The 72,089-nt window shown below is 39.9% G+C and overlaps 5 protein-coding genes across 8 annotated transcripts; 3 read left to right on the forward strand and 2 right to left on the reverse strand.

Annotated features, from left to right (window-relative positions):
• Window positions 1-29,165: 29,165 nt before the first annotated feature.
• On the forward strand, window positions 29,166-31,290 carry LOC123447491. 3 transcript variants are annotated; one of them, XM_045124098.1, is made up of 5 exons: window positions 29,166-29,291; window positions 29,381-29,421; window positions 29,508-29,642; window positions 30,633-30,705; window positions 30,844-31,290. In XM_045124098.1, exons 1-4 carry the CDS (start codon window positions 29,226-29,228, stop codon window positions 30,670-30,672), a joined length of 282 nt encoding a protein of 93 aa, XP_044980033.1. In that variant the 5' UTR covers window positions 29,166-29,225; the 3' UTR covers window positions 30,673-30,705; window positions 30,844-31,290. The 3 variants fall into 3 exon arrangements, with proteins under 3 accessions (XP_044980033.1, XP_044980030.1, XP_044980032.1); XM_045124095.1 differs by having other exon boundaries at window positions 29,180-29,295; XM_045124097.1 differs by lacking the exon at window positions 29,381-29,421 and having other exon boundaries at window positions 29,180-29,291.
• An 8,541-nt stretch (window positions 31,291-39,831) lies between these two features.
• Window positions 39,832-45,180, forward strand: LOC123449947 (branched-chain amino acid aminotransferase 2, chloroplastic-like). Of its 2 annotated transcripts, none has more exons than XM_045127323.1 (10): window positions 39,832-39,938; window positions 41,819-41,907; window positions 42,004-42,178; window positions 42,331-42,507; window positions 42,601-42,732; window positions 42,951-43,049; window positions 43,646-43,762; window positions 44,398-44,493; window positions 44,595-44,707; window positions 44,834-45,180. In XM_045127323.1, the coding sequence occupies exons 2-10, from the start codon at window positions 41,840-41,842 to the stop codon at window positions 44,952-44,954; spliced, it is 1,098 nt and encodes a 365-aa protein (XP_044983258.1). In that variant the 5' UTR covers window positions 39,832-39,938; window positions 41,819-41,839; the 3' UTR covers window positions 44,955-45,180. The 2 variants fall into 2 exon arrangements, with proteins under 2 accessions (XP_044983258.1, XP_044983257.1); XM_045127322.1 differs by lacking the exon at window positions 39,832-39,938 and adding an exon at window positions 40,986-41,292.
• A 734-nt stretch (window positions 45,181-45,914) lies between these two features.
• Window positions 45,915-48,916, reverse strand: LOC123449948 (probable fatty acyl-CoA reductase 4). Its single transcript, XM_045127325.1, has 8 exons — window positions 48,669-48,916; window positions 48,395-48,498; window positions 48,080-48,285; window positions 47,805-47,905; window positions 47,254-47,611; window positions 47,066-47,147; window positions 46,549-46,922; window positions 45,915-46,357 (listed from the first exon to the last, which is right to left on the reverse strand). Exons 1-8 carry the CDS (start codon window positions 48,757-48,759, stop codon window positions 46,156-46,158), a joined length of 1,518 nt encoding a protein of 505 aa, XP_044983260.1. The 5' UTR covers window positions 48,760-48,916; the 3' UTR covers window positions 45,915-46,155.
• Window positions 48,917-54,178: 5,262 nt separating this feature from the next.
• Window positions 54,179-56,480, reverse strand: LOC123449949 (E3 ubiquitin-protein ligase SINA-like 10). The gene is made up of 2 exons (XM_045127326.1): window positions 56,111-56,480; window positions 54,179-55,015 (listed from the first exon to the last, which is right to left on the reverse strand). The coding sequence occupies exons 1-2, from the start codon at window positions 56,444-56,446 to the stop codon at window positions 54,350-54,352; spliced, it is 1,002 nt and encodes a 333-aa protein (XP_044983261.1). The 5' UTR covers window positions 56,447-56,480; the 3' UTR covers window positions 54,179-54,349.
• A 14,283-nt stretch (window positions 56,481-70,763) lies between these two features.
• LOC123450896 lies at window positions 70,764-71,710 on the forward strand. Its single transcript, XM_045127940.1, has 2 exons — window positions 70,764-71,462; window positions 71,546-71,710. Exons 1-2 carry the CDS (start codon window positions 70,764-70,766, stop codon window positions 71,708-71,710), a joined length of 864 nt encoding a protein of 287 aa, XP_044983875.1.
• Window positions 71,711-72,089: the final 379 nt, after the last annotated feature.

The raw sequence follows: 72,089 nt of genomic DNA on the forward strand, positions 1-72,089 counted from the left end.
AGATGAGAGTTTTGAGAGAAAAGAAAAATAAATAAAAACAAAGGTTGTATTCCGTATGTATGTATGAGATGTGATGTATGTATTTGCGTATATGGATATTTAGAGGAATACGGTATTTGCACGGTTAGGTACCTAATAAAAAGATGAGAAAATAGCCTTAGGCCACTTACCGGTGGGGCCAATGCACCCGCTATCTATGACAGGGAGGCCCCACGCGAGAGTTAAAATAAATAATAAAAATAATGTTTTTATTAAATAAATAAATAGATAGATATAATAATTAATTAATGAGTTAATGAATTAGTTAAAAAGATATATTAGTTAAAATAATTAATTAACATAATGGGAGTATGACACGCGGGTCCCCCCCCCACTAAATTAATCTGGTTTAAATAATATTTAATCTTAAATAAAACTTGTGCCTATGACGTTCGGGACCCGCAGGTCAGTTGACCGGTCAAATGTTGATGTCAGCCTGACATCGCCATGATGTCATAATGGGATTTTATTAAATCTTTTAAATCTGTTTTTAATTCCTAAATAATTAATAAAACTTTGAAAATTAATATTAAATAATCCGTAAGTCAGATCAAAATAATTTCAACATGAAAGTTGATCAGCAAAGCGAGACGAACCCGGATACACGGCCCGTTCGTCTGTCACGCGTCCCTAGCATAGCAAACATGGAACTTTTCCTTCGTTTCCAGTGTAACCGGTAGTAGCCCGAGACCCAGAAAATATCGCCAGATATTCTTCCGACCCGTCTATGACAGATGTTGCTGCGTTAGCTCATGTCTAGCCTGCATCTTTCCATGTCATGCTTTGTGTTGCATCGGTGCTATTTATTTATTGTTTCTTCCCCCTCTTCTTACCGGTAGACCCCGAGACTGACGCTGCTGCCGGGTACTTCTACGACCCTGCCGATCAGTCCTTTGCCGCAGAGCAGCAAGGCAAGCAAACCCCCCTTGATCATTCCTATATCGCCTATGTCTTTCTTCCTACTGCTTGCATTAGTATTTTGCTATTGTTGTAGTTAGCTCCTATATTTGATGCATAGCCTGTTTTTGATGAACTGCTACTTTCAGTCCTGTACTTTTAATATGCTTAGTATAGGTGGAGCAGTCATCCCCTCTGACCCCGTAGATCAGTTGCCCCGCTTGTTGTCAAATCTCGATCTCTGATCGACGAGCCAGACCCGACACAACACTTTCACCCCCTTCGTTGTACGACGCTACAGCGATACTATCGGGTACCGAGGGTGACACCTCGCTTAGTACTCCTGATGATATCTCTATAGTATAGCTAGTCGGTCGTGGTTATCGAGGGTGATTCCTCTTTCACCGTTCCGGATGACGCCTCTGTCGTGCAACCCCGCAAGTGTGGGACCCCCGAGGGTGATTCCTCTAAGCCCACCTTGACGGGTACATCGTTCGGAATCCTACGAGGGTGATACCTCGGATTCCCCCCGATGTTACAACCACACAGTTAAAGGATGCTAGGACTGACGTCGGCCGCCCACGCCACGTGCAGGAGCGTGAAGGGGAACTGGGCCCATGAACCCTTTGTGCTTAGGATTTAGACCGACGGGCTGGCCTCTCTGATTAGCCTTAGGTGGGGCTGCGACGTGTCGATATTCCGAGGCCGGGCAGGACCCAGAAAAGTATGTCTGGCCAGAGTGTTATCGAGCGTGACGGGACATGTGGTGCACCCCTGCAGGGATGAAAATTAACTATTCGGATAGCCGTGTCCACGGTTACAGGACGACTTGGAGTTGTGCCCCGATCTTTTACAACTACAATTGTTACTTAACTGGAATTAGTTTGCCTCGGGATTGCTTCCTCGCAGGGAGTCGAGGGAGGATCTTTAGGCGTGACCTCACTCTAATATTGCTGCAACAATATGACTATTAATGTTTTGCCCCTATTCTACTCTCGTCTATTGCTGCAAGACCCTGGAGATGCTAGTCTTCGATAGGACTAGGCCTTCTCTCTCTATTCTCGCATTGCTGCAGTCAGTCCACATATAACCCCCTTCTTTGATACTGATGCATATTTAGAATAGTCCTGATGTAAGACTTGCGAGTACTTTGGATGAGTACTCACCGCTGCTCTGCTCCCCCTTGTCCCCTTGATCCATTTGCTGCGACCAGATGTTGGAGCCCAGGAGATGGAGGTCCCCGCCGCCGACGACTGCTACCCCGACGGTGCCTACTACTACGTGGAGGCCGCTGATGATCAGGAGTAGTTAGGAGGTTCCCAGGCAGGAGGCCTCGCCTCGTTCGATCGTTGTATCTTTTGTGCTAGCCTTCTCTAAGGCACCCCATGTTTTATGTCTGTACTCAGATATTTGTTGCTTCCGCTGACTCGTGTGTTTATCGAGCTTTCGTATTCTAGCCCTCGAGGCCCCTGGCTTGTAATATGAAGCTGATGTTATTTTTATTTGTGTCTAGAGTTGTGTTGTGATATCACCCCGTGAGTCCTTGGGTTTGATCGTACGCATTTGCGTGTTTGATTAGCGTATGATTAAATCGAGGGCGTCACATTCAAAATAGCCCCACGATCACCACACTCAGTTCTATACTTCAGTATTTATTTGAGTACGACAATCACCTGACGCAGTTCTATATTAGTACTTTTGGCACTAAAATCTAGTATTGTGAGTATCCGCATTAATATTTCGATGCTGATTTCAGTACTGAAAAACAACACCATGAGCACCCAACTCAGTGCTATATCAATAGTTTCGGGATTAAAATTTAGTATAGTAACTATCCATGTTAATATTTAAATATTGATTTGAGTACTCAAAAACAATACCACGATCACCCGACTCGGATCTATATCACAACTTTTTGTACTAAAATTATGTATAGTGATTATCAACGTTAATATTTCAACACTGATTTTAGTACTAAAACAAAACACCACCATCAAGCGACTCAGATCTACATTAGTAGTTTCGATACTAAAAGTAAGTATAGTGACCATCCACATTAATATATCAATACCAATTTCAGTACTAAAAAACAACACCATGATAACGCGACTCATTTCTATATGACTAATTTGGTACTTAATTTCAGTACTGCAATTACCGATGTTAATATTTCAGTACTGAGTTCAGTACTTCAAATAGCACCACGATCACCCGACACATTTCTATATCACTAGTTTCTGTATTAAAATCCAGTATTGCTATTATCCACATAAATAATTCAAAACGGATTTCAGCAATGAAAAGGAGCCGCGCGATCACCTCACTTAGTTTTATACTTCAGTACTAATTTCTGTACCACGATCACTTTACACAGTTCTATATCACTAATTTCGGTAAAAAATGCACTAATTCGGTACAAGATTTTGGTATTGCGGTTGTTCATATTAAAATTTCAGTACTAAAAAAATAGGCCCACGATCATCTGTCTCAATTCTATACTTCAGTATTGATTTGAGTACGACAATCACCTGACTCAGTTCTATATCAGTAATTTCGGTACTAAAATCTAGGATTTTGAGTATCCATGTTAATATTTCGATACTGTTTTCAGTACTGAAAAACAACACCTTGATCACCTAACTCATAGCTATATCAATAGTTTTAGAATTAAATTTTAGAATAGTGACTATCAATGTTAATATTTCAATACTGATTTTACTACTCAAAAGATAATACCATGATCACCCGATTTAGTTCTATATCACAACTTTTTGTACTAAAATTATGTATTGTGATTATCAACGTTAATATTTTAACACTGAATTCAGTACTGAAACAAAACCCACCATCACCCAACAGTGTTGTATTAGTAGTTTTGATACTTAGAATAAGTATAGTGACCATCCACGTTAATATTTCAATACTGATTCTGTACTGAGAAACAACACCGCGATCACCCGAATTTGTTCTATATCACTACTTATGGTACTTAAATTCAGTATTGCGTTTATCCACTTCAATATTTCAGTACTGATTTGAGTACTTCAAAATAGCCCCACGGTCACCGGACTCAGTTCTATACTTTAGTATTGACTTGAGCACGATAATCACCTCACGCAGTTCTATATCAATACTTTTGGCACTAAAATCTAGTATTGTGAGTATCCACATTAATATTTCGATACTGATTTCAGTACTGAAAAACAATACCATGATCACCCAACTCAGTGGTATATCAATAGTTTCGGCACTAAAATTTAGTATAGTGACTATCCATGTTAATATTTCAGTACCGATTTTTGTACTCAAAAACAATACCGCGATCACCCGACTCAGTTCTATATCACAACTTTTTCTACTAAAATTCTCTATTGTGATTATCAACATTAATATTTCAACACTAATTTCAGTACCGAAACAAAACACCACCATCAACCAACTCAATTCTACATTAGTAGTATAGATACTAAAAATAAGTAGTGACAATCCACGTTAATATATCAATACAGATTTGGGTACTCAAAAACAACACCACGATCACCCGAGTGAGTTCTATATCACTTCTTTTGGTACTCAAATTCAATATTGCGATTATCCACGTTAATATTTAAATACTGATTTCAGTAATTCAGAATAGCACCACGATCACCCGACTCATTTCGGCATCACTAGTTTTCGTATTAAAATCCAGTATTTCTATTATCCACTTAAATATTTCAAAACTGATTCCAGTACAGAAAAACAGCCCCATGACCACTTTACTTAGTTCTATACTTCAGTACTGATTTCAGTACGACGATCACCTCACTCAGTTCTGTATCACTAATTTCGGTACTAAAATCACTAATTTGGTAAAGAAAATTGTATTGCGATTGGTCACATTAATATTTCAATACTGATTTCAGTACTCAAATATAGCCCCACGGTCACCGGTCTCAATTCTATACTTCAGTATTGATTTGAGTACGACAATCACCTGACTCAGTTCTATATCAGTCATTTCGGTACTAAAAACTATTATTTTGAGTATCCATGTTAATATTTTGATACTGATTTCAGTACTGAAAAACAACACCATGATCACCCGACTCAGTGCTATATTAATAGTTTCGGAAATAAATTTTAGTATAGTGACTATGATGTTACTATTTCAATACTGATTTTAGTACTCAAAAAATAATACCACGATCATCCAACTCGGTTCTGTATCACAACTTTGTTGTACTAAAAATTTGTATTGTGATCATCAATGCTAATATTTCAACACTGATTTTAGTACTGAAAAAAACACCACCCTCAATCGACTCAGGGTTATATCAATAATTTCAATACTAAAAATAAGTATAGTGACTATCCATGTTATTATTTCAATACTGATTTTAGTCCTCAAAAACAACACCACGATCACCCAACTCAGTTTTGTATCACTACTTTGGTACTCAAATTCAGTATTGGGATTATCCACCTTAATATTTCAGTACTAATTTCGGTACTTCAAAATAGCACCACGATCACCTGACTCAGTTCTATATCACTAGTTTTCGAATTAAAATCCAGTATTGCTATTATCCACCTAAATATTGCAATACTGCTTTCAGTACTGAAAATAGCCCCACGATCATTGGACTTAGTTGTATACTTAAGTACTGATTTCAGTACAACGATCACCTAACTCTGGTTTATATCACTAATTTTAATACTAAAATTAACTAATTATGTACAAAATTTCAGAATTTCCATTATTCTGTGTAACATTTCAGTACTGATTTCAATACTGAAAAACAGCCCCACGATGACCTGACTCACTTCTATACTCCAATACTGATTTCATTACGACAATGACCTGACTCAGTTCTATATTAGTAATTTCGGTACTAAAATTATGTATATTATCCTCGTTAGTATTTCAAAATAGATTTTAGTACTCAAAAACAACACCACGATCACCCCACTAAGTTCAATATCACTACTTTTGCTACTAAAATTTAGTATTGCGATTATCCACATTAATATTTAAATACTAATTGCCATACTGAAAAACAACAGCACGATCACCCGACTCAGTTGAGTATGAATAGTTTCTGTACTAAAATTCAGCATATTGATTATCCACATTAATATTTCAATACTGATTCCAGTAGTCAAAAATAGCGCCACGATCACCCTACTTATTTCTATATCACTATTTTTTGGACTAAAATTCAGTATTGTGATTATCCCTGTTAATATTTCAACACGAATTACGATACCGAAAAACAACACCACGATCACCCAACTCAGTTTTGTATAAGTTGTTCTAGTGCTAAAATTCAGTATTATTTTCCATGTTAATATTTCAATACTGATTTTAGTACACAAAAACAACACCACGATCACCCGACGCGGTTCTATATCACTACGCTGGAACTAAAATTCAGTATTGTGATTATTAATGTTAATATTTGAATACTGATTTCAGTATTTCATAATAGCACCACGATCACCCGACTCAGTTATATATCACTAGTTTCCGTATTATAATCCAGTATTGCTATTATCCACCTAAATATTTCAAAACTGATTTCATTACTGAAAAACAGCCCCACGATCACCTAAATATTTCAAAACTGATTTCAGTTCTATACTTCAATATTGATTTGAGTACGACAATAACCTAACGCAGTTCTATATCAGTAATTTTGGTACTAAAATCTAGTATTGTGAGTATCCACATTAATATTTTAATACTGATTTCAGTACAGAAAAACAACACCTTGATCTCCCAACTGAATGATATATCAATAGTTTTGTAAGTAAAATTTAGTATTACTACCCATGTTAATATTTCAATACTGATTTTAGTACTCAAAAATCAATACCATGATCACTCAACTCAGTTATATATCACAACTTTTTGTACTAAAATTTAGTATTGTGATTATCAACGTTAATATTTCAACACTAATTTCAATAGTGAAACAAAACACCACCATCACCCGACTCAGTTCTATATTACTAGGCTTGTTACTAAAAAAAATATAGTGACCATCCACATTAATATTTGTATATTAATTTCAGTACTCAAAAACAACAACACGATCACCCGACTCAATTCTATATCACTACTTTTGGTACTAAAACTCAGTATTGCGATTATCCACATTAATATTTCAATACTGGTTTCAGTACTTAAAAATAGCACCACGATCAGCCGACTCAGTTCTATATCTCTAGTTTCCGTATTAAAATCTTGTATTGCTATTATGAACCTAAATATTTCAATACTGAATTCAGTACTGAAAAACAGCCCATGATCACCTCACTCAGTTCTATACTCCAGTATTATTTCAGTACAACCATCACTTCACTTAGTTCTATATCACTAATTTCGTTACTAAAACTAACTAATTCGGTACAAAAATTTGGTATTGCGATTGTTCGCATTGATATTTCGATACTGATTTCATTAATGAAAATTGCCCCACGATCACTGGACTCAGTTCTATACTTCAGTATTGATTTTAGTACCCCAAAAACAATACCACGATCACCCGGCTCAGTTCTATATCACAACTTTTTGTACTAAAATTATGTATTGTGATTATCAACATTAATATTTCAACACAGATTTTAGTACTAAAAAAACACCACAATCACCCGACTCACTTCTAAATTAGTAGTTTCGATACTAAAAATAAGTAAAGTGATCATCCACGCTAATATATCAAAATTGATTTCTGTACTCAAAAACAGTTCTAAATCTCTTCTTTTGGTACTAAAATTCAGTATTGCGATTATACACGTTAATATTTCAATACGGATTTCAGTACTTGAAAACAGCACCATGATCAGCCGAATCAGTTCTATATCACTAGTTTCCGTATTAAAATCCTATATTGTTATTATCAACCTAAATATTTCAATACTCATTTCAGTACTGAAAAACAACCCCACCATCACCTCACTCATTTCTATACTTCAGTACTGATTTTAGTACAACGATCACCTCACTACGTTCTATATCACTAATTTTGGTACAAAAACTCACTAATTAGGTAAAAAAATATTGGTATTGCGATTGTTGACATTGATATTTCAATACTGATTTCAGTACTGGAAATTGCCCCATGATCACCGGACTCTGTTCTATACTACACTATTGATTTGAGTACGAGAATCACCCGAGGCAGTTCTATATTAGTAATTTTGGTACTAGAATCTAGTATTGTTAGTATCCACGTTAATATTTCGATAGTGATTTCATTACTGAAAAACAACACCATGATCACCCAACTCAGTTCTATATGAATAGTTTCGGAATTAAATTTAGTATAGTGACTATCCATGTTAATATTTCAATACTAATTTTAGTACTCAAAAAACAATACCACGATCACCCGGATCAATTCCATATCACAAATTTTTGTACTAGCATTATGTATTATGATTATCAAGGTTAATATTTCATCACTAATTTCAGTTCTAAAACAGAGAACCACCACCACCCGACTCAGTTCTTTATTAGTAGTTTCGATAATAAAAAGAAGTATACTCACCATCCACACTAATATTTCAATACTGATTTCAGTTCTGAAAAACAACACCACAATCACCTAACTCAGTTCTATATCACTACTTTTGGTACTAAAATTCAGTATTGCGATTATCCACGTTAATATTTCAAAACTGATTTCAGTACTTCAAAATAGGACCACGATCACGTGATTTAGTTCTATATCACTAGTTTACATATTAAAATCCAGTATTTCTATTCTGCACCTTAATATTTCAATACTGATTTCAATACTGAAAAACAGCCCCACGATCACCCCACCCAATTATATATTTGAAAACTGATTTCAGTATGATGATCACCTCACTACTTTCGTTACTAAAATTCAGTATTGTGATTTTCCACGTTAATATTTCAATAATGATTTCAGTACTTCAAAATAAAACAACGATTACCCGACTCAGTTCTATGTCACTAGTTTCCGTATTAAAATCTAGTATTGCTATTCTGCACCTAAATATTTCAATACTGAAAAACAGCCCCACGATCACCTCACTCAGTTCTATATTTGAATATTGAATTTAGTATGATGATCACCTGACTCAGATCTATATCACTAATTTTGGTCCTAAAATTCACTAATTCGGTACAAAAATATGGTATTGCCAATGTTCACGGTATTATTTCAATACTGATTTCAGTACTGAAAAATAGCCCAACGATTGCCGGAATCAGTTCTATACTTCAGTATTGATTTGACTACAACAATCACCCGATGCAGTTCTATATTAGTAATTTTGGTACTAAAAGCTAGTATTGTGAGTATCCATGTTAATATTTCGATACTGATTTCAGTAATGGAAAACAACACCATGATCACCCAACTCACACTACAACATGACCCTACCTATAGCAACGCATTTTTTCGTATCTAAAAGTTCATATATGTGTTGCTTGTGTCTTTACCAACGGTTTGGGATGTGTTGCCTTATCCAGTGTTGCTAGCGCATCATGCAACGCTTATAGTGCCGTTGGTAAAAGGGACCATTGCAATATACTTGCCGCACCCCGTATAGTCATCCATATAACTTTTGAATCTACAACAAAAAATAACAAAATGAACTGTAACAAACAATGTATTGACATGATGCGAGAAGATTGAAGGCCAAGGAATCTTTGTTTTTTCTGCATTGCCGAGAGTACTACAGTTTTTGTGACACCGTACCAAATCTTCAGTTTTTACAAGTGCCATAGCGACATGCACTGCATAGAATTAATTTCTAATTTCAACAACTAGCAAGTTAGGCCACGCACCGAGCAATCTGTTTTGTGCAGGTTTCAAAATATACATATGGTTGATAATATATGTAGATTATTTCCAACTATGCTCTAGTCATACTATCGAGCCTAGGCATTTACAACATGGTCATGAATGTTCTATAAATTTAGCTTTAATAACGTTCAATTACAGTTTAAGTTATAACATTTTTGTGGCCATAAAATACATACAACCAGTTGAGCACATAACTATACCTAAACATAATTCAGCTATTCATTTGCGGAACAATCTAAACTACAATTTCATGTGCGCTAATGTAGTAATATGTATTGTTTATGTGGGATAATCTAGTTCCACATGCAGAGGAAAAGAAATGACGTCGATCAATGGTCTATGAACTATATTGTGGAAGGTGTTTTAACTTAAACCTGCGAATTCAGATCATGTTCAGACAAACTGATAAAATAATACATGGATTTTAGAGCTCGGTTGCCTTGGCGAAAGAAAAAAACTAAATTTTATTGCTTCTTATACAGAGAACACGCAAGGGTCTCGCTTTCCTTATTACTATAATTAAAATTAAATTAGTGTATCAGATTTTCTATGAAATTTGAGCCCGACTCATTGTGTAATATTAGTTACGTCTCGATATAGAAAAACACCAAAAACATCTTGCTTCCCATTATTCCCATATATCTTAACCAAAAAATTAGCACAAGAACGACAAACTAAAAAAATTGATCGCCTAATATGTATTTGGTGAGTCCTTATGTAATCATAATGAGCTCATATTTTGTGTATCCTTAAAATTCACTGTTGCAGCCTAAAATGCACGAAAACACGGACACTAAAATGGGGATACGAGATACAACATTTTCCAAAAAGAGCCATTTGGGGATACGACGAGTATATATAAAATAGAATATGTCATGTAATATAGAGTTAAGTTGGGAAATTAATGAGAAAGAGATCAGAATAGAGAATATTGCCCCATTTGGTGTCTCTTTTACAAAGTGCTTGATTGATCATCATCCTGTCATGCCATGTTGTCATTCCAAGTTTCATCCATCTTGCAGAACACATCAAACACGAATGTAGCAGCATCAGGATGAGCAGCACCAACAACACAAGTCAAAGTGCAACAGCAGTTCCAGTGTAAGCAGCAGCACAAGTGCTCACCTATTCAAGCAATTAGTAACATCCTAGCAGCACAGGCATTCAAACAACTAGAGAAGCACAACATGGAGCAATAGCACAAGTATTCAAAGAGCAGCACGCCAGCGAGCAACATCCAGCATACCAACAGCTTAATGGCAGAAATCTGAGGAATAAAAAGGGAAGAGGTTTAGGAAAGATGAGAGGTCGTTGTGTTACCTGCGAGGCTGCGACTGTGACAGCTCCAGACGGTGGGAGAATCATATCCAGAGTAACCAAAAAAAATGTAAACACGTTTGGCAAATAGGTATGGCCTAACAAAAAAATACCTGGATAAGTGAAATCGAAAAGCTAGGAAATTATAGACATGCACCGAGTATTCAATGTTTTTTTATATAGTCCGAACAATCAAAACAAACTTCATCATATTGATAATGTAATTATGCTTGCTAATAATCATGTACATTTATATGATTACTTCAGATAAATCTATGCAATATTTGCAACTAGGAATATAAAAAAAAGAATGAAGTTTCAGGTGCTGCAAATTCGTGAAACTACTTTACACAGAATGGAAGTGCGAGATATGAACATATAAGTAACACAAAGAGTATGTAATAACAAATGCTTATGTTGAACTAAGGCCTAATCGGCAAAGTTAAACATGAATGTGTGGTAGCAGTATATTTTTGTTTCCTTTGCCGTGATCTCCATGTTGTACGAAGGTTATTTCCATGCTCTTTGCCTCTCCTTTTGCTCTAGAATATCAAGGATGTTAAGAGTTAAATCCGTAGTGCATGTATCATTTTCGGTTCAATTCATGTGTACGTATGCGTGTAGGTCTTAAAGTAGTCAGGGAGTAAGACTAGCACAAGTTAGCTTTAGCTATTATATAACACTCTATCCCAAAATAAGTTTGTTAATCTTAGTACAACTTTATAATAGTTAGTACAAACTTAAGACACTTACTTTCGGATGAAGGGAGTGTATATATCGTATATCCCCTGATAAAAAAAATCATCAAAGCGATAAAGCTAACACCATCAACGATATGCTCTTGTGGCAATAAGCGAAGTTCTCCCGTGTGTTGCTAGTAATAATGATTCGATCAAAGTAAAGATTGTATGTTACCTGACGTGCATATGTTACCAGCTTCTTTCATGCGACCGTGAGGCTGTCTTCCGGCTGTTGTATGTTACCTGACGTGCATACCAGCTAGCTAGAAGGAGGCTAGCTTTGCACTTTGGTGTATCTGGAAATTCGGCGAAAAGGAAATTCACCAGGATCATGTCATCTTTGCACTGCACTTGTTCGTCGCGGTCGTTCGTCGTCGTGCACCGCCACCGTCGTCGGAAATACTCCTGTCGGGGCTGGGCCTGTAGTGTCCACCTTACTTCAACCTAATCATTTTATCTCTTGGACTACAATTAGAGAAATTGGGAGAAATAACCATCCCGTCATCCACGACTTGAAATTAAAGAGCACCAAGCAAATTATTAGGAGAGTGTAGACTGGCCCAAATCCATCTTGTAGTTGAGGACCATGTCGCAGACTTGTAGCAGCAACAAGTTATATAACTGAAAGACATCTACACGTTTCTGCTTTTGAACGAAACCTAGTCTTGTTGGTCGATTCACCTGAAGCTAGCGGACGGGACCAACTCACCTACGGTTGTGCCCACTGGCCGTTCCTCCCAGCATATTAACAGGAGGAGAGAAAAGCAGAGTTAAAGAGGGGACGGGGCAGGGGAGGGGATGCACTCACCAGATAAGCCAGCGCCTGAAACCATAGCGATGAGGGACGGTCGCGGGTGTGCTTTGGTGGCGACGAGCACCGAATCTACTCGGATGTTAGGGCGCCACAGTGCAAGGGAACCTCGGCCCGTGCTTCACGGTGTCGCATCAAGGAGCCGCATGAAGAGAGAAGAAAGAGAGATGGGACGCGAGAGGGGTGGTTGGGTGGGCCATTTGGTGGATCCGGTAGCCTCCGAAGCTGTGAGGTGGGAGCAGGCGAGGGGGAGGGCCGGCGGCAAGGTGGGTCGGAGGAGGCACACAAGGCGACGGGTGGTTGCGGTTTGGGAGAGGTGAGGGCAATCGGGGGCCTTTTTTGCAAATCATGGGGCCTGTTTCTCACGCCCCCTCTCTTTTTTTCTCTGTTTTTTTTTCATTTTGAGTTGCACATGTGGAATGCATATGCTTCAACGCTTATATGTGTATCTATTGTAGATTTGGCAACACATAGTAAAAATGTTGTAAAATTTATGTTGCTTTATAGGAGGTATCCTTGTAGTGTCAGTGCTATATGAATAGTTTTGGAATTAAAATTCGGTATAGTGACTATCCATGTTAATATTTCAATACTAATTTTAGTACCCCAGAAACAATACCGCGATCACCCGACTCAGTTCTATATTGCAACTTTTTGTACTAAAATTCTGCATTGTGATTATCAACATTAATATTTCTACACTAATTTTAGTACTGAAACATAACATCACCATCACCCGACCCACTTCTATATAAGTAGTTTTGATACTAAAAATAAGTAAATTGACCATCCACGTTAATATATCAATACAGATTTCAGTACTAAAAAACAACACCACGATCACCCCAACGCAGTTCTATATCACTTCTCTTGGTACTAAAATTAAGTATTGCGATTATCCATGTTATAATTTCAATACTGATTTCAGTACTTCAAAACAACACCACAATCAGCCAACTAAATTCTATATCACTAGTTTTCGTATTAAAATTTTGTATTGCTATTATCAACCAAAATATTTCAATATTGATTTCAGTACTCAAAAACAGCCCCATGATTACCTCACTCGGATCTATACTTCAATACTAATTTTAGTCCAACGATCACCTCACTCAGTTCTATATCACTAATTTAAATACTACAACTAACTAATTCGCTACAAAAATGTGGTATTGTGATTGTTCACATTGATATTTAAATATTGATTTTACTACTGAAAATTGCCCCACGATCACCGGACTCAGTTCTATACTTCAGTATTCATTTGAGTACGACAATCACGCGATCCAGTTCTATATTTTGGTAATAGAATCTAGTATTGAGAGTATCCACGTGAATATTTTGATATTGATTTCAGTACTAAAAACAACACCATGGTCACCCAACAAAGTGATATATAAATAGTTTCGGAAATAAAATTTAGTGTAGTGACTATCCATGTTAATATTACAATACTGATTTTAGTACTCCAAAAACAATACCATGATCACCCGACTCAGTTCTATATCACAACTTTTTGTACTAAAATTCTGTGTTGTGAGGTTAATATTTTAAAACTAATTTCAGTTCTAAAAGAAAAGACCACCACCACTCGACTCAGTTCTATATTAGTAGTTTCGATACTATAAATAAGTATAGTGACCATCCACACTAATATTTCAATACTGATTTTAGTTCTCGAAAACAACACCACAATCACCTGACTCGGTTCTATATCACTGTTTTTGGTACTAAAATTCAGTACTACGGTTATCCACGTTAATATTTCAATATTGATTTCAGTACTTCAAAATAGGACCACGATCACCCGAATTAGTTCTATATCACTAGTTTACGTATTAAAATCCAGTATTGCTGTTCTGCACATAAATATTTCAATACTAAAAAACAGCCCCACCATCACCTCACCCAATTCTATATTTGAAAACTGATTTCAGTACAACGATCACCTCACTCAGTTCTATATCACTAATTTTGGTACTAAAGTTCACTAATTCTTTACAAAAATATGGTATTGCCATTATTCACGTTAAGATTTCAATACTCATTTGAGTACTGAAAAATTGCACCACGAACACCGGACTCAGTTCTGTACTTCAGTATTGATTTGAGTATGACAATAACGTGACGCAGTTCAATATCAGTTATTTTGGTACTAAAATCTAGTATTGTTAGTAGCCACATTAATATTTCGATACTGATTTCAGTACTGAAAAACAACACCATGATCACCCAACTTAGTGATATATCAATAGTTTTGGAATCGAAATTTTGCATAGTGACTGTCCATGTTAATATTTCAATACTTATTTTAGTACCCCAAAAACAATACCACGATCACCCAGCTTAGTTCTATATCAGAACTTTTTGTACTAAAATTATGTATTGTCATTATCAATGTTAATATTTCAACACTGATTTTAGTACTCAAACAAAACACCACCATCACTCGACTCAGTTCTATATTAGTAGTTTCGATACTAAAAATAAGTAAAGTGACCATCCATGTTAATATTTCAATACTGATTTCACTACTCAGAAACAACAACACGATCACCCGACTCAGTCCTATATCACTTCTTTTCGTACTAAAATTTAGTATTGCGATTATCCATGTTAATATTTTAATAATTATTTTAGTACTTCAAAATAGCACCACGATCAACCGACTTAGTTCTATATCACTAGTTTCCGTATTAAAATCATGTATTGCTATTATCAACCTAAATATTTCAATACTGATTTCAGTACTGAAAAACAACAGTACGATCACCTCACACAGTTCTATACTTATGTAGTGATTTCAGTACAATGATCACCTCACTCAGTTCTATATCGCTAATTTCGGTACTAAAACTCACTAATTCGGTACAAAAATTTTGTATTGCAATTTTTCACTTTGATATTTCAACACTGATTTCAGTACTGAAAACTGCCCCACGACCATCGGACTGAGTTCTATACTTCGTTATTGATTTGAGTATGACAATCAACTGATTCAGTTCTATATTGGTTATTTTGGTACTAGAATATAGTATTGTGAGTATCCATGTTAATATTTCGATACTGATTTCAGTATTGAAAAACAACAACACGGTTAGCCAACAAAGTGATATATCAATAGTTTCGGAAATAAAATTTAGTATAGTGACTATCCATGTTAATAATTCAATACTGATTTTAGTACCCCAAAAACAATACCATGATCACCCGGCTCAGTTCTATATCACAATGTTTTGTACTAAAATTCTGTATTGTGATTATCAACATTAATATTTCAACACTAATTTTAGTACTTAAACAAACACCATCACCCGACTCATTTCTATATTAATATTTTCGATACTAAAAAAGGTATAGTAACCATCCACGTTAATATTTCAATACTAATTTTAGTTCTCTAAAACAACACCACAATCATCTGACTCAGTTCTATATCACTACTTTTGGTACTAAAATTTAGTATTGCAATTATCCTTGTTAATATTTCAATACTTATTTCAGTACTTCAAAATAGAAGCACGATCACCCAACTCAGTTCTATGTCACTTGTTTCTGTATTAAAATCCAGTATTCCTATTATGCACCAAAATATTTCAATACTGATTTCAGTACTGAAAAACAGCCCCACGATCACCTTACTTAGTCCTATATTTGAATACTAATTTGAGTACGACGATCACCTCACTCACTTCTATATCACTGATTTCGGTACTAAAATTCACTAATTCGGTACAAAAATATGGTACTTCCATTGTTCACGTTAATATTTCAATACCGATTTCAGTGTTGAAAAATAGACCCACGATCACCGGACTCAGTTCTATACTTCCGTATTGATTTGAGTACAACAATCAATTGATATAGTTCTATATTAGTAATTTTGTTACTCAAATCTAGTATTGTGAGTATCGATGTTATTATTACGATAATAATTTCAATACTGAAAAACAACACCATGATCACCCAACTCCGTGCTATATCAATAGTTTTGGAATTAAAATTTAGTGTAGTGACTGTCCATGTTAATATTTCAATACTGATTTTAGTACTCAAAAATCAATACCATGATCACTCAACTCAGTTATATATCAAAACTTTTTGTACTAAAATTTAGTATTGTGATTATCAACGTTAATATTTCAACACTAATTTCAATAGTGAAACAAAACACCACCATCACCCGACTCAGTTCTATATTACTAGGCTTGTTACTAAAAAAAATATAGTGACCATCCACATTAATATTTGTATATTAATTTTAGTACTCAAAAACAACAACACGATCACCCGACTCAATTCTATATCACTACTTTTGGTACTAAAACTCAGTATTGCGATTATCCACATTAATATTTCAATACTGGTTTCAGTACTTAAAAATAGCACCACGATCAGCCGACTCAGTTCTATATCTCTAGTTTCCGTATTAAAATCTTGTATTGCTATTATGAACCTAAATATTTCAATACTGAATTCAGTACTGAAAAACAGCCCATGATCACCTCACTCAGTTCTATACTCCAGTATTATTTCAGTACAACCATCACTTCACTTAGTTCTATATCACTAATTTCGTTACTAAAACTAACTAATTCGGTACAAAAATTTGGTATTGCGATTGTTCGCATTGATATTTCGATACTGATTTCATTAATGAAAATTGCCCCACGATCACTGGACTCAGTTCTATACTTCAGTATTGATTTGAGTACGACAATCACATGACGCAGTTCTATATCAGTAATTTTAGTACTAGAATCTAGTAATGTGAGTATCCACCTTAATATTTCGATACTGATTTCAGTACTGAAGAACAACACCATGGTCACCCAACAAAGTGATATATCAGTAGTTTCAGAATCAAATTTTGTATTGTGACTATCCATGTTGATATTTCAATACTGATTTTAGTACTCAAAAAACAATACCATGATCACCCGACTCGGTTCTATATCACAAGTTTTTGTATTAAAGTTCTGTATTGTGATTATCAACGTTAATATTTCAACACTGATTTGAGTACTGAGACAAAACACCACCATCACCCGACTTATTTCCATATTAGTAGTTTTGATACTAAAAATAAGTATAGCTATTATCCACGTTAATATTTCAAGACTGATTTTAGTACTTAAAAATAGAACCACGATCACCCGACTGAGTTCTATATCACTAGTTTCCGTATTAAAACCCAATATTGCTATTCTGCACATTAATATTTCAATATTGATTTTAGTACTAAAAATTGGCCCCACAATCACATCACTCAGTTCTATACTTGAATATTAATTTCAGTACGACGATAACCTCACTCAGTTCCATATCGCTAATTTTGGTACTAAAATTCACTAATTCAGGGAAAAATATGGTATTGCCATTGTTCTCGTTAATATTTCAATACTGATTTCAGTATTGAAAAATAGCCCCACGATCACAGGAGTTTGTTCTATACTTCAGTATTGATTTGAGTACGACAATCACCTAACACGGTTCTATATCAGTAATTTTGGTACTAAAATGTAGTATTGAGAGTATGCACGTTAATATTTCGATACTGATTTCAGTACTAAAGAACACAACATGATCACCCAACTGAGTGTTATTCCAATAGTTTCGGAATTAAAATTTAGTATAGTGACTATCCATGTTACTATTTCAATGCTAATTTTAGTACTCAAAAAACAATACCACGGTCACCCAGCTCAGTTCTATATCGCAACTTTTTGTACTAAAATTCTTTATTGTGATTATCAATGTTAATATTTCGACACTGATTTCAGTACTGAAAGAAAATATCACCATCACCCGACGCAGTTCTATGTTAGTAGTTTTGATACTAAAAATAAGTATAGTGACCATCCACGTTAATATTTCAATACTGATTTCAGTACTCAAAAATAACACCACGATCACCCGACTTACTTCTATATCACAACTTTTGGTACGAAAATTCAATATTGCGATTATCCACGTTAATATTTCAATACTGATTTCAGTACTTCAAAATAGCACCATGATCAGCCGACATAGTTCTATTTCACTAGTTTCTGTATTAAAATCATGTATTGCTATTATCAACCTAAATATTTCAATATTGATTTCAGTACTAAAAAACAGCCCCATGATCACCTCACTCAATTCTGTACTCGAGTAGTGATTTCACTACAATTATCACCTCATTCAGTTCTATATCACTAATTTTGGTACTAAAACTCTTCGATACAAAAATTTGGTATTGCGAATGTTCACATTGATATTTCAATACTGATCTCAGTAATGAAAATAGTCCCGCGATCACTTGACTCAGTTCTATACTTCACTATTGATTTGAGTACGACAATCACGTGACATAGTTCTATATTAGTAATTTTGGTACTAGAATCTAGTAATGTGAGTATCCACGTTAATAGTTCGTTACTGATTTCAGTACTGAAAAACGATACCATGATCACCCAACAAAGTGATATATCAATAGTTTCGGAATTAAAATTTAGTATAGTGACTATCCATGCTAATATTTCAATACTTATTTTAATTAGTACTCAAAAAACAATATCATGATCACCCGAATCAGTTGTGTATCACAACTTTTTGTACTAAAGTTCTGTATTGTGATTATCAAAGTTAATATTTCAACACTGTTTTCAGTACTAAAAAACACCACCTTCACTCGACTCAGTTCTATATTAGTAATTCCTATACTAAAAGTAAGTATCGTGACCATCCACGTTAACATTTTAATACTAATTTTAGTACTCAAAAACAACACCACAATCACGTGACTTAGTTTTATATCACTACTTTTGGTTCTAAAATTCACAATAGCGATTATCCACGTGAATATTTCTATAGTAATTTTAGTACTTTAAAATAGAACCACGATCACCCGACTTAGTTCTATATAACTCAGGGTAAGCAGGAGGTGGCTCGGCTTGGCCGTGTGTGCTCCACGCAGCTGCCTCGCCTTCTGGTAGAAGGTTGAAGAAGGCGGTGCGCTGGCTAGGCTGGGCTGCCTAGTGGGCCGGCCACACAGCTAGGTAGGTGCAAGTTTCTTCTCTTCTTTTGTTTTTATTTCATTTTCTTTGTTGTTTTCTGACATTTGTTCTGGCTTAAAAAATATAACCATTTAATAAATCCTGAAAAAATTATTATGTGACATAAATGGAATTATCGAGTGCTACATAAAAGTTTTTAGAATTAATGGGATTATATTTTATATATTGCAAATATAATTCCATTTCAAATAATTGCTTAATGAATTCAAAAGTCCAAAATAAAAAAATTGTGTGTTTTTTAAAATATTGGTTCGCAATTTTACCTCATCCTAGTATTTTTCACAGAATAGTTGGAACATTTTCTTGGATCCATTTGAAGCAATTTTTATATTGCCTTTTGACAAAAAATTGAATTGTGAGGCTTGATCACTACCTCATTTCAAGTTCAAATTAAAAATAAGAGTGCATGCATGAATGCTTTGCAAGCAAAGGTATAACTAAGTTTGTGACATTTCAATTCTGAAAACAACACCGCGATCACCCGACTCGGTTCTATATCACTACTTTTGGTACTAAAATTCAGTATTGCGATTATCCACGTTAATATTTCAATAGTAATTTCAGTACTTTAAAATAGGATCACGATCACCCGACTCAGTTCTATATCACTAGTTTTCTTATTGAAATCCAGTATTTCTATTGTCTACCAAAATATTTCAAATCTGATTTCAGTAATAAAAACAGCCCCATGATCACCTCACTTAGTTCTATACTTCAGTACTAATTTGAGTATGACGATTACCTTACACAGTTCTATATCACTAGTTTTGGTACTAAAATTCACTAATTCGGTACAAAATTAGGTATTGCGATTCTTCATATTAATATTTCAGAACTGATTTCAGTACTGAAAAATAGCCCCATGATCACCGGTCTTAGTTCTATATTAGTAATTTCGGTACTAAAATCTAGGATTTTGAGTATCCATGTTAATATTTTGATACTAATTTCAGTACTCAAAAACAACACCATGATCACCCAACTCGTTGCTATATCAATAGTTTCGGAATTAAATTTTAGTATAGTGACTATCCATGTTAATATTTCAATAATATAGTGACCACCATCACCCGACAATCCATTGTTATTCAGTATTGCGTTTATCCATGTTAATATTTCAATAATGATTTCAGTACTTCAAAATAGCCCCACGATCACCACACTCAGTTCTATACTTCAGTATTTATTTGAGTACGACAATCACCTGACGCAGTTCTATATTAGTATTTTTGGCACTAAAATCTAGTATTGTGAGTATCCGCATTAATATTTCGATGCTGATTTCAGTACTGAAAAACAACACCATGAGCACCCAACTTAGTGCTATATCAATAGTTTCGGGATTAAAATTTAGTATAGTAACTATCCATGTTAATATTTAAATACTGATTTGAGTACTCAAAAACAATACCACGATCACCCGACTCGGATCTATATCACAACTTTTTGTACTAAAATTATGTATAGTGATTATCAACGTTAATATTTCAACAATGATTTTAGTACTAAAACAAAACACCACCATCAAGCGACTCAGTTCTACATTAGTAGTTTCGATACTAAAAGTAAGTATAGTGACCATCCACATTAATATATCAATACCAATTTCAGTACTAAAAAACAACACCATGATAATGCGACTCATTTCTATATGACTAATTTTGGTACTTAATTTCAGTACTGCAATTACCGATGTTAATATTTCAGTACTGAGTTCAGTGCTTCAAAATAGCACCACGATCACCCGACACATTTCTATATCACTAGTTTCTGTATTAAAATCCAGTATTGCTATTATCCACATAAATAATTCAAAACTGATTTCAGCAATGAAAAGGAGCCCCGCGATAACCTCACTTAGTTTTATACTTCAGTACTAATTTCTGTACCACGATCACTTTACACAGTTCTATATCACTAATTTCGGTAAAAAAATGCACTAATTCGGTACAAGATTTTGGTATTGCGGTTGTTCATATTAAAATTTCAGTACTAAAAAAATAGCCCCACGATCATCTGTCTCAATTCTATACTTCAGTATTGATTTGAGTACGACAATCACCTGACTCAGTTCTATATCAGTAATTTCGGTACTAAAATCTAGGATTTTGAGTATCCATGTTAATATTTCGATACTGTTTTCAGTACTGAAAAACAACACCTTGATCACCTAACTCATAGCTATATCAATAGTTTTAGAATTAAATTTTAGAATAGTGACTATCAATGTTAATATTTCAATACTTATTTTACTACTCAAAAGATAATACCATGATCACCCGACTTAGTTCTATATCACAACTTTTTGTACTAAAATTATGTATTGTGATTATCAACGTTAATATTTTAACACTGAATTCAGTACTGAAACAAAACCCACCATCACCCAACAGTGTTGTATTAGTAGTTTTGATACTTAGAATAAGTATAGTGACCATCCACGTTAATATTTCAATACTGATTCTGTACTGAGAAACAACACCACGATCACCCGAATTTGTTCTATATCACTACTTATGGTACTTAAATTCAGTATTGCGTTTATCCACTTCAATATTTCAGTACTGATTTGAGTACTTCAAAATAGCCCCACAGTCACCGGACTCAGTTCTATACTTTAGTATTGACTTGAGCACGATAATCACCTCACGCAGTTCTATATCAATACTTTTGGCACTAAAATCTAGTATTGTGAGTATCCACATTAATATTTCGATACTGATTACAGTACTGAAAAACAATACCATGATCACCCAACTCAGTGGTATATCAATAGTTTCGGCACTAAAATTTAGTATAGTGACTATCCATGTTAATATTTCAGTACCGATTTTAGTACTCAAAAACAATACCACGATCACCCGACTCAGTTCTATATCACAACTTTTTCTACTAAAATTCTCTATTGTGATTATCAACATTAATATTTCAACACTAATTTCAGTACCGAAACAAAACACCACCATCAACCAACTCAATTCTACATTAGTAGTATAGATACTAAAAATAAGTAGTGACAATCCACGTTAATATATCAATACAGATTTGGGTACTCAAAAACAACACCACGATCACCCGAGTGAGTTCTATATCACTTCTTTTGGTACTCAAATTCAATATTGCGATTATCCACGTTAATATTTAAATACTGATTTCAGTAATTCAGAATAGCACCACGATCACCCGACTCATTTCGGCATCACTAGTTTTCGTATTAAAATCCAGTATTTCTATTATCCACTTAAATATTTCAAAACTGATTCCAGTACAGAAAAACAGCCCCATGACCACTTTACTTAGTTCTATACTTCAGTACTGATTTCAGTACGACGATCACCTCACTCAGTTCTGTATCACTAATTTCGGTACTAAAATCACTAATTCGGTAAAGAAAATTGTATTGCGATTGGTCACATTAATATTTCAATACTGATTTCAGTACTCAAATATAGCCCCACGGTCACCGGTCTCAATTCTATACTTCAGTATTGATTTGAGTACGACAATCACCTGACTCAGTTCTGTATCAGTCATTTCGGTACTAAAAACTATTATTTTGAGTATCCATGTTAATATTTTGATACTGATTTCAGTACTGAAAAACAACACCATGATCACCCGACTCAGTGCTATATTAATAGTTCCGGAAATAAATTTTAGTATAGTGACTATGATGTTACTATTTCAATACTGATTTTAGTACTCAAAAAATAATACCATGATCACCCAACTCAGTTCTGTATCACAACTTTGTTGTACTAAAAATTTGTATTGTGATCATCAATGCTAATATTTCAACACTGATTTTAGTACTGAAAAAAACACCACCCTCAATCGACTCAGGGTTATATCAATAATTTCAATACTAAAAATAAGTATAGTGACTATCCATGTTATTATTTCAATACTGATTTTAGTCCTCAAAAACAACACCACGATCACCCAACTCAGTTCTGTATCACTACTTTGGTACTCAAATTCAGTATTGGGATTATCCACCTTAATATTTCAGTACTAATTTCGGTACTTCAAAATAGCACCACGATCACCTGACTCAGTTCTATATCACTAGTTTCCGAATTAAAATCCAGTATTGCTATTATCCACCTAAATATTGCAATACTGCTTTCAGTACTGAAAATAGCCCCACGATCATTGGACTTAGTTGTATACTTAAGTACTGATTTCAGTACAACGATCACCTAACTCTGGTTTATATCACTAATTTTAATACTAAAATTAACTAATTTTGTACAAAATTTCAGAATTTCCATTATTCTGTGTAACATTTCAGTACTAATTTCAATACTGAAAAACAGCCCCAGGATGACCTGACTCACTTCTATACTCCAATACTGATTTCAGTACGACAATGACCTGACTCAGTTCTATATTAGTAATTTCGGTACTAAAATTTTGTATATTATCCTCGTTAGTATTTCAAAATAGATTTTAGTACTCAAAAACAACACCACGATCACCCCACTAAGTTCAATATCACTACTTTTTCTACTAAAATTTAGTATTGCGATTATCCACATTAATATTTAAATACTAATTGCCATACTGAAAAACAACAGCACGATCACCCGACTCAGTTGAGTATGAATAGTTTGTGTACTAAAATTCAGCATATTGATCATCCACATTAATATTTCAATACTGATTCCAGTAGTCAAAAATAGCGCCACGATCACCCTACTTATTTCTATATCACTATTTTTTGGACTAAAATTCAGTATTGTGATTATCCCTGTTAATATTTCAACACGAATTACGATACCGAAAAACAACACCACGATCACCCAACTCAGTTTTGTATAAGTTGTTCTAGTGCTAAAATTCAGTATTATTTTCCATGTTAATATTTCAATACTGATTTTAGTACACAAAAACAACACCACGATCACCCGACGCGGTTCTATATCACTACGCTGGAACTAAAATTCAGTATTGTGATTATTAATGTTAATATTTGAATACTGATTTCAGTATTTCATAATAGCACCACGATCACCCGACTCAGTTATATATCACTAGTTTCCGTATTATAATCCAGTATTGCTATTATCCACCTAAATATTTCAAAACTGATTTCATTACTGAAAAACAGCCCCACGATCACCTAAATATTTCAAAACTGATTTCAGTTCTATACTTCAATATTGATTTGAGTACGACAATAACCTAACGCAGTTCTATATCAGTAATTTTGGTACTAAAATCTAGTATTGTGAGTATCCACATTAATATTTTAATACTGATTTCAGTACAGAAAAACAACACCTTGATCTCCCAACTGAATGATATATCAATAGTTTTGTAAGTAAAATTTAGTATTACTACCCATGTTAATATTTCAATACTGATTTTAGTACTCAAAAATCAATACCATGATCACTCAACTCAGTTATATATCACAACTTTTTGTACTAAAATTTAGTATTGTGATTATCAACGTTAATATTTCAACACTAATTTCAATAGTGAAACAAAACACCACCATCACCCGACTCAGTTCTATATTACTAGGCTTGTTACTAAAAAAAATATAGTGACCATCCACATTAATATTTGTATATTAATTTCAGTACTCAAAAACAACAACACGATCACCCGACTCAATTCTATATCACTACTTTTGGTACTAAAACTCAGTATTGCGATTATCCACATTAATATTTCAATACTGGTTTCAGTACTTAAAAATAGCACCACGATCAGCCGACTCAGTTCTATATCTCTAGTTTCCGTATTAAAATCTTGTATTGCTATTATGAACCTAAATATTTCAATACTGAATTCAGTACTGAAAAACAGCCCATGATCACCTCACTCAGTTCTATACTCCAGTATTATTTCAGTACAACCATCACTTCACTTAGTTCTATATCACTAATTTCGTTACTAAAACTAACTAATTCGGTACAAAAATTTGGTATTGCGATTGTTCGCATTGATATTTCGATACTGATTTCATTAATGAAAATTGCCCCACGATCACTGGACTCAGTTCTATACTTCAGTATTGATTTGAGTACGACAATCACATGACGCAGTTCTATATCAGTAATTTTGGTACTAGAATCTAGTAATGTGAGTATCCACCTTAATATTTCGATATTGATTTCAGTACCGAAGAACAACACCATGGTCACCCAACAAAGTGATATATCAGTAGTTTCAGAATCAAATTTTGTATCATGACTATCCATGTTGATATTTCAATACTGATTTTAGTACTAAAAAAACAATACCATGATCACCCGACTCGGTTCTATATCACAAGTTTTTGTATTAAAGTTATGTATTGTGATTATCAACGTTAATATTTCAACACTGATTTGAGTACTGAGACAAAACACCACCATCACCCGACTCAGTTCCATATTACTAGTTTTGATACTAAAAATAAGTATAGCAATTATCCACGTTAATATTTCAAGACTGATTTTAGTACTTAAAAATAGAACCACGATCACCCGACTGAGTTCTATATCACTAGTTTCCGTATTAAAACCCAATATTGCTATTCTGCACATTAATATTTCAATATTGATTTTAGTACTAAAAATTGGCCCCACAATCACATCACTCAGTTCTATACTTGAATATTGATTTCAGTACAACGATAACCTCACTCAGTTCCATATCGCTAATTTTGGTACTAAAATTCACTAATTCAGAGAAAAATATGGTATTGCCATTGTTCTCGTTAATATTTCAATACTGATTTCAGTATTGAAAAATAGCCCCACGATCACAGGAGTTTGTTCTATACTTCAGTATTGATTTGAGTACGACAATCACCTAACACGGTTCTATATCAGTAATTTTGGTACTAAAATGTAGTATTGAGAGTATGCACGTTAATATTTCGATACTGATTTCAGTACTAAAGAACAACAACATGATCACCCAACTGAGTGTTATTCCAATAGTTTCGGAATTAAAATTTAGTATAGTGACTATCCATGTTACTATTTCAATGCTAATTTTAGTACTCAAAAAACAATACCACGGTCACCCGGCTCAGTTCTATATCACAACTTTTTGTACTAAAATTCTTTATTGTGATTATCAATGTTAATATTTCGACACTGATTTCAGTACTGAAAGAAAATGTCACCATCACCCGACGCAGTTCTATGTTAGTAGTTTTGATACTAAAAATAAGTATAGTGACCATCCACGTTAATATTTCAATACTGATTTCAGTACTCAAAAATAATACCACGATCACCCGACTTACTTCTATATCACAACTTTTGGTACGAAAATTCAGTATTGCGATTATCCACGTTAATATTTCAATACTGATTTCAGTACTTCAAAATAGCACCACGATTAGCCGACATAGTTCTATTTCACTAGTTTCTGTATTAAAATCATGTATTGCTATTATCAGCCTAAATATTTTAATATTGATTTCAGTACTAAAAAACAGCCCCATGATCACCTCACTCAATTCTATACTCGAGTAGTGATTTCACTACAATTATCACCTCACTCAGTTCTATATCACTAATTTTGGTACTAAAACTCACTAATTCGATACAAAATTTGGTATTGCGAATGTTCACATTGATATTTCAATACTGATTTCAGTAATGAAAATAGTCCCGCGATCACTTGACTCAGTTCTATACTTCAGTATTGATTTGAGTACGACAATCACGTGTCACAGTTCTATATTAGTAATTTTGGTACTAGAATCTAGTAATGTGAGTATCCACGTTAATAGTTCGTTACTGATTTCAGTACTGAAAAACGATACCATGATCACCCAACAAAGTGATATATCAATAGTTTCGGAATTAAAATTTAGTATAGTGACTATCCATGCTAATATTTCAATACTTATTTTAATTAGTACTCAAAAAACAATATCATGATCACCCGAATCAGTTGTGTATCACAACTTTTTGTACTAAAGTTCTGTATTGTGATTATCAAAGTTAATATTTCAACACTGTTTTCAGTACTAAAAAACACCACCTTCACTCGACTCAGTTCTATATTAGTAGTTCCGATACTAAAAGTAAGTATCGTGACCATCCAGGTTAACATTTTAATACTAATTTTTGTACTCAAAAACAACACCACAATCACGTGACTTAGTTCTATATCACTATTTTTGGTTCTAAAATTCACAATAGCGATTATCCACGTGAATATTTCTATAGTAATTTTAGTACTTTAAAATAGAACCACGATCACCCGACTTAGTTCTATATAACTAGTTTATGTATTAAAATCCAGTACTTGATATTCTGCGCATAAATATTTCAATACTAATTTCTCTACTAAAAAATTGCACAATGTAACTTCCATATTGCACCTTTCTTCTCCCTCTCATTTCAACCAGAGCACCTTTGCACAAGCTTAGCAAATCGAGGCCTAAAGGAAAGCATGTGCTCACAACCCATGAATACTTCCTATTCCACAATGTAACTTCCATATTGCATAAACATGACTGCCAACTAAAAAAATAAAGCACCTTCCTTCTCCCGCTCATTTCAACCAAAAGATATTCTTTGCACAAGCTTAAACAATAGTAAATCAAGGCCAAGCAAACATCAATATCCTAACTAACCCAAGATCAAATTCGGCACAGCCACTCGCTCAGAGCAGAGGAGGGATGTGAGGTACAATTGCTTACATTGGAGGTTTGTAGGCGATGCAGCGGTCCCTGTGTGTGGCAGAGAGGAGCCGTCGGAGATGGACAAAAGGCTGGAAATAAAACCCTAGCCACGTCGAGCGTCGGAGACAAGGAACGACGGAGATCTAGCTGTAGTCGTGAGTGTGCGTGCCGCGGCGGAGGCGACCGATGGGTGGATGTAGACCGATGGGGATCGAGGGAGAGGGAGACGATAGAATCAAGACGGCGACGGGTACGGGGTCGAGGGAGATAGAATTGGGGGCGGTGGCGGGTGCGGGTGCAGATGCGGTTAAGCTTAGGAGGGCTGTGATAGCGTGCGGCGAGCGCAAATAAGAGCCTGTCACTGCTAATTTTAGAAAACAATTTGTCATGACACTGAAAATTGAACTGCGGGTAATTACTATTGCCCGCCACTGGTAACCGAAAATTCAACATTTAGATTTTTTAAAGCAAAACAATGGTCATATGAGATTCCCACTTTTTAAAAAAAATTGCTCCCTCCGTTCATAAATATAAGTCTTTTTAAAGATTTTATTGGAAGACTACATAGGAACAAAATGGATGAATCTATACTCTAAAATATATATATATACATCTCGTATGTAGTCCCTATTAAAATCTCTACAAAAACTTATATTTAGAAACGGAGGGAGGATATTAAGAAATTGAACACAGGTCCACATAATTGTTTTTGTTTAAGGGGAAGCTTTGGCCCAGCTGACACTAGAGAGAGCCGAATGGCATCACTTGTTTGGGCTTTAGGCAGTGGAGCCCATCAGAGCGTATAATGGCCTGGCCCAGCGATATACCGCAGAAGAAGAGGAAAGAAGTGGAGCACAAACCCTCGACAAGCCGGCGGCGAGAGGGCGGAGCGCAATGCCGCTGCGATTCCTCGGCCGGATCTGCGGCGACGCCGTCGGATCGGCGGCGCGGAGGTTCCACGTAAGTAAGCCGCCCCTTCTCCCTCTCCCTCTCCCTCTCCTGGCGCGCGCTGCATGCTGGACGGATTAATCGATCGACACGACCTGCAGAGAAACCTCGGCGACGAGATGCGGGAATTCGCCCAGCACAGGTTCTTTGATTGGTCTTTGGTTTCACCGGGCATCCGCCCTTGTTGATCCGGCTCAAATGCAGAAATCTCGTTCCATCGTGTCGCAGGTGGTTCGTCCAGCTCCGCGCGGAGAGGGATTTCTACGCCGGGGTCTGCAGCGAGGCCGCCGGCTCCGCGCGGAGGCTGCGGAACAACATCGAGCGCGACGCCGAGAGACTCGGCCGCGGCCTCTGGGAGCAAAAGTTCGTTTCCTAGCTACTCCATGGATGTTAATTATTACCAAGTTTTAATCACCTCTTCCACTGATGATGCTTTGATTTCGTCACAACACCCAAGATATATGCAGCATAGTACTACATCACTTCATTACATGGAAGAAACCATTTCAAGTATAAGCCTTTAATTCGGCTCCTCTTCTCTTCTCTTCTGTTCAATGTGGTGACATTGCAGTCAAACTGGACTGGGTTCAGTTTTGCCAAACATACTTGAATCAATCGTGTAGGTGTGCTGCCTGTAGCTATGGAAATTGTGTTGTTCACACTGCGGTCGTTGGAAGCTTCAGGTTGGATTTACTCCTTCCGACCCTAAATATAAGTCTTTTTAAAGTTTCCACTACGAACTACATATGGAGCAAAATGAGTGAATCTACACTCTAAAGTATGTCGATATATAGATCCGTATGTAGTTCATAGTGCAATCTTTAAAAAGATTTATATTTAGGAATGGAGGGGGTATTAAACATTTTTGATAAATCTGAATGGGGCTGTCCTAACTAGTATTTGCGGCAGTAGAATTAGAAATTTAGCGTGATTAGATTTTTCTGTAATTTACTAACCTGATTGGATTCCTCAATACAACGTCCGACAATCATATTGTTATCGTTGAAATTTCAAATCTAATCATTAACAACATATATAGCCTCATCAGATCAGAGATACCTGCTGGTCAATTGAACAAATTTGTAATGCCATTTTAAAAACTGGCTCTAGGTTGTTCTTCCTGTCAATCTCTTCTGAGTTCTGACTATTATCAATCTAATCAATGGCCACCCTTGACAATCAACTATAGTGGAGGCTGGTACAAGAGGCTAATAGCTGATATGTTAATTTCAGTTACAATAAGATCAGCTAGTACTAATTTGTTATGATGTCAGTTGACAGCAATGACAAATTAGTACAGTTGTGCTCCTAGCTAGTTTCGAATTTACTCAAGTTTTGACCCTTTATTTGCAGGAAAAAAATCTTGGATGCCTACCTTGCCTTGAGCGAGTAAATTATGTTCTCAAATTTCCAGCGGAGCCAGCAGGTACGGTATTAGTCTGCTGGCCATGGATATCTATGTATTCATTTGGCATCGCTAGCTTCTGTCACCTAATTAACCGCAAAAACAGATCAATGAGTGTTTCTTCCGGCCGTCCTGCTCAAAAATCGTAATCAATTGCAGCCATAGATGAGTTTGCTGCTGAGAAAGCCTTGAAAGAGGATGCCATGAAGTGGAGGTTCGAGGAGCTGTGGATTATCGAGCACGGCAGTAAGTACAAGCACAATGAGTGGAGGAAGGCGTGGCTCTATGACAAGTACAAGAAATGCGCCCAGGATGTCGACAAGCGCAACACGGAGGGCGGGGGAGCCGCCTTCGGGACAGACCAGTTCTGGGACGAAACCGAGCAGGAGTTCCGCTCACGCAGGCACCGCGAGCTGGAAGATTGATACTGCGGTATGCGGCTTGCTCTCCGTGGCACCGATGCATGGGTCACTGATGTGGAGAGGACACACAGTTGCTGTGATAAACTAATTAGCGCTTGCGGTAGTAGGTGACCCTGCCATGACGAAGAATTTTGCAAGTTGTATGTATGGACAACTAGCATATGGAATTAGCATCTTTAACGTATGTGTTAATCTCTAGGTCTGGGTTATCTGATGTTCATTGCTAATTTGTGCTTAATATATCTTTAGATCATTGTGCAGTACGCCTGCATTGCTAATGTGCTTAATTAATCTTTAGATCATTGTGGGACGGAGGGGTTATTTTTGAAAATGATTACATATATACCCCTCCTTGCAGCTGTTAATTCCGCCTTAAACAGAAAGCAAAGCGTTCCTGGATGCCGTGAAGGAAGAAGTAGCTAGCAGAGTTCCAGTCTTCCGGAAACATGATCACGACTAGTATACTTTATATGTCAAGGTTGCTTTGTACAATGGTGAAGTGATGAATCTACACAGATTAAGTTCAACAACTCTTTCAACAGGCATAACTCACTGCACCCCATATACTCCCTCCGTTCCTAAATATAAGACCTTTTAGAGATTGCACTATAAACTACATACGGATATACATAGACATATTTTAGAGTATAGATTCATTCATTTTGCTCTGTATGTAGTCTTCTAGTGAAATCCTTAAAAGGTCTTATATTTTGGAACGGAGGGAGTATAAGTCTTTTTAGAGGTTTCATTAAGGGACTACATACGAATATATATAAACATATTTTAAAGTATAGATTTACTCATTTCGTTCCGTATGTAGTTCCCTAGTGAAATTTCTAAAAAAAAAAAGTTATATTTAGAGACGGAGGGAGTACTAAATAGTATGGTATATGCACCAATTAATCAGAGGGGAGGATGGGCATGCATCATTCATTTCCAGCAGAGGGTGACGTTGATGCTGAGGCCTTGGAGGGTGGCGTTGAGGGTGAGGGGGTCGTACACCACCGGCCCGCCCAGCAGCTTGGCGTCGCACACCTGCAGCCGCAGCTGCGGCTTGTACACCACGGCGCCGTAGAGGGCGCCGACGGCGAGGAGCAGCAACACCGCCGCCAGCATCGCCCACCAAAAGCTCTGCCGCTCGCCGTCGCGCCTCCCTGCTGCACCCCTCATCTCAGCCGATCGAATCGATTGGGTACTTACCAGCTGTGGTATCTGCTCTGTATGCGAAATGCGATGCAGCAACATACATATATATGGCCCGGGCATCTGTCATCGATCTATATATATCTGGTTGTTGTGGCGTGAGGTAATTGAGGTGCTTCGCTTCGCTTGGGATGGGATCTTCTCTTTGCTTGGATGGCGGCCTACCAGCCATATATGTCGATCGTCACGTCACTCCTGCACCCATGCATCCATGCATGACCCAGAGATTACCGAATGAGACGGCACAAGGATTCATAGTGCAAGAGCAAAAGATGGTGTGTGCCTTGCTAGCTAGGGGAAGTGACATGCATGACCAAGTACGTAATCCTTCGTTGAAGTCTCCAAGCCACGTAGAGCACCAACCTGCCTACTCTCCAAGCAAAGAACTGGATACGTGTGTGTACTACGTCCCCATTAAATGGATTAAAATTTGGCCAAAATTTACAAGCCACGTCTTCTGCTTGGTGTTTCAGTTTTTATAGTATTTCTCAACTTTACGTGAATAGATCGACATATATAATCTCATCTTATATACTCCATTCGTTCTTAAATATAAGTCTTTTAAGAGATTTCACTAAGAGTCTACATACGGAGCAAAATGGATGAATCTATACTCTAAAGCATGTCTATATACATCTGTATGTAGTCTACTAATGAAATCTGTAAAAAGACTAATATTTAGAAACAAAGGGAGTACTTAAATAGCTCATCCCCATTATCTTCAGGGCCGTCTCCAAAAAATTTGAGGCCCCGGTGCAAATTCAAGATGGGCCCCTATAATTAAAATAATAGCATGTGTGTAGTAGCGTCCTAAGTGGCGAAGGGGGCAAAGAAGTAGTGGCGAAGGAAAAATATTTTTTTTAGTATGGCAAAATTGATAGAATGATTTTTTAAAATATGCTCATAATTAAAGTATACAACACAAAATGTAATCAACATAACTAAACTATAATACGTTCTTTTCAGAAGAAAACAACTATAATTTGCTCATATTATCATTAATTTGATATCACCAGTTTATGAAATTACAGAACTATCTTTTTGACAGGTAAAAGACTTTATTTCTCATAGAATGGTCATATTATTTACAACAAAGAAGAGAAATAAAATCTGAGGTAGAATTCTCCCACAGTCCAGACGATCGGCTATCGAATGAATGTCTAGCTAAACTATGAGCAACTTGATTCGCTTTCCGAAAACAATATTTATAGCATTTTTTTGTAAAATCCATAGCCATCAGCTTAAACTCTAGAACCACAGCCACATTAGTTCCAAGATAGTCATCCATTGATTGCATTGCTTCCACCACGGCCACGCAATCAGATTCAATTTCAACACTAATGCAACCAATCTTTGCTGCGAGATATAACCCGTTCCTGATGGCCTGAAGCTCAGCTGATCCAGCATCGCGGACGTGTGGGAGAAACCAGTTTACCGATGCAACAAAGTCACCATGGTTTGTCGATGAAAACTACAGAACTAACCTGTCAAAGAAAGAAGAATCAATCCATCTGCTCCTTCCGTTGTTCATTTCCTATAGGACATGTACACATCGCAAACACATCCGCGAATACACGGCACATCAGACCTTTTGAGTTTTGAGTGAGCAGTTGACCTTCAATCTTTGTTGTTTCTTTACGTGACATATTATGAATAGTAGTTTTTCCAATCCAAAACCTCACACACTTGTATGCGTGCCGCTCTTGTCTCCTGCCGCTCTGCCGGCTTGCCCTTCATATGCTAGCTAGGACCATATACCCGCGAAGGAAGCCCGAGCATCCCTGCAAGCACATCCCGGATCAATCCCAACCTCTCCTACCGGAAGCAAAAGCTCAGTTCCGCCATGGGCCCGATCTGACCCGCCCGAACACGAACCCTTGATTTTGGCCCATCCCCAAAACGCGTGCGGCCAGCAACATTGGCACCTGCCCAGCCCCGCGCACCGTCGGACCAGATCCAGAAGAAGGAGGCCGACACCGCAGCCCTGCGCAGCATGAAGGAGCCTGGCCGCTGCGCCACCACAGCCCCGCCCAACGCGCTCCGCCACCCAACTCCGGTGCTGCGTAGGCCGAGCCCGCCCCTGAGGCAGAGCACCACCGCCGCCCGTAGCCCCTGCCACCGGAGGAGAAGCAGAGGCCACCGGCTCCTATATCGGCGGACCGCGCCGCCCGCCGGGCATATGCGGCCGTTGTTCCCTTACGTGCGCTTAGATTGAATCATAGTAATTGCTTGCAACGTTTAGCTTAGGGTGGACAACCCACTGATTTTTTTAGGGGACAATATACTTATTTCGATTGTATGGTGTTGTTTGATCATGGTAAATTGTCAAAATCGAACTTCCTTATTTGTATCCTCAATTTTAAAATAATATAAGTCAAAATAGAACTTCCTTACTTGTACTTTCTTGATTTTAAAATAATATAATATGTATTAAATTATAGGAAAAAATAAACTTCTTGCTTTTTTGTGAAGCTCAATGGCCATGTATATTAAAAAAATCATACCCTTACAAAAAGCAACTCCACCAGAAATAGAAATTGTAGTCTTCTTTTCTAAGGGCATGCTACGTGTTAGCCGATGGATTTTTTTAAAATATTTGTCGGTTCGTGAATCGTTTGATCTCACGCATTGAACGACCAAGCAACTTCCTTCACTTTTGCAGTTAGGTCTTGTTGCAGCTTTTCCTGTAACTAGGATCATGTTGTACATTTTTTTTCACAACTAAGGTCTTGTTGCAGTTTTTTTTTTTTTTTTTTTGCAACTGAGATCCCGTTGCAGAATTTTTTTGCAAACGAGATTATGTTGTAGATTTTTTTTGTAACTAAGATTATGTTACCGAAGTGTCGCATCATTGTACTATCGTATTCCAAGGATTCAGATCTTGCAACAGAGCCGTTGTTGAGATGAGAGATTGCGACAACATGCGACTTACAAAAACTTATGGTGAGGACAATGAGGCACGTGGTGTGCAGAGAATAGGGCGGACGTCAGCCTGTGATTCGTCCGATGATTTATAACGCTTTCCTTTTTATTTATAAGCTAAAATGAAAATAGAAACTGCAGCACTAAGATCCTTGGAGAGGCCGCCGCTGCTACAGCCCCAGGCGTGGCCCAACGAGTAAATATTTTTGAATATCTCCTTTAAAGAGGCCTAGCCCCAGACGGTGAGCAGGTCAGCCCAAAAACCTTGTCACGTTCTCAGCCCAGCTGAGCTCAGGAAGCCATGTTGGTGTGTTGCGCGATCCTTTCGCCCACTGCACTCGTTCGTTTGCTGCGCCGCCCCACGCGTTTCTCCTAGGCGACAGATCCAGAGCTCCGCCTGAAGCTCGTCGCCTCGCCGGAGCAGCCCCCCTCCCCTTCATCAGGTTCCAAGCCAGCTCCTGTCAGGCTCCTCCATCTCCACAACCGGCTGGACAGGTAATCCCCCTAGCATTCCCTCCGTAAAGAAATTACTGATCTATAAACGTTTCTATATTTCCTTACACAAGGAGTATCGATTATTATTATTTCAGTTCCTCTGTATCAGCGGAAACCAATGAATCGCTCCATCTCGGGAAAAAAAACCCGATGAAACCAATGAATTGTTGATGTTAAACTGTATTACGTCCGTATCTGAACAAATCTAAGATAAATAAAACGAAAAAGGGTTTTCCATATTTTATATTATATAAAGCAATCTGCATCAACATCCGACCACATCAACGGTTCAAGGTTCGAACGAAAGAATCAAGTGCAAATCTAAGATAAATAGTATATATGGGTCATACAGAGTGCTTTAGTCTATTTTGTTTTACTATGATTCGTTTGCAATGATGCACTTTGTTAAATTGATCACATGTCTGCGGAATTTGTTATTTTGTGGTAATGAGGAATTCATATTCCTTATTTGTAATGTGAATTTGTGGTGTACTTGTAGGATCCATTGGCATGTGGTGGTATTTGACGTTATTTATAGCCTCTTAGTTTTACCCCTAGGCTTTTGAGAAATCCTGCCTCCGCATCTGCCGGCAGGGCGCCGTGAGCCATGCTTGATGTCACGACTGGAACTTTGCATCATCGCCGGAGATAGCAAGATTTTGAATCCACTCAGCCAGAAGTTGTCGGGTCATGTCGTAGAGCTAGGACTTGCTAAGTATCGATGAACTATGAGTTCGACGGAGGAGGATAGGGAGTTGATTGATGGCATGGACTAACGTCTGGAATCAATTCCAACATTCAGAGTCATGCTAATATTTTGGTCGCTGCTTCAAACTATGCGCCCCAACTTTACAAGAATAATTGATCATTAGCAATTTATAATCTGATTTTATCTGGGGTAGGGTAGATTGTGAGTTTTTAATAATCTGTCTATCTAGTTTTTATAATCTATAACATAATCTATCCCATTTGAAGACAGTACAGATTATAGAAACTGGATTATCATAATCTAAATAGTTTCAGACAAGGCCTAATTCAAGTGCTTTTGGGGTGTGACTATTGTGCGTGTCCGAGTTCGAGTTGGTATTGATTTCGCCACTCATCGGACTGTGATGGGAGCTGCTCATCTTTCTTGTATCTTACCCTCTACCTTCTACTCCCTTTGTTTCTAAATATAAAACATTTTACAGATTTTAATAGGAATGTATAGAGTAAAATGAGTGAATAGTGTATACATATTAAAATATCTAAAATATCTGAAATGACCTATATTTAAAAATGGAGGAAGTATAAAGCTAAGACACTTAATTGGTGTGCTCTTGGAAAAAATAGCGCCGGCAATTCCTTCGCCAAAATATTGGTGCACCCAGATTTGGCGGGACTGTCCATGGGCATAATCCACTTTTGTAAAAAGTAAATATAAGAAAGACGAACAACTTATTCTGGTAACTAAGTAATTTGTTAAAAGAGGGTGGTCGCATTTTTCTGGATTTCTTCTAAAGTGATGTGTGTTTTGTGAGAGGTATTGTTTCAGTCGAAAACGAAGACGTTTATGAAGACTTCATTAATCTTAAGAGGATGTGTCAGCACAATCTCTAGAAGGTGCTTATAGTGGTATAGGGTGTGCGTATGTGTCTATAGGGATGATTGCATGCATGTAAGTCTGTGTCTGTACTATGTTTAAAAAATGAAATAAACTCTAGTAAATAAATCAATGCCTTAAGTAATTATTAATGCCACATTCCGTTGTCCTGGAGTATAAGTAATATATGCAAAGATGTTGCAAAGTCATTTTGCATGTTAGAGCATCTCTAGCAGATTCCGTATGAAGCCAACCTGCAAAACTCGTTTACGGTTCGCGGAAAAATGGTTTTGCGGATCGGCGCTGGCGCGGATAAAGTCAGACCCTGTAAAACGAATTCATTAAAAAGGATATTCGCAGAGGATGCTCTTTTACGGGTGGGCAATGTGGGGTCTGCTCGGACGATGCCGCGTCGACCCGCAAATCAAAAACCCCCAATAAGAGAATTTGACAGCGATTCCGACAAATGAGTTCAAATTCAAACAATAAACATAGTTCGCGTGCAAAATGAAAACATAATTTTAAAAGACAAATATAAAAGGACTTCATGCATCTTGGTCGCTCTTCACTCCGCATCATCCCGCCGCGTGTGCCTTTTCGACGTGGATAACCGGATTGCCGTACTGCATGACAACGTTGCCCTGTCGCTTGCGGGCAGGCACGTTGGTGCCTTGCGCGATACCGGGGGCGACATGGCCGACGACGGGATCCGTCAGAGGGGATTGCGCGTGTGACCTCCACGTTGACGTGGGACGGCTGGGAGGCTTTCATGGCGGCGAAGAATGGCAGGGAAGATGGTCCGGAGCGCGCGGTGGCGGGGCAATGGCTGCCGAGGAGGGGGGGGGAGCGGGGAACGGCCGTGCGGAAATTTTCCTCATGTCAAATCTGTTGCGGAGAGGGGGGCGATCGAGCTCGGGTCAGCCTCCCACCTCGTGAATCTGAAGGTTCAGGGTAAATTTTTGCCGTCCGCAAATTCTTTTACGGGTCGAACGCGTTTATGGGGTATGGTTGGACAACATTTTTTACATCGACCCGTGTTCTAATAATTATTTTACGGATGGGGACATTATATATACGAGTATGCATGCTAGATATGCTCTTTTATGTTTTGTGCAAAGACCACCGCACAAGGTGGGTCTTGCTGAGTAGCTAATACAATTTCTGATTGATCAGCACGCGTATTCTGACTTTTACATACTTGGATATACATACATATAAATAAAATAAAATCAAAGGGAAAGTCAAGCGGCCGGTTAGCGTATGTATACGGTAGGTGCCAACGATTGATCGAATCCGATGCCAGGCGATAGGTACCGGAGCTGCAGAATACATATATATATATATATATATATATATATATATATATATATATATATATATATATATATTTACAAAAGACCACGATCTTCCGTCGGTCTAGAGCTATCTTACCTACTTGATGATTGGATTTGTTTAGATCCATCTTAACAACTTGATGACTATTCATTCTGTACGCGTTCTCACGACCGTCGCGTGGTTATCTCATTTCCTTTTTTACATGATATATCTAGCAGGCGTAGGCTCTAAGTAATTTTCATCTTTTTATTGTGCACAATAGTTAAACATAAATCTCCTGAATTTAGAATTTGATGGACGTTTGGCTAGGCGAAGAAGAAGGGCCATGGACCGTTGGATCTGCATCCGATGTTCCAAACGAATCGACTGACCCTAATTGTGTTTTCTGTCGAATCAAATGTAGCCGTGCCGTTTATTGTGCAAGCAAGTCAGAGCATGTATGCATGCTTTTATTTTTACTCTCTCCGTTCCTAAACATAAATTTGTTTAAACATTTCATTACAAATTACATATGAATGTATACAAACATATTTTAAATGTAAATTAATTCATTTTCTTTTGTATATAGTCTGTAATAAATTTTAAAAAAAAATATATTTAGAAACGTAAGGAGTATGACTGATGAACTAGCCGGCGTCAAAAAGAAACAGAGAGAACTGAAGCCGCGTAGCGTACGAAACTGCGTGCTAATGTCAGTTAGCAAAAATAATACCGAGCTCATTAATTTAGACTAGATGTCGATCTTGAGCATATTCGATATGCATGTATGTTAATTTACTACTCCCTCCGTTTCTAAATATAGGTCTTTGTAGAGATTCCATCAGTAGACTACATACGGATGTATATAGACATACTTTAGAGTACAGATTCATTCATTTTACTTCGTATGTAGACTTCTAGTGAAATCTCTTAAAAGACTTATATTTAAGAACGGAGTGAGTAGAAAGAAACATGTAACAAGATAATATATTGTCTTTTACAAAAGGACGGTAGTACGTTGATTATAAAAATACTCTTGACCGACAGGTAGCTAGCTAGCGAGAGGACGCGTGCATTGCAATTGCATGGTCTCCTTCCTTTGTTCACACTGCTTCCTTGCTACGCGCATCGATCCACCATGCATGCCTCTCTATCTATCTATATAGAGCCCCTATGCTTTTCATGGATTTTGCATCGACCAACACTCAAGTCATTCCATCAATCTGCAGATAGCTATCTATCTATCCGCGGTAGGCTCAAGGTCATAGACACGGCGCACAACGACGGCTAACTGCTTTGCCTTGGCCGAGACAGAGGTACATACTCTTAACTATGTGGCATTTATCTAGCTTTTGCTTAATACTCCTATGCACTGGCGGACCTACATGTAATTAACCCTGCACAGGTCATGGCACCGCAGGTTTGGTAGTTTTTGTGAAGAAAATTTTTATAGGGACATCTAAATTGAGAAATAAAATACAGGTTTTGCCCCCTAGAAATTGATACTTTCTCTTTTGCCTCCCCCCTCCCCCCTCCAAAAAAAAAAAAGAAAAAACAAAAGAAAACCAAACTTGTGTAGCTCCACCATTGCTCCTATGTATTCTTGCTAAAGAATATCGGTATTTCTTACAAACTATTTACATGTTGATCTGTATTTGCTCAACTTGTGCTATTGTTGAGGACTAGATATATACTCCCTCCCTCACACAATTTCAGTCGTTATTGCAAGCTAATTTAGCTTGCAAAAATAATCCCTCTGTCTTAAAATTTATGTTTTAGATTTATCTAGATATAAATGTATCTAGTCATGTTTTAATATTTAGATACATTTATTTTTAAACAAAATTAAGACAAAAATATTAGGACGAAGGGAGTATATTACATTATGGAGAAGAGTGAGTAATTATAATTATTTTGTGTTAAACGGACCAAATCTATAAACTGGTGCGTCTTGCTGATTTTCTTTTACCATTTTTTGGGCAGTCTTCCTTTATTTCACCCGACATACATGTAGCATTACTTGGCTTACATGATAGGGATGTGGAGCCCTACATGTTAGCGGTACATACATTTATGTACTTTTGGGTGCGGCGAAAGCATCTAGAACCGGACGTCTTAAGCGATCCCTCATACTATGCATTATATAAGTAGTATTATAAACTACTCCTTCCATTCTTAAATATAAGACCTTTTAGAGATTTTACTATAAATTATATATGGATGTATGTAATCATATTTTAGATGTAGATTTACTCACTTTGCTCCGTATCTAGTTCATACTGAAATCTAAAGTTGTTATATTTAGAAACGGAGGAAGTACTTTCCAAGTCTTACCCGCTGACCAGTTGCACACCACGCGATTGGGTCGACAGGCCCCTGATCTGTGGGGCCAGCATCGACGCCGGATTTGCGCGGGGCCCTGTAGCCAGCTTAGGCATTCTGTCGCTTCTGTATCCGAGCGGCGGCCTGACCGCCGGCCACCCGTTGACCGCCGCCGCCGCATTCACCTGGCGGATCGGCCGTTACCCATCTCAGTTTCGGTCCCCGCGCGAGGAAATGGAGCTCCGCCTCGCCTCCTCCAGCGGCCCGGCCGCCCCCTCGCTCGCCGTCGCCGGGCGGCGGCCGCGGTCCTCGCTGTCGCCGCCGCTGGCTTGCCCACTTTCGCTTCAGGTAGCTGCTTTATCCCTCTGAAGATCGTAGTGCGCTAGGTAGGGTAGCATTGCAGTGGCTAGTCCAATCTGTAAATGCGAGCTTGACCGGCCACTTTCTTGGCATGTATGGACTGCCTCTATTGTTCAAGGCAGTGGGTGACTGGATCTGGCAGAAAGAACTGCCCACTAGGGTCTCAGTATGATCCTGATAGTTAGATTTGAAGTGCTAGTTTCAGTCTAGATGCAGACCAAGTCAGTTCAGCTGGGCTACTGATAGTTTCTTGAACAATGCACACCATTTCTATGGTCCTGCTGGTGCTGGATAACCTTTATGCTTAACTTACAGCACTTTTTTTCTTGGCATCTGCTTGACTTGCACTACTTGCTGCAATGTCTTGCTCAAAATATCGTTTTGCCGCAGCTTGATTACTGGTGTTTCCTTTTAAATACGCAGAGGGAGTCAGTTCAGCTGTTTTTACTTGTTGTCACCATCCTTGTCATCTACTAACAAACAGTCCTTTTCTCACTCCTGGTCTTGGTTGCAGATACAGAACCACGTTTACTCGATGCCGACTCTCCATCACAAGGCCCATACCACAGTAGGATGCCAGGCTTCTGTAGCCTCTAAATACATGTATGCAAACAGTTAGGAAATATATACTACACTATGTTGTTTCCACTACGTTCATAAGTATTCATCTGTCTTTTCTGACGGTATGATTCTTACCAGGGAAACACCTGAGATAGTCGATTTGGACTGGGAAAACCTTGGCTTTGGCCTTGTCAATACCGACTTTATGTACATGGCCAAATGTGGGCCAGATGGAAACTTTTCCAAAGGAGAAATTCTGCCATTTGGACCCATAGCACTAAGCCCGTCTGCTGGAGTCTTAAATTATGGACAGGTTAGTTAGCCAGAGTACTTGGAAGACATTATTTCATATATGCAGTGGCATAGAAACCTGTAGTCTGTAGCTACAATAATCTCTGAAATATGTACTCCTTGATGGCCTAAAGGCATCAGACGTGCTTAAACAATTGTTATTTTGGCATGTAGGGACTGTTTGAGGGCCTAAAAGCATATAGGAAAACTGATGGTTCTGTCCTTTTATTCCGTCCGGAGGAGAATGCCGTACGGATGAAGAATGGTTCAGATAGGATGTGCATGCCTGCACCGACTGTTGAGCAGTTCGTGGACGCAGTGAAACAAACCGTTTTGGCAAATAAAAGATGGGTAAGTGAATCTTATGTCTTCTCATGCTTACTTAACTGGCCTCGGTATATGTTCATGATCCCCTAACTTCTTCTTTAATGTATTCTATTTTAGGTGCCTCCTACTGGTAAAGGTTCTTTGTATATCAGGCCACTACTTATTGGAAGCGGGGCTATTCTTGGTCTTGCACCTGCTCCTGAGTACACCTTCCTTATTTATGTCTCACCTGTTGGAAATTATTTCAAGGTTTGTACCGAGTTTTTTAGTTCAACAAACATCGGGTCACAAGTACTGTTCATATCTTCTTGATGATAGAGTATAGATGAATGGTAATTATGCCACAAGCATATTTGCATGAGTACAGGCTCATCCCCCATGATCTATCTACTAACCAGAATAGTTTTCTTTTTTCCAAATCTATGCCAGACTGGATGTTGATTAAGTCTGTTAAATTTATTCTGCAGGAAGGTTTAGCTCCTATTAACTTGATTATTGAAGATAACTTTCACCGTGCGGCCCCTGGTGGAACTGGAGGCGTGAAAACCATTGGAAACTATGCCTCGGTAACTTTTTACATCAGCATCAGTTTTCATTGTTTAAACCTCTGTGGGCATCATTTTGTACAGAAAAATAGACATTTTTAGGCATCATTTGCTTTCGCATTCGCATGATGCCTTCTCCCCAGTGCCCAAAACATCTATGGGGGAGATATGATTATAGTACCGCAAATTATGAACATGTACATCTATACAATATAATGATGGAAATTACAGAACAATAGTTTGTTCTTTACATAATAGCTGCTCTTAGTGAGTTTTTTTTCTTTTGCGGGTAGCTGCTCTCAGTGGTTGACTGGATTTTCCAGTACTAAATTATCTCAGCAAACTAACAATGACACCCCTTGTTTTATAATTTATAATTGTTAGGTGTTGGATATTTATACAGACCTCTGTTTTTCTATGGTGCTAACTAAATCCCCAGCTCACTTTTCTTTTCTCCTTCTCATTATAATTTGTTGTAAAAGGATATTGTTGGTAAATACTATATTGAAATTGAAGTCGTTGATTCTGTGATGAGTTGTTAGCTACGTACACATTGTTTTGAATTTTGAATCTGAAACTATGATCACTTAATTGACAAACTTGTCATCACCATGTAGGTGTTGAAAGCACAGAGAACCGCAAAGGAGAAAGGATATTCTGATGTCCTCTATTTGGACGCCGTTCACAACAAATATCTGGAAGAAGTTTCTTCGTGCAATATTTTCGTTGTGAAAGTATGATTCTTCACATGGCAGTTCTTATTTTCGTAAATCTGTTTTAGTATCTGCGGCTAGAAGCACAGGATTTTTCACCCTAGTTTATGTGACCTATCTTTTTCTGAGGTTCCAAGTAACTAGAGAAGTGGCATGAATATATTCCTTGAGGTGTGCTTCGGTACCCCCCCCCCCCCCCTCCACACACACACAAAACGTACAAAGGAGAACGTATACCCACCTCGTATTGTACATTACAGGCCGCCGTACATATGCAATACAAGGTGGGTATACGTATGGTTGCCTGTAGTGTACAATAGTGTACAATACGAGGTGGGTATACGTTTGCCCTTTTACGTTTTGTGGAGGGGAGGGGGGGGACCGAAGCAAAAGTGATATTCCTTTAAGACACAAGCTAATTGACCTGTGAGAAAAAGACGTAAACACAGTTTGGTCCATCTAGTTTATATCTCATCTTCCTTGTATAGAACATTGGTAGTTATTTTCGCAGGGAGTGAATACTCATTCTAATTATGAACTTATACCGGGCATTCATCTTATTATAATGCTATCAAAGTTCTTCTTGAGGAATTTTAGTTCACCAAGTTAAGGACTGCAGAAATGTTACTTATATTTTGCTTGGTCTTTTGCACCAGGGCAATGCTATTTGCACTCCAGCAATAGAAGGAACGATACTGCCTGGTATCACAAGGAAAAGTATCATCGAAGTAGCCGAGAGCAAAGGCTACAAGGTAAATGTTGGTCACCAAGAATCGACAGTTGATCGGAAACACTATGATATGATGCTTCTTGTTTTATATGGCCTTGATTAACACAATGTGCTTCATTTAAGGTGGAGGAACGCCATGTGTCCGTAGACGAACTGCTTGACGCTGACGAAGTTTTCTGCACGGGAACAGCTGTTGTGGTTTCACCCGTGGGGAGTATTACCTATAAGGGGAAAAGGTGAAGCTCCTGCTCTGCCTTGGAACTGTCAATATTTACGGTGTTTAATTTGGCTGTTCAAACACTGGCCAATAAGCCATTTGCTGCTAGAACTCAGACCACCATGCATTTTCTTCTGCTTTTCAGGGTAAAATACGACGGCAACCAAGGAGTCGGTGTGGTGTCGCAGCAGCTCTACACCTCGCTGACGAGCCTCCAGATGGGTCATGCAGAGGACCCGATGGGCTGGACCGTGCAACTGAATTAAGTTTGCATCGACAGATTTCCAGAACACTTCTACGGTAGATGGATTAAACTTTTCAAATGGGATCTAACTGGGAGAAGCTGGCGAGAGTTGCTGAACACGACGCACGAATACTGTGTTTATCCTCTCAGTTTTTTTCCTGCAGAATAATATAAATGTTACTCCAAATGTACCAAGTGATTCAAAACAGAGAAATTTCTCCCTTTCCTTAATGTAGCTGTTGCCAATCTGTTGCTATTTTCCCATCTTGTATGCTGAGTACAGCTTGAGTACACCCTGAGATTCTTGAACGCGCCATTGGGCCATGCCTGATAGATGGGCTTTACTGAGGCCTGATGGGTTTTGGAAGCCTTGGCAGCCGAATGCGCAAACTGGAAGGAATACTTCTGTTTGTTAAGAAAAAAAAAACTTGCGCTGATCGGCCATGAAATCCTAGCGGAAGCTGAATGGAGATGCAATGTGTATGCACAGTGACCTGGTTCATCGACGGGGTCCATCTTGACTCTTAATTTCTGGACACGTGTCGATGCCTACTACACAAATATTAATTGACCAGCTTATTCTTTTTAAAATGCCCTTGAAAAGATTGTACATAATTCACAAATCTTGTATATTATTTCTTTTTTGAATTGATATAGGATCCTAAAGAGCAGTTTGGCGTCATAAATGTGCAATATGTGGCCCATCCTGCAGCCTACACACATAGGTCAAGTTAATGTTCACTTTTCTTCCGCAATCTCAAACTCGCCTTAAGTATCGATGGCGACTTACGAACCTGTGAGTGTGAGTGTAAATCTTCCTTTTTCTCTAAAACTTTCTAGCTCTCTTCCTTTTTTCGTTCTCTCCCTCTTTCTCTCTTCAGCGTTACGGAGAAGAGCTACGAAAGCAGTGCCAAGAAATTATTAACAACCAATAATAGTCAAGGTACTGTGACTGAACAAGAAACTGTTGACAACCAATCAATACTAGTCCCAATTAATTAGCAATACAATACATGAGCCAGAATGAGATTACATAATGTAGCATTCCTTCTTCAAAAAATATATGCAACGTTGATGCTCTGCTCTATCAAGCGACAGGCACATTTCCCCCTTTCATATAGATTATTCAACGGTTAGAACCCAATTTGGGAGGGCATTTCTTACAATGTACGTATTACTTAATTAAGGCAACACCCGGAATTTCGATGCATGGATGGAGTATTTCACTTGAGCATGTACTTTATGACCCCGGGGATGTGGACCCTGTAGAAGTAGTCGTCCCAGTCTATGGTCTTCGGGTCGAAATTGAAGAGGCTACCGTGGTCGCTGGTCATGGCGAGCCTGAGTTTGTTTAGATTGACATCATCGAAGCACCCCTTAAACAACGCGAAGGGCCCGTACAGATCCACCAGATGCATCACGAACCTATAACAATATAACGATAAAAGTCTTGTCATCTTATATGCCGTACCATCAAGAAATACTCCCTTCTTTCAAAATAAATGACTCAAAAACGACTCAATATTGCACTAACTTTAATATTAAGTTGATCCACTTTCGAGTCACTTATTTTGAAAAGGAGGAAGTACAACCATAAAAGGTTTCGACCAACTAACCTGTACTTGCGTGCTTGGTCGTGGTAGAGGGTGTCGAGGCCAAAGAGGCCGCAGCAAAGGATGGAGAGCAGGCGGAGGAGCTCGAGGAAGAGGCGATACCTCAGCATCATAAAGAGGTGGAAGGAGGCCATGCTGCTGAGGAACGTCATCTTATGTGTGCGCACGGTGTGGCCGTCAGGGCCAACGCGAGGGTGCTCCGTGAAGTACCGAAACCCTGCCTCGTGAAGAACATTGTATGGTGCTGGGTTACGCAGCGACGAGCTCACGTGGTACACCGCGGGTGGCTCGGGATGTGGCTTTGTCTTCTCCAATGAGGACGAGCTGTGCGCTGCTATTGCAACCATCATTGCGTTCACCACCATGTCGCCGGGCATCTGCATCAACGTGTATATATCCAACCAAACGACTGCATTCACCACCGTCGTCGAGATGCATTTTATTGTAGGGATTCCTAGAGTGACCACCAAACGTTGCCTGGAATGTATCTTAACTACATGCATAGTACAACATTTCTTACCACATCCATGGTGAGGTTGAGGTCGGCCAAGAAGTATGTCAGGTTCTGCTTCGCGTAGCCGATCACGATCGTGTCGATCGTCCTGCAGTTTGCATTTTTTGCATTATTTATTTATTGTATTTGCAGCAGGTTGAAACGACTGCACTTTAAATTTGAATTCAGGGAAAGGAAAAGAAACATATATGAACCTGGTGCCTTCGATCCATCCAGGCAGCGGGTCGTTCTGGACACTGGTGATGATGCTGGGACGGACGATGACAACAGGGACATCACACTGCAACTGGCCTAGCACCATCTCCCCCATCGACTTGGTGAACACATATGTGTTTGGCCACCCGAAGTGTCGGGCCCTGGTGATGCCAAGCTCCTTCATGGCTTTCCTTTGATCCCTGGGCGACGAGTCGACGTCGGCCTCGAGCTGCTTTTTCAAGTCCTTGGCCAGTTTCAGCTCAGTGTCGATATCGAGGCGGGTCCCCTCACGCAGCGTCTCACCGTCCTTGAACGGCCTCTCTTGCACCAGTCCTTGCTTCTCACCCGCCACGTAAGCTGCATCCATCCATATTTGTATGGATTAATTAACTTAATTTGGGAATTAAAACCATGGAGTATTTTATACATGAACTTGCATGGTCAATGATCATTCTTTCAATGTGGTTGTATGCCTGTATCGCCTCGATATATCAGTTGAATGAAATGTTCTTTATAAAAAAAAGGTCATTTGTAGAGTTGGTGCACGTACCTGTGGAGACATGGAGGAGCACCTTGAGCTTGGGGCACTTCTTGGCGAAGTTGCAGATATGTTTCACTCCCATCACGTTCACGTCCAGGGCCACATCATACCTGCACGTACACACGTACGATTCAATGTTCTTCAGAGACCATTCACCACGTTTTTCTGCCGATTTTCTTTCTTTCTTCAACAAAACAATATGATTTTTTTTAGAAAAGGAGGCCTCGCCCAGACCTCTGCATCAAGAGATGCATGCAACCTTCAATCGACTGATGATGACATACCTTTCGTAGAAGTTGGTGGTGGCGGCGCCATTAACGATGACATCGAGCTCCTGGGTCACCCGGAGCTCCTTTAGAGTCTCGCTGTCGACGCCGAAGTCCTCACGCATCACGTCTCCGGCCAACGGGACGATCTTCCCTCCGATGAAAGATTGAAACCCGTCCCCGTGCTTCTCCCTTAGAAGCCCGAACAGCTCCTTCCCTGTCACCTGCGCAGGCATCATTTCGGTCAATTCACGAACTTAGGAGAAAAGGGATCAAAGAGTCATGAGAAGAGTAGGAGTCTAGATCATGAGGAACCATGACGGAGAACACTACCTCAGTCTCCACCCGATGCCTCGCCGCGGCGGCATCCACGGCCCGTACCGGGAGGTAGATCTTCCTCACATCAGGCTGAACCCTCAGTATCTTCTCCACCAGTACTGCGTGTATGCAACGATACAAGAACTAATGAACATATGCGTAGGATGCAGCGGCAATCCAGCATATATAGGTCCTGAATGACTAATTGACAAGCACATCATCTGAAATCGATGCAAAGAAAGGCAGTTTACTCTTCTAGAATTTGCAAGAAATAGTATATTATGCGTACTCTTTCCAAGAAAGCCGGTTGATCCAGTGATGAGGATGCTCTTGTTCTTGAAGTATCCAATGATCTTCTCTTCACTCAGTGTGTCAACCATCTTGATTTTTGTCGTGGGTGTGTGTGAAAGAGATGTTGGGAGGGAGAAGCAGAGACCGCGGAGAAGGAAGGAAGGAAGAGATGATTGGTGTAACTATAAGGTTTGGGTGACTGGAAAGAGGCTTCCCTACACAATATATATACACGGGCCATCAAGATGTTTTGTGTTCTAACTAATTTGAGGCACTTTATCAGAGGAATCACACGCGCAGTCAAAATAACGCGTGGATTTTCAAACAAGGTTGCAGTACGTTCCTAGCCATCAAATTAATAGCTGAGGTGGACAACCAACGGTACTCATATTATCGCCACACTTATGAACGAGAGTAGGCTGATTCTTATATAGTCCTCCTACGTTTGATCGGTGGTGTACGACGGACTAGTGTCGTACACTCGTACTCCAATACTTCAAGATGCATAGGGTATACTTTTTGTCGTTATAGCAAATCTTTGATCAATAATCGAGACTGTTAGTGTGATTAATTGGCGATAATATCTATACCCCCCTTTTTCTTTTTGGAGACGTCGGTCTACATCTCCTCCTCCACTTCCTACCTCACTGCCTCTCGGGTGAAAACCCTAACTCCGGTGGGCGGCGGCGGCGTCCTTGATGCCGTGACCTTCCTGAAGGCGTCGTCTTGAGGGCTGAGTGGTGGTGGACACTGTATGGGTCCTTGACGGTTGCTGGTGGTGGGCACTGCTTCGGGGAAAATCCTAAGATCTGGCCTTACAGATCGGACGATGGCGATACTGCGGTGCTGTTTCTCTCTTGGGAGCATCGTTTGTGGAGCAGTGTTGGATGACAGAGGCTGGAGATGGAGTGGCATGGTCTTGCGCGAAGATTTGGTGGAGCTGTCAAGTCATGCCTGGCCGACAGGTGCTACGCTCAGTCATGCCTAGTTCGCAGGTGCTATGCACGACGGTTCTTCAAGAATCTTCGCTTCTGGACGAATGAGCACAGGGTGGTGGCGCTGTTTGGCGCCGTGGTGGCGTCGACGGACGTTCGGACTGGCAAAGATGATACGGATCTCTTTCCTGAAGATGGGTCAGTGGACCGATGATGATGGCGGCTTCTAACGTGTGCATGTGGTGCGCGCTTTAAGTCTGCTGCACCGACTGCTGGTCCCGATACGTTATGTCGATGGATTGGCGACAACACCGGTTTTAGATATGTGAAGTGAGAGCACTCCACATTATCGAGTCTGTAGGTGTGAATGATGGCTTCGGGTGATGTGATGTATATTTTTGTCAGACCATCGTGGAATAATTAATAAAGATGATTGTATGCATCGATTGATGCAGAGGCCGGGGGTTGAACCTCCTTTTCTAAATAAAAAAAGAGAGTTTTTACAGTACCCTGTACTGCTGATAGGGGAGGAGCAGTATATCAAAATCCAACTACTCATGTTCCGAGGGTAGGATTGGCATATATTTTTTGTCATGGGAGCCTTAGTGATGGTCGTCGGTTGATGACTGGAAATCAAGACGCCGAGCCCCGATACGATGTCCAGTCAATCACACCCGAAGTAGACTGTGAAGCTAGACAAGTCGACCACGAGCTCTGCCTCGAGCTTGGCTTCTTTGTCACACCCGAGGACCACCGTCGGCATCAACGCGCTCCCTTGTCGTCTTCACTGCATCAACGTTTCGGATGTGCTGCACCTTGCCGGCCAGCAGGCCTATCCGCGGCAGTCCAGTCCCCGGAGGGCGAGACGGCGGAGCTGAGCTGCTGAAGTCCGCGACGCGGACAAGCAATGGTGAGGCGGCGCCTGCTGCCGGAGTGCAGGTGAGCCGCCAAGGACCTCTTTGGATACGAAGACCAGGTCAACACGCTGAATGGCTGAAACTTTTACTTCCTAGAATGACCTCACGACTTGTATACTGGAGGACGGAGTCAAGCGGTGCAAACTATACCGCTCGTGATTTCATTGCCAAATGGAAGCAGTATAGATCAATGGCTACCATTAGATTTGACGAATGGACGACCAGTATTTATCTCAGGGTATCATAAAAGAGCTCTAAAAAAAACCCCACGTTCACGATTTTTGCAGTCTCTTCGCATTTGTTTGTTTGTTTTTTTGAAAAAGGAGTATCGCCCCGGGTCTCTTCGCCTTGGTGTCCGAGATTAATCGACAGATCGGGGCCTTGTACACATCGATGGAGGTAATACAGGATCTTCAGGATTATGTTGCTAGTACCATCTTAAAAGACATACAGTGAGAGATGGGAGGTCGTAGCACAGGATTTATGATGCCTGCCTTAAAGTCCTTGTGTACATTATTAAGATTAAAACACTGATTGTCAAACATGTCCTTGATTCGTTTAATGCTAAAGTACCCGACTGATTTGAAGAGGCATATCCTAGTAATTCCTGGTACTATGTAAGGATGTCATAACCTACCACGTGGCACCTAGTTGAACAATCTAGTTGAAGCAAGTCCTTAATCAGGACCATTAATGAAAGTATCATATACTAGTATCATGCATATAATATTAATATATGATAGTACAGGTATAGGATTTTCTGTAATGATGTGAAACTGTATATTTCAGAGAAATAGCTCAGTTCGAGAGGGTTTATCCTCGAGGACGTGTTATTCTGTTATTGTATGTTGATGATATCAAACTGACTGGTGATTACTCCGTTACCATATCGCTGATCAAGTGTCGCCTTCATCAATTATTTGCTATGAAGGCGCTGACGCCCCAGATACGAATAAAGGAGACTGCTTTCTGTATAATTGTGCTTATGCAGCTAGAAACCCATTTTATGTTTCTGTCATACGATCATATGTTGGTATTATCATATGTTGGTATCATACGATCGTTCATTTAAGTCCACATCACTGAAACAGATGGGGATGAGATGATAGCTAGCTAGGAAGATGACAGCAGAACAAGAGCCATTAGGAATCATCAGGAGGCGGCGTATCATGGCTAACTGTTGGAATATATCGTCCACGATCGTTTCATAAGTCCAGTTCTAGAGCATGAATTCAGTTCCATATATAGTACTCCTACGTACATGCCTTTAGTGACGACGTACGCCCTCCATGAATAATCGGTTGGGAGATGGCGGCTTAACGCCGGCATTGGTTGCCGGCGGCCGGCCGCGTGTCCGTAGTTCAGCTACGTACGCATGTGAAAATGTTTGTGGTAGAGTCGTAGAGACTAGGGAATTGTTGGCAGGCAATTATTCGGGCCCGTGGACGGTCCTTTATGCAGTGGTGTGTGTGGACGTTTTGCCAGGACTACTACTTGCCCATGGCTGTTGGTCATTATCATTGTCCTATGCTGACCCTCTTCAAGTTTGGCTCCGGTCTATTTGGCGCCGACAAACACTAACTAGTTCGGCTCCAATCTACCGGGAGACCAACGGCGAATATCATAAACACAATCTTTGAGAAAATGTCGTTAAGTCGCTAATATGCGTTGATTTTTAGAGGGAAAAGCCATGATGCAAGATTAGTTGAAGGTGTGAATTATGATTCACTAGATTCCTTTTACAGCCTTACAGATAAATAAGAACGCCTAATTTTACAGCAAATAGAACAAGAACAACAACTCAACTCTGTCGTCATACATGTGTTATTCATATCTAGTTTTACCATGGAAAGACCATATTTTCCTCCCGTCACAAAGCCACGCATACTTTGAGTTACCTCCGGGGCTATGTTTTTTAGGATGTTAGCGAGCATCTTGGAAATTACCGTATGTGCTAGGCTTAAAGGTCTTAACTAAGCACTAGACTCCGGACTTTCTATTTTAGGATTCAAAACCATGATAGTCATGTTCCAACCATGGAACAGAGACTTGGGAATAATTGGCAGTTTTAGTTGGTTCTGCTCCCGCTCCACTGGCGACTAGCTTGGGAGGATCAGTTGGGAGATGAGTGAATGAATGGCCGGCGTCACGTTGATGTATGATGTTGGAAAACTTGCTCCATTGGTTATTTGGGTGGGCATTGATTCGCGTGGACGGTCTTTTTCCAATGGTGGGTGTGGACGTTTTGCTAGGACTACTTGTTGTCCATGGCAGTTGCTCATTATCATTGTCCTACGCTAACCTCTTAAGTTTGGCTCCGGTCTATTTGGCGCAGACAAACACTAACTAGTTCAGCTCCAATCTACCAGAAGACCGACAGAGACATAGAATTGTTAACTCGCCTATATAAATTGGTTCTTAGTAGAGGAAACCCAACTTCACTAACAACTTGCAGCACCTCTTTATGCATGCACTAGTTGCCAAGCTAAAATTACACTTTTATGTAGGGTGGGTGTTTTGGGCTTTTTACACGAAACGGCCCTTTCTCGATACTAGTCTCACTCAATTGTTGGATTACAACTCCACTTCATTGTCCCTCGGAACCCCTAAAAAACACTTTAACGCCGTTCTCCTTCCTGAAGGCATCACTATAGGCCCTTTGTCGTCTCTGGTAATGCTTGCTCAAGACCCTCTCATTGTTGTCGTTGTGTTGCGGCAAGCTTCGTGCTCTTGGTGTTGCCTTGGCTCATCTTTGCTCAATGATGGTGTAAGATGCCTCACAAACTTGCTAATTGTTTAGATTTTCTGTGCCAGAACCTCAATCAAGGTTCGCATCTGGTATGGCACTCGTTGATTGGGGATGCTCCAGAGTTATGCTGTGGGGGTCGGTACACTCGGTTTTCGGCTCGGTTTCCCTCATAAACGGGTCAATTTTGTTAAGGTTTTCGATCTGGTTTTCCTTATAAACCGGATCACTGCTCTAGCATATTGGTCACTATGCGTACTATATTCAGGTGGGGACCTCCCACCCGATGATTCTACAAAAATAACACAAACATTCAGCCCTCCAGTGGCAACTCTTGCTCAATAGCCATCAAAACAGTAGAAATATCTGGGATCCTGGACAATTCCGCAAGACCGAAATCATCGACTGAGAAGCATATCGTGAATGGGACTCCGATGACGAGGATGATGATCGTGGATGGAACTCCAACGACGATGATGACAACGACAACGGTGCACTGGTTGGTTGGATCTCTTGGGGCACAAGACTGGCAACGAGATCGTCTTCCTGTGCCACCAGTAAAAGCGTTGTGCCTAGGCCTGCTACCTTGGGCACCTCCAAGCTTGAGTATCTCTTTCACCAGTATAATTTGGATGATTATTTTTTGCTAATATGCAGGAGCCATATGTGTATGTAACTATGTATACCCCTGCAGGATCAACATACTTTCTGATCAGAATGGCACATCCGTTTATTTGATTCAAGTAATTTGGTTCAGGAATGGTACATCAACGATATTAGTGGAGATATGTATTGTTTGCTTACCTGGACATCTAGGGGTTATGATTGGAATCTTGTTCTGCTGATCATCCTTACTTACCTGAGATAAATGGTGCTCGTATAGAAGGATTTCGAGAAGAAAAGAAAAAAATTGAAGTTTAAAACCCTTCTGTAAATTTAGACTGGCCTTTACAATGTTGTAATTGCCAGGTGGAACTACTGCTTCTCTACATACACATGCACAGGCTGAAATTATTTACTCAACAAATTTACATTCTACACACATCTACATTTTACAACACAGAGAATGACAATCTCACTATCATTCAGAGGCAGACCTCCCAACAGAGACACTGAGTGTTATGTTAGTAGAACTGCAGAAATCATATGGAACCAAAAGAAAAGCTTCTGTAGGGTGCAGACCTCCCCACTCCTTTGTGTTTGTGACAGAGGCCTTGAGTCTCAGGCAGTTTTCAGGGTTTCTCCTACTGTCTGCTTCGATCTCGTAGGAGAACTTCCAGTTCAAATCACCCGTCCTGAGGCAAACTATGGAAAAGGCATGCCCGAAGGGCGTCATGTTCTTGTTCAGGAGCAGGAAGAGGTGATCGTCCTCTCCAAGAAGAACAAGAAAAGGCAGGGACGCCTCCAAATTCACTTCAAATGACTGTCCGTAGACGAAATGCAAGAAATCAGCACTATGATCGACAAGGAAGTGGCCTGACCAACGCCCTGTGAAGCCTCTGTATCCACAGCCAGGAATCGGGCACGTTGAAGGAGCAAAGAGGCAAGCTTCTTCGTGTCTGTTTCTTTGTGTGTAGCTGACCAACTCGCAACAGCCCCACTTGGCATATGCGCAGGAGGACTTGATTGACTCGACAATCTTCTCCAGTGCAATGTTTCGCGCAAAGATCGCATCATGAGAACAAATGTGACACTTGTTGCTGAGCCTGGACCAGCAGGACAAGCATGCTACATGGCCATTTTGGCACTGGAAAATACACAAAAAAACTGTGATCGTAACAAGTATAATCTTCTCTAAATTACCATCATTCGAGAATCAAGAGACCAATCCAAATGCCAGCTTTAAGCTTGATTTGTGCCTTAAATATATTTGAACTTGATTTACTATGTTAAACATAAGCCCAAACATTATATGGATCAGATGGGTTTGGCTTTCTGGAGTTGACTGCATATGTTCAGCGAAGTAAACTGTATGTAGGTGTTTAGAACCAGCCAGTGAATGGTTTTTGCTCACAATTTCTATCAGATGCCCTTGGGCAGTGATGCTCCATGATGGTTTTAGCAGCATAGCGCTCTTTCTAGCAGTACAGATGAGTCCTCTGTGTGCTTATTAGCTGTGCTGTTCCACTAAACTGATACAGTTTACGCTGTTTGTCTCTTTGTTAGTAACTTATCAACTGAAACATGCAATGACCTTCAGAACAAACCCCAGGTACCTATAATGGAGGAAAATGCATAGCTCCGCGAGGAAGGAATTCAAAAAGAAACAATGGACTGTGACACTTAAACTATATAGATCAGCGTGATCTTTGTTTCTTACTTGCTTGACAGTTCGACAATCACTTGGAGGTTCTAGAACCTAAAAGATAGAAACTGTTTCAGAAGGAAATTTAACAGAGCAACTAACGAAAGGGAAATCAGAGTATCTTGAATCCCAAAATTAGTTATCCTTCCATATGCACAGATTTGTGCCTGGATGTGGCAGGGCGTTATGTCTGTGTCAGATCAGTTCAACTGATTCAGTTGACAAGAATAATGGGGGCATTGGCTCAAGAATTGCATTTTTAAAACTGGTTTGTGCTCTCGGTGTCATAAGGAACAGTGGATACTACTACTAATTGTGCAGTCACCCAACTGCTTTGCTGCCTATCATCATCATCTCTGATCCCCTCCTGCCATAGCTATGGATTTTCATAATTAGCTCAACAGAAGCGATGCCGGCTTAATTAGCGAACTCCAATCAAATTGGCACAGCAGAGCAGGAAATCAAGCAGCAGCAGCAGCAGCACCATGGATAATTTGGCAGAGCAACATCCTTCATCCGGTTATTTTATTTTTTTACCTGGTAGAGGGGAGGGCAGAGGGGCTCGAAGCAGATGGAGCAGTCGAGCAGGTCCGGATCGATCCGCATGCTGATCCCCACCGCGTCGCCATCCCCGCCGACCCTCCCCACCTCCCGACCGCACCCCGCCACCGCCCTCTCCTCCCGCTCGCCGCCCGCGACCTCCAGTCTCCGGGCCTTGGGGGGCGGCCCTCCACCGGCCGCCCCGTCGTCAGGGGAAGCGCTGCCGTCGCGCTTCCTCTTCTCGGACCCGGCGTCGGCGGCGTCGGTACGGCCGGCGGCGGTTGGTGGAGGGTCTTCGTCGGCGTCGGCGTCGGCGAAGGAGAACTTGGCCATGGAAGGAAAATGGAGTAACCGTATTACCTTTTGTTTTTTTTCTTCCTTCTTGGGGTGTCTCCTGTGCAGTGTTCGTTCTACCGCAGCGACGGGACGCACGCCACGGTGGATCATTTGGGCCACCACCGTGTCACTCACTCTTGGGCCCGGGGCCACCTGTCAATGGCATAAATCGTGCCATCTGTTATGAAGAGTATATTTATGTATCACCCTTATAAAAGCAAGAGAAGAGGCAGATCCAATGAGGTCCGTCACCCGTTATCTTTCAAAAAAAAAAAAAAAATTGCCACGCCCGCACGATCTTTCGCTTGCTCCTCCTCCTCCTTCCAATGGACGCCTTCGCAAGAGGCAAGAGCACACCTATCCTAAGCCGTTCCCACGTCGTCCGTCGCCTCCCGCTCGTCGTCCGTCGTCGCCGTGTGAGAAACGCGGCCGTGAGCAGCTTCCCGCCGACACTTCCCCACCTCCCGCTCGTCCGCCGTCGTCACCTGACAAACACGATCGTGAACAGCTCCCCGTCGATCCATTGTCGTCGTGTGACAAACGCGACCATGAGCAACTCCTCACCGATCTACCGTCGTCTCCCGCATGTTGTCCATCGCCGCCGCTTGGCAAACCCAAGCGTGAGAAGTTCCCCGTCGGGCCTCCTCTCCTGCCCCAAGAACGCGGGAGCGGCCCCCTGCATTCGTCGTCCTTCTTGTTGCCAGATCTACCCTTCTCCGCCTAATCTCCACGACAACGATTCTGCTCTATCCATCGGTATGTAACGACCATGTCATCTCTCTCCCTTCCAATCCGTGTAGTATTTTTCCGATGGTGTTTCTTTTTTATGGTAAAACTCGGCGACCATAACCATTGTGTTTCCTTTCCTTGTATTCCTTGGTCATAGTTTTCCTGAATCACCGTGATTTTCATTAGCTGTATAATGTAACTGATAAAGTAAGGCATGCTTGTTTGCTTCGATCAAATTCGGCTCTGTTGTCAAATGAAATTCTAGGTAATAATAAGTTGGCAGCAGTACTATTTTTCAGGAAGATTTCGCATGATGGACATGAGTGCTCTTTCGATTTTGCTTAGTTGTAGGATAAAATGATCACCCAACCACGCTAAATGTATTTAGCTGTATAATACTCATATGGTTAGACTTCTTTCTTCTGTTTTATATTCTAAGTTTTTCGTAGACATCCAGTGACCTTTGCACCGATATCTGTAGTTGATGTTGTTAATGTTGTTGTACATACTATGTACTGTTATAACAACGGTATTAAATTCTAAAATTCAAGCCTCCAATAGTATGTGGCTGAATTGCTAAAAAAAATTTCTTACTATTCTAGGGACAAACAACCTATAGAGTCATGGAGTACAATACCAAAATTCAAGCTGCAAAAGTGACTCAATTTCTTTTCGCTCACAAGTAACTACACTGGTAATTGACCATGTGTGGATCTGATTCACATGACCATATTTTTTATGTTTGACATTCAATTTCTAGATAAGATATTGTTTTATGTATTATCATGGGTGCATTTCTTAAGTTTCAATTTGCTGATATTTACACAATACTGAGCATCCTATGAATGCATGGTTGTGGCCATCATTAAGAGCATTCTTCCTCTGGACTATTTTGTTGTTGTACGTTAGTGTTTTGATTCTTGCAAGTTTGACAAACGCTTCACAAAATTAGGTTCTTGTTAACAATTTCAGAAGTGGAGGCTGGCATGCAGCTCGTGTGCACAGAGGAGAAGCACACTTCACTAAGAAGTTGTTGCCGCTAACCTTGGTGCCACTGCCAGTGACGAAACTTGATAGTGAGCCTCTTCTTGCCACCTCTCAGTTCTTCCCTTTTGCTTTTGATGATCTCTGTTCATGTTGTTAGTGTTCAAAAATATATTTCATTGTTCTAGATGACAATTTTGTTGGTCGCTATCAGTGTTGTGCATATACACCTAGGCTTTAAGTTGTGATGATGTTCCTATAAGATGTTGTTGAGATCATGGAACTGAAATTGCCATTAGAAATTGAGATTTGTTAAGTGTTCCTGTTGCTACCAAACAAAAGCTGGTATGTAATCTACAAACCAGCATAGTTGACAAGTGTGATTTGGTAAATATATACACTTTTGCTTCGGTAGACCCCCCTAAACACATTGACGGCTTAGATCTCAATATACCTCTTCATAATACACTAGTAGGAAAAGGGTCATCAGTCCCGGTTCCAGAGGGGCTTTAATCTCGTTCGCCAACCGGGACAAAACTGTCGGGGAACGTCGCATGGGAAACAAAAAATTTCCTACGAGCACGAAGACCTATCATGGTGATGTCCATCTACGAGAGGGGATGTGTGATCTACGTACCCTTGTAGACCGTACAGCAGAAGCGTTTAGTGAACGCGGTTGATGTAGTGGAACGTCCTCACGTCCCTCGATCCGCCCCGCGAACCGTCCCGCGATCAGTCCCACGATCTAGTGCCGAACGGACGGCACCTCCGCGTTCAGCACACGTACAGCTCGACGATGATCTCGGCCTTCTTGATCCAGCAAGAGAGACGGAGAGGTAGAAGAGTTCTCCGGCAGCGTGACGGTGCTCCGGAGGTTGGTGATGATCTTGTCTCAGCAGGGCTCCGCCCGAGCTCCGCAGAAACGCGATCTAGAGGTAAAATCGTGGAGATATGTGGTCGGGCTGCCGTGTCAAAGTTGTCTCAAATCAGCCCTAAAACCCCACTATATATATGAGAGGGAGGGGGAGCCTTGCCTTGGGGTCCAAGAACCCCCAAGGGGTCGGCCGAGCCAAGGGGGGAAGGATTCCCCTCCCAAACCGAGTCCTACTTGGTTTGGAAGGTGGAATCCTTCTTCCCTTTCCCACCTCCTCCTTTTTTTTCCTTTCCTCTTTGATTTTCTTCCCAATGCGCATAGGCCTCTCTTGGGCTGTCCCACCAGCCCACTAAGGGCTGGTGCGGCACCCCAAACACCCATGGGCTTCCCCGGGGTGGGTGGGCCCCCCCGGTGAACTCCCGGAACCCATTCGTCATTCCCGGTACATTCCCGGTAACTCCGAAAACCTTCCGGTAATCAAATGAGGTCATCCTATATATCAATCTTCGTTTCTGGACCATTCCGGAAACCCTCGTGATGTCCGTGATCTCATCCGGGACTCCGAACAACATTCGGTAACCAACCATATAACTCAGATACGCATAAAACAACGTCGAACCTTAAGTGTGCAGACCCTGCGGGTTCGAGAACTATGTAGACATGACCCGAGAGACTCCTCGGTCAATATCCAATAGCGGGACCTGGATGCCCATATTGGATCCTACATATTCTACGAAGATCTTCTCATTTGAACCTCAGTGCCAAGGATTCATATAATCCCGTATGTCATTCCCTTTGTCCTTCGGTATGTTACTTGCCCGAGATTCGATCGTCGGTATCCGCATACCTATTTCAATCTCGTTTACCGGCAAGTCTATTTACTCGTTCCGTAATTAAAGATCCCGTAACTTACAGTAAGTCACATTGCTTGCAAGGCTTGTGTGTGATGTTGCATTACCGAGTGGGCCCCGAGATAACTCTCCGTCACACGGAGTGACAAATCCCAGTCTTAATCCATACTAACTCAACTAACACCTTCGGAGATACCTGTAGAGCATCTTTATAGTCACCCAGTTACGTTGCGACGTTTGATACACACAAAGTATTCCTCCGGTGTCAGTGAGTTATATGATCTCATGGTCAAAGGAACAAATACTTGACACGCAGAAAACAGTAGCAACAAAATGACACGATCAACATGCTACGTCTATTAGTTTGGGTCTAGTCCATCACGTGATTCTCCTAATGACGTGATCCAGTTATCAAGCAACAACACCTTGTTCATAATCAGAAGACACTGACTATCGTTGATCAACTGGCTAGCCAACTAGAGGCTTGCTAGGGAGAGTGTTTTGTCTATGTATCCACACATGTAAATGAGTCTTCATTCAATACAATTATAGCATGGATAATAAACAATTATCTTGATACAGGAATTATAATAATAACTATATTTATTATTGCCTCTAGGGCATAATTCCAACAGTCTCCCACTTGCACTAGAGTCAATAATCTAGCCCTCACATCATCATGCGAATTACATTGTAACAAATCTAACACCCATACAGTTCTGGTGTTGATCATGCTTTGCCCGTGGAAGAGGTTTAGTCAGCGGGTCTGCTACATTCAGATCCGTGTGCACTTTGCATATATTTACGTCCTCCCCTTCGACGTAGTCGCGGATGAGGTTGAAGCGTCGTTTGATGTGTCTGGACTTCTTGTGAAACCGTGGTTCCTTTGCCAGGGCAATGGCACCCGTGTTGTCACAGAACAAGGTTATTGGATTCAGTGCGCTTGGCACCACTCCAAGATCCGTCATGAATTGCTTCATCCAGACACCCTCCTTAGCTGCCTCCGAGGCAGCCATGTACTCTGCTTCACATGTAGAATCTGCTACGACGCTCTGCTTGGAACTGCACCAGCTTACCGCACCCCCATTAAGAATAAATACGTATCCGGTTTGCGACTTAGAGTCGTCCGGATCTGTGCCAAAGCTTGCATCGATGTAACCTTTTACGGCGAGCTCTTCGTCGCCTCCATACACGAGAAACATCTCCTTAGTCCTTTTCAGGTACTTCAGGATATTCTTGACCGCCGTCCAGTGATCCACTCCTGGATTACTCTGGAACCTACCTGCCATACTTATGGCCAGGCTAACATCCGGTCTAGTGCACAGCATTGCATACATGATAGAACCTATGGCTGAAGCATAGGGGACGGAGCGCATATGCTCTCTATCTTCATCAGTTGCTGGGCACTGAGTCTTACTCAATCTCGTACCTTGTAAAACTGGCAAGAACCCTTTCTTGGACTGTTCTATTTTGAACCTCTTCAAAACTTTATCAAGGTATGTGCTTTGTGAAAGTCCTATCAGGCGTTTCGATCTATCCCTGTAGATCTTAATGCCTAGAATGTAAGCAGCTTCTCCTAGGTCCTTCATAGAGAAACTTTTATTCAAGTAATCTTTTATGCTCTCCAAAAACTCTACGTTGTTTCCAATCAGCAATATGTCATCCACATATAATATTAGAAACGCCACAGAGCTCCCACTCACTTTCTTGTAAATACAAGATTCTCCAACCACTTGTATAAACCCAAATGCTTTGATCACCTCATCAAAGCGTTTGTTCCAACTCCGAGATGCTTGCACCAGTCCATAAATGGATCGCTGGAGCTTGCACACCTTGTCAGCATTCTTAGGATCGACAAAACCTTCGGGTTGTATCATATACAATTCTTCCTTAAGGAAACCGTTAAGGAACGCCGTTTTGACATCCATCTGCCAGATTTCATAATCGAAAAATGCAGCTATTGCTAACATGATTCTGACGGACTTAAGCATCGCTACGGGTGAGAATGTCTCATCGTAGTCAACTCCTTGAACTTGTGAAAAACCCTTTAACACAAGTCGAGCTTTATAAACGGTCACATTGCCGTCAGCGTCCGTCTTCCTCTTAAAGATCCATTTGTTCTGAATAGCCTTGCGGCCCTCAGGCAGTACCTCCAAAGTCCACACTTTGTTCTCATACATTGATCCTATCTCGGACTTCATGGCTTCTAGCCATTTGTTGGAATCTGGGCCCACCATTGCTTCTTCATAATTTGCAGGCTCATTGTTGTCCAACAACATGATTGATAAGACGGGATTACCGTACCACTCTGGAGTAGCACGTGGTCTCGTCGACCTGCGTGGTTCGACAGAAACTTGAACCGGAATTTCATGATCATCATCATTAACTTCCTCCTCAACCGGCGTCGCAACGACAGAGGTTTCCTCTTGCCCTGCGCCACCATCCAGAGGGATGAGAGGTTCGACAACCTCGTCAAGTTCTATCTTCCTCCCACTCAATTCTCTCGAGAGAAACTCCTTCTCGAGAAAAGCTCTGTTTTTAGCAACAAACACTTTGCCCTCGGATTTGAGATAGAAGGTGTACCCAACTGTCTCTTTTGGGTAACCTATGAAGACACACTTTTCCGCTTTGGGTTCCAGCTTTTTAGGCTGAAGCTTTTTGACATAAGCATCACATCCCCAAACTTTAAGAAACGACAACTTTGGCCTTTTGCCAAACCACAGTTCGTATGGTGTCGTCTCAACGGATTTGGATGGTGCCCTATTTAAAGTGAATGCAGCTGTTTCTAATGCATAACCCCAAAATGATAATGGCAAATCGGTAAGAGACATCATAGATCGCACCATCTCTAATAAAGTACGATTACGACGTTCGGACACACCATTACACTGTGGTGTTCCAGGCGGTGTCAACTGTGAAACAATTCCACATTGTCTTAAGTGAGCACAAAACTCGAAACTCAGATATTCACCCCCACGATCAGACCGTAGGAACTTGATCTTCTTGTTACGATGGTTTTCAACTTCACTCTGAAATTGCTTGAACTTTTCAAATGTTTCAGACTTGTGCTTCATTAAGTAGACATAACCATATCTACTCAAATCGTAAGTGAAGGTGAGAAAATAACGATATCCGCCGCGTGCTTCTACGCTCATCGGACCACACACATCGGTATGTATGATTTCCAACAAGTCACTTGCACGCTCCATTGTTCCGGAGAACGGAGTTTTAGTCATCTTGCCCATGAGGCATGGTTCGCACGTGTCAAGTGAATCAAAGTCAAGTGACTCCAAAAGTCCATCGGCATGGAGTTCCTTCATGTGCTTTACACCAATATGACCTAAGCGGCAGTGCCACAAAAATATGGCGCTATCATTGTTAACTCTAACTCTTTTGGTCTCAATGTTATGTATGTGTGTATCACTATCAAGATTCAATATGTACAATCCTCTCACATTGGGTGCATGACCATAAAAGATGTTACTCATAGAAATAGAACAACCATTATTCTCTGACTTAAAAGAGTAACCGTCTTGCAATAAACAAGATCCAGATATAATGTTCATGCTCAACGCAGGCACTAAATAACAATGATTTAAGTTCATAACTAATCCTGATGGTAACTGAAGTGAGACTGTGCCGACGGCGATTGCATCAACCTTGGAACCATTTCCCACGCGCATCGTCACTTCATCTTTCGCCAGCCTTCGTCTATTCCGCAGTTCCTGTTTCAAGTTGCAAATATGAGCAACAGAACCGGTATCGAATACCCAGGCACTACTACGAGAGCCGGTTAAGTACACATCAATAACATGTATATCAAATATACCTGATTTTTCTTTGACCGCCTTCTTATCAGCCATATACTTGGGGCAATTGCGCTTCCAGTGACCCTTACCCTTGCAACAGTAACACTCTGTTTCAGGCTTAGGTCCAGCTTTGGGTTTCTTCGTCGGATTGGCAACAGGCTTGTCGCTCTTCTTCGAATTACCCTTCTTGCCTTTACCGTTTCTCTTGAAACTAGTGGTCTTATTCACCATCAACACTTGATGCTCTTTACGGAGTTCAGACTCTGCGACTTTCAGCATCGCAAACAACTCGCCGGGAGACTTGTTTATCCCTTGCATGTTGTAGTTCAACACAAAGCCTTTATAGCTTGGCGGCAGTGATTGAAGGATTCTGTCAGTGATAGCTTCTTGCGGGAGTTCAATCCCCAGCTCAGCTAGACGGTTTGAGTACCGAGACATTTTGAGCACATGTTCACTGACAGACGAGTTCTCCTCCATCTTGCAAGCATAGAATTTATCAGAGGTCTCATACCTCTCGATCCGGGCGTTCTTCTGAAAGATAAACTTCAACTCCTGGAACATCTCAAATGCTCCATGACGCTCAAAGCGACGTTGAAGTCCCGGTTCCAAGCCATGCAAGACTGCACGTTGAACTATTGAGTATTCCTTCTTACGTGCTAACCAAGCGTTCTTAACATCCTGATCAGCCGTAGCGGGTGGTTCATCTCCTAGCGCAGCATTAAGGACATAATCCTTCTTCCCAGCTTGTAAGATTAGTTTAAGATTACTGATGACGGGAAAATGGGGCGATAGAAAAAATACTAACTACGCGTCCACGTCATAGAGACAGATAGGATATAGTATTTAAAGTGCGCGAATGTAAACGAGACAAATATCAAGTATTGCGGGTACTTTATTTCCAGCATTCTTACATTTACATAAAAGAACTGTTAATTACATCTCCGAAGAGAAAACCCCTGATTAAGAATTCCAACATTTCTAATACAAAGGATTACATCACATATGACTATTACACACTATAAAAAAAATGGAAGATCCTCCTCGCTGTCGTCAATGCCGGCATGCTCGAGGGAGCTTTAACCTTTGTTGACGTTATCACATGTAATGCCTTTCATTTTATATGTTTCTTCGACTTATACTGATATTGGCAGTACATGTATGCATGCTTGAATGGCTTTATCAATTTATTTGGATTTATCTTACTTGTATTATTACTAACACCACGTAACACTCATACCGTGTCCGTGTGTAGCGTAACCAAGTAAAATGGGTTTGTGACATGTGATTTTTATGATGCTAACAGTTTAGGCTCTTATAGCATTGGAGCATTTTATAAATATATTTTTATATGACATTGACGCCGGATGTTGGAAGGAGCAGTTAATCTTCTTCAAATAATCATGATGTTTGGTAATATATACATGACATATTTTAACCATCATATTTACTTGATTTTACTCACATTAGTTTGATCATGCGAAATATTCCTAAGTGCGTGCATGGGTTATTTAATATGCCCGATCAATTAATCAACCTTTATGTTTGTTTTATCATATGCGGATTGTACTTTTGATTATACTCTATGGTTTTCCTTAATGATTAATTGTCGCATGCACTAAAGGGCTATAGGATCATGTGCGTGGTATTTCCTACATGCACGAGAATTTAAGCAATGCATGGTATGCTTGTCATACAATATTTTGTTTGAGTTAACATATTTACCTCGCGAGCTTCATTTATTTTACTACCAAAATATTTGGTGTGATAACATAGTTTTGGTTTAGCTAGGCATACTATTTGATTTCATCTTACTTTGCATCATAGGATAAATGACACATATGGAGGGTGCAACATGATTTAGTGATATACATATTTGAAGTGACTTGGCTTATGTCAATATGACCAAACCAAGCACAATATTTATATCTAGATACATTTAGAGTACACCTTGGTTTGTGTCAATATGACCAAACCAAAGACATGATTTTATCAAGTTAAATAGTTTTAGTGCAACTTGGTTCATGTCAATGTGACCAAACCAAGAGGCCCAATTTAATGGTATGTGAATTTAGAGATATTTAGATAATACCATCATGAACCAATAAATGTCAAATTTCAGGAACATATGTTTCTTAGTGCCACTTGGTTTGTGTCAATATAACCAAACCAAGGGCCAATATTTTATCAAGATGTCAATTTTTAATAACAACTTGGTTTGTGTCAATGTGACCAAACCAAGAGGCCCAATTTAATGATATATGAATTTAGAGATATTTAAATAATACCATCATGAACCAATAAATGTCAAATTTCAGGAACATATGTTTCTTAGTGCCACTTGGTTTGTGTCAATATAACCAAGCCAAGGGCCAATATTTTATCAAGATGTCAATTTTTAATAACAACTTGGTTTGTGTCAATGTAACCAAACCAAGAGTTATGAGGAGAAAACTCCATGGCTGTGTCAATATAACCAACCAAGAAGTAAGAACACATCTGGCAAATATGAAGAGAGATTCCCTAGTTTGTGTCAATGTAACCAAACTCGAGAATTATGAAATAAAACTCCATGGTTGTGTCAATATAACCAACCAAGAAGTAAAAATCATGTAGCCAATATGAATAAATATTTCCTAGTTTGTGTCAATATGACCAAACTAGAGAATAGGAAGAGGAAGCTCCATGATTGTGTCAATATAACCAACCAAAGAGCAAACAATGAATTTATATTTCCATCTCGCAACCTTTTCTTTTCCCACGTACGGAGTAGTAGAGGAAGGAGTTCAGCTTGCCTTGTTTCTCACCTTTGCGGTAGCGTCGGACGAGCGGCCGGCGGTGATGTCGACGACGACGAGACGAACAGCCGGCGACGACGACGAGCGTATGATGACGACGGCGGCAAGCGGACGGCCGGCGGCGACGAAGCGATGGATGGATGATGTGCTTGACGATGTGCTGATGTTTATGGGAGCAATGGATGAAAAGCTTGTGGATGGATGAATAAAAAAAAGGCCAGCCAAGTATACGCGGAGCGAGCATGTATTTATAGAGAGGGGAGAGTAACGCAACGTTGCGGATGGACGGCCACGCACCGGAGCGCAGGGACGCGCGCGCCCACGTCCTTGATCGTGGGAGCGTGGGAGATCGTGGCAGCGTGCTTGCCTTTTCTGTATTTATATATTTCTTTAATCATCAACTAATCCCAGGATATTTTGACTGATCAACTCCATTACGCTGTGTGGATTGAACTACCAGTACTAGCTAAGCGTATGGGCCTTGGCATCATCCCCACCCATGTGCATGCATGCGGGCTTGTACGTGACCCATAATGCATGTATATATGTAGGGCATTTGTTTAACATGGGCTAACGCTTCATTAGCTCTAGTGATCGACTAAACCAATTTCCTTAACGTGGCATGAGACACAAACATGAGAAATGTTTTCTTCGTGATAATTCTATGATGGCGGCCGATATATTTTTATATTTTTAATATATCATCATAGGAAAGATTTATTTCTTGTACATGCGTCGTGTGACATCCCATTTAAAGTGTTGGAATAATGTTCAAATTTACTTCGAGATCTAATATTTAGTAGTATCAACGACGTCTAAGACGACTAGAATTTGCCGTTGGTGTATACGAGTCATGTGTCCTCTATATTTTAGAATAAATTTTGATGACTGTTTATTTTGTCACATTTTATAATTTCTTGGCTCTTTCAAGTATCCACATTATCGACATTTGGCAATATATCATATGCCAATTTCATTGTCAACTTAATTTGAGCGGTTTACTATATTACTTCTAATTAATTCTTTTCATTACAAAACGGATTCTAGCATTTTGCATTTCTATTTTATGTGGTTTATGCATTTTATTTTATCTTGGTCAAAATCTATGTCAACAGATGCCCCTCGAGGTCTTAATGCGAACACTTGTTTATTTGTGATTCGGATTTAGGAGCTCGAAAGTATTTTTTTTTTTGGTGCAACCCGTGTGTCACGTACCGTGGCCTCAATTTAAAAAAAATTGTTGAGGCTTCCGATCGGATAAGGAGTCCGGCTCCTGGAAACTCTATTAACGCGCGTTGCTGTTAGCAGTATATCGGATAAGGAGTCCGGCTCCTGAAAACTCTATCAACGCGCGTTGTTGTTAGCAGCATATCCCAAACCAGCTAACAATATATACTTATCATGTCCTCCTTCTCGTATTCAAGCACGCATTATTTTTCTTTCCTCTCCTTTGGTTCGCCCTCCAAGCAGGCGCTCAACCCTTCTAGCAAGTTCGTTACTTGCATCACTTGGTCCTTTTTGGTAAGTATGTCATCAGCCAATCTGCGGTACATATCTCAGTCGTGATGATTATTTGATCCAATTTCTTTCCTCGGTTACATATAGGAGTGCGAGTGTTCCATTACGACTTGTCAATCTCAGAGTAGAACAGATCGTCATGTGCTTCTGGTGAGTTTCGTGTGTTCAAACGAGCATCCATATTTATCACGTAGATTGCGTGGGAAATTTCGATCTAACTTTTTTTGTTTGCCTCTTCTTTCTATTAGGCAAGTTCCATCAGGATTTGATTGATTTAGATTGATCTCTGCGTCTCCTCTTCAGCAAGGTATATCCTCTCCCTTTTTTTTTACTTGTACCTACAGCACCATGACATGCAGCCTTTGCATATGCGATCAAACATATTAATCTGCTTTAGGTATTTTAGTTTCATGGTTGGCGTGCCGGCAAGCCTCTATACGAGCTTGGTCCGTCGTACGACCATGAGAATTGATGCAATTTTTTTCACATGCATCGTTTGATAATTTTGACTAGCTCTGATGACTAATTATAGTGTCTTCATGTATGTGCAGTTATCACATCCGGTCTATATTTCTTGCTAGCAATATTTACGACGATCTTGTGTTTACTTCGCATATCGGTAAGTGTATGGCTGGTTTTACGTATTATCCAAAACCAAAGGTGTTTCATACCTTAATCCCACTTCTGACCTCTCTTTCTTTTGTTTATAGATAAGCTGATCACAGCCTGGTGCAGAACAGATTGCTCTCTATTTGGCTGTCTTGTTTCTCCAGAAGGTATAAATGTATAACCTAATATTTATTTCATTAGATATAGCAAGGTTTAACCAGTCACGGGACATGCATGATCCATTTATTGGAAATTATATACACTGAACTTATGGTTGACGTGCCGGCAAGTTTTCGACTTGGTCCGTGGTACACCCATGAGTACATATGTGTATGTACTATAATTTTGTTAATTATTTCTCATTTTATGTGATTAAATGAAAAAATGTTGTCATGCGAGTTCGCTCATGGTTGACGTGCCGGCAAGTTTTCAACTTGGTCCGTCGTACACCCATGAGTACATATGTGTATGTACTATAATTTTGTTAATTATTTCTCATTTTATGTGATTACATGAAAAAATGTTGTCATGCCAGTTCTCTCATGGTTGACGTGCCGGCAAGTTTAAACTTGGTCCGTCGTACAACCCTGAGTAGCAATATTTATGTGGGATATTTTCCCATTTTTATTTTATATTTTATGTCATATGAATGGAGCAAATATGGTGTTACAAATGCAAATTTTCTTACGGTTGACGTGCTGCCGGCGAGTTTTATATTTGTAAACTCGGTCCGTCGTACAACCATGAGTACATATATGTATGTAGCATAGTATTGTTATTTTCTAAAAGAAAATTCTCGTGGTTGACGTGCCGGCGAGTTTTATATTTGTAAACTCGGTCCGACGTACAACCGGCCGCATAAACATTTACAATCTTGTCGTTATGTTTTAACATTTTCTTACTATTTCCTTCCGTTCTTTGTTTTGCAGAGCGGTGCCTGCCTTTGGGGGAGGTAATTGTTCGCAAAGGCTGGTAATATTACTGTGGCTCTCCTTTTATTTATTTATTCTTGTTATGGTTTAATAATTTTAAATGTATTTATCTAGATGGTGCTTGGTGGACCTACCCTTTCATCATTTCAGCTCAAATTATCTGAGTTAGCTAGACAACATATGTATGAACCAGAAACAGATGAATCAGCTAACCCTAAACTCGGCAAGTCAAATGCGAGAGTAGGGAAATTGGACCCCTCGGAACTCGGATGGCACTCTGAAAATTCCTTTGAAGCTTTGAGTTATCATCCGCCGGCACCTAAGCCGAGGGTTGATTTAAAATGTGCTTTAGGGGCTAGAATGGTGTCACGACAGTTAGGGTGGGAGCACCATCGTGTTCGGCACGTCAGGCGCCCGAATGGTTATATTGAATGGGCTGTCGAGGTTCTTCAGAATCACTCATTTGGTCTTAAAGGGGGTGAGGACCACACCGATTATATCTGTGGGGCCATATATTGTTCCCTCTACAACTATAATGTTTCCCCTTTTTTTGTTTCGGTCTTTGCTAGAAAAATGGAGTCCACAAACGAACACTTTCCTATTCTCATGCGGTGAACGTACAATCACTTTACTTGACATGCTTCTTATGGCCGGGCTTCCTATCACCGGAGATCCTTATGAGGAATATATCCCTTCACTCAATCAATTAGATCCTGCATTGCTTCTATACCCAAACTTCTTATCCGATCTTTTGCGAACATGGGAAGAGCTTTCTGATAAGCGTGAGGACAAATTGGTATCTTTCCAAGATTGGTGTGATCATTTCCACAACCGCCATGACAAACCCTTAACTTTTACTAGCATGCGTGATGGACGCATTTATCTTGCGGCATTTATCGCCATTTGGTTGTGCAGTTTTGTCGTTGTCGGTGGTGGACCGTATATTCGCCCAGGCGTTCTTGTCATGGCATCTTGGATTGCGGTAGGACGCAAAATTTCACTTGCTCCGCCAGCTTTGTCCTCTATATATTTTTCTCTCCGACGTATTAGTAGACACCCTGTCGGGCCCTCATTTTGCAAGAAACCTTGGGCGACTCATTATATCATAGGTTGGATGTATCTCTATTTGAGGAAATCATTTGGGCCTAAGGGGAAGGGAAATCATCTTCCTACTCCTAAGATCGTGCCGATGCAACCAACCATGATACAAACGATGTTCAGGCCACCGATTGAATTCACGTCCGAGATGGCACATGAGTATCTTGAGGAACCTCAAAAAATAAGTTGGTGTCCTTATTCCTCGCGTAACTTGATTGGAGTAGATCAGCTACAGAGGGCTTACATGATTTCTATCCGACGGGCTATTCTTCCATGGAGGTTTCTACTTCAAAACATTGATACATGTGTAGCCGAGCCATATCACCCGGACCGTGTAGCTCGCCAACTTAAGTTAGACCAACAGATACCATATAATCCTTTGATATCCTTATGGACAACAGACGTTGGCGTGGCGTACACATACTGGTCACATCTATTTCTCCCAGCTCAGGAGGGAATTCATCATCCTCTCAACAGCACTTATGAAGGAAAATGTGACGTGTCATGGACTAGATGGTGGAACAAATTTTTGCATCCGTTTACCATTATTTTGGATAAACTTAAGGCTGGTAGTCCACATGGGGAAATCTCATATGATGAGAGAAAGGAGGCGTATAAGCAAAAGGCAAAAGAATTTATGCTCCCTCGGGAACTCTCAGATTCTGATTTTGTTATAATAAAGGAAGTGTCAGCAGACTGCCAAGACGGGTACATTAATGGTATTGAGGCCACAGAGAAAGAGATAGCAGAACGTTGGAATCATATTTTGGGTATTTTTCTTTCAGATGATGAACCTGCTATGGCCTCTCGACGTGTGAGTTAGCAATCTTTATTTCGTTTTGGTTTAAAATTTTCCATCATTCATCCATATAACATACACATGTCACTCTTTTTCAGAAGCGGAAGAATAAGAGTAATGTTATTGACTCTTCCTTTAGCGCTTTGCCTCCAACGGATATGCAAGTTGGTGAAAACCTCTCAACTTCCAAGCTAAAGGAACCAAGTACAACTAAAGCTATTTCTTCTGATGAGGAGGCGAGTACATTAGCGATGGATGGATGATGTGCTTGACGATGTGCTGATGTTTATGGGAGCAATGGATGAAAAGCTTGTGGATGGATGAATAAAAAAAAGGCCAGCCAAGTATACGCGGAGCGAGCATGTATTTATAGAGAGGGGAGAGTAACGCAACGTTGCGGATGGACGGCCACGCACCGGAGCGCAGGGACGCGCGCGCCCACGTCCTTGATCGTGGGAGCGTGGGAGATCGTGGCAGCGTGCTTGCCTTTTCTGTATTTATATATTTCTTTAATCATCAACTAATCCCAGGATATTTTGACTGATCAACTCCATTACGCTGTGTGGATTGAACTACCAGTACTAGCTAAGCGTATGGGCCTTGGCATCATCCCCACCCATGTGCATGCATGCGGGCTTGTAC

Source organism: Hordeum vulgare, chromosome 4H (genome assembly GCF_904849725.1).
Source record: "Hordeum vulgare subsp. vulgare chromosome 4H, MorexV3_pseudomolecules_assembly, whole genome shotgun sequence".
Taxonomy (NCBI): domain Eukaryota; kingdom Viridiplantae; phylum Streptophyta; class Magnoliopsida; order Poales; family Poaceae; genus Hordeum; species Hordeum vulgare.

Bases quoted from the DNA above. Each gene is read 5' to 3' on its own strand.
- LOC123449949 (XM_045127326.1), bottom strand. From the start codon at position 56,446: ATGGCCAAGTTCTCCTTCGCCGACGCCGACGCCGACGAAGACCCTCCA. The intron at 55,016-56,110 runs GTAAAAAAATAA...TGTATTTTCCAG, and splicing joins TCTGCCCTCCCCTCTACCAG to TGCCAAAATGGCCATGTAGC.
- LOC123449947 (XM_045127322.1), top strand. From the start codon at position 41,179: ATGGAGCTCCGCCTCGCCTCCTCCAGCGGCCCGGCCGCCCCCTCGCTC. The intron at 41,908-42,003 runs GTATGCAAACAG...GATTCTTACCAG, and splicing joins TCTGTAGCCTCTAAATACAT to GGAAACACCTGAGATAGTCG. The intron at 42,179-42,330 runs GTTAGTTAGCCA...TTTGGCATGTAG, and splicing joins GAGTCTTAAATTATGGACAG to GGACTGTTTGAGGGCCTAAA.
- LOC123449948 (XM_045127325.1), bottom strand. From the start codon at position 48,759: ATGGTTGACACACTGAGTGAAGAGAAGATCATTGGATACTTCAAGAAC. The intron at 47,906-48,079 runs GTATGTCATCAT...GTGTACGTGCAG, and splicing joins ACCACCAACTTCTACGAAAG to GTATGATGTGGCCCTGGACG. The intron at 46,358-46,548 runs GTTAGTTGGTCG...ATATTGTTATAG, and splicing joins GACCAAGCACGCAAGTACAG to GTTCGTGATGCATCTGGTGG.
- LOC123450896 (XM_045127940.1), top strand. From the start codon at position 70,764: ATGTTCAGGCCACCGATTGAATTCACGTCCGAGATGGCACATGAGTAT. The intron at 71,463-71,545 runs GTGAGTTAGCAA...ACTCTTTTTCAG, and splicing joins CTGCTATGGCCTCTCGACGT to AAGCGGAAGAATAAGAGTAA.
- LOC123447491 (XM_045124095.1), top strand. From the start codon at position 29,226: ATGCCGCTGCGATTCCTCGGCCGGATCTGCGGCGACGCCGTCGGATCG. The intron at 29,643-30,632 runs GTTCGTTTCCTA...CTTTATTTGCAG, and splicing joins CGCGGCCTCTGGGAGCAAAA to GAAAAAAATCTTGGATGCCT. The intron at 30,706-30,843 runs GTACGGTATTAG...AATCAATTGCAG, and splicing joins ATTTCCAGCGGAGCCAGCAG to CCATAGATGAGTTTGCTGCT.